The 72,089-nt window shown below is 32.6% G+C and overlaps 3 protein-coding genes across 5 annotated transcripts; 1 reads left to right on the forward strand and 2 right to left on the reverse strand.

Moving 5' to 3' along the window:
• Positions 1 to 8,012: 8,012 nt before the first annotated feature.
• On the forward strand, positions 8,013 to 11,616 carry LOC129921067 (NADH dehydrogenase [ubiquinone] 1 beta subcomplex subunit 3). 3 transcript variants are annotated; one of them, XM_056002711.1, is made up of 3 exons: positions 8,013 to 8,145; positions 8,335 to 8,479; positions 11,361 to 11,616. In XM_056002711.1, the coding sequence occupies exons 2-3, from the start codon at positions 8,346 to 8,348 to the stop codon at positions 11,530 to 11,532; spliced, it is 306 nt and encodes a 101-aa protein (XP_055858686.1). In that variant the 5' UTR covers positions 8,013 to 8,145; positions 8,335 to 8,345; the 3' UTR covers positions 11,533 to 11,616. The 3 variants fall into 3 exon arrangements, with proteins under 3 accessions (XP_055858686.1, XP_055858688.1, XP_055858687.1); XM_056002713.1 differs by having other exon boundaries at positions 8,037 to 8,151; positions 8,333 to 8,479; XM_056002712.1 differs by having other exon boundaries at positions 8,040 to 8,145; positions 8,344 to 8,479.
• On the reverse strand, positions 11,553 to 22,200 carry LOC129921066 (protein Rae1). The gene is made up of 4 exons (XM_056002710.1): positions 21,878 to 22,200; positions 21,549 to 21,815; positions 21,274 to 21,499; positions 11,553 to 12,034 (listed from the first exon to the last, which is right to left on the reverse strand). The coding sequence occupies exons 1-4, from the start codon at positions 22,058 to 22,060 to the stop codon at positions 11,628 to 11,630; spliced, it is 1,083 nt and encodes a 360-aa protein (XP_055858685.1). The 5' UTR covers positions 22,061 to 22,200; the 3' UTR covers positions 11,553 to 11,627.
• Positions 22,201 to 29,589: 7,389 nt separating this feature from the next.
• Positions 29,590 to 30,740, reverse strand: LOC129921526 (uncharacterized). The gene has a single exon (XM_056003389.1). The coding sequence runs from the start codon at positions 30,435 to 30,437 to the stop codon at positions 29,772 to 29,774; it is 666 nt and encodes a 221-aa protein (XP_055859364.1). The 5' UTR covers positions 30,438 to 30,740; the 3' UTR covers positions 29,590 to 29,771.
• Positions 30,741 to 72,089: the final 41,349 nt, after the last annotated feature.

A 72,089-nucleotide genomic window follows, 5' to 3' on the forward strand; every position in this document is an offset into this window, starting at 1 on the left:
TTATTCCGGGTTCACAATAAAAATTATTTAATTTCCACTTATATTTCCGTTCAAATAAGAACACACTTTATTTCAACTCAATTTACTTTTATTATTCGCTCAAACAAACACACTTTTAAATCACTTTATTTACTACTAACAATTCGCAACACTTTATTTCACTTTGTACTGTACTCTTTCACTTTCAAGATTAAACTGTCTCCGGTCGGTGTCTACGCTGCCTTTTATACCGGAATCTCGAGACTCGAGAACGTCCTCGAAGGCTCTCGTCCCTGTCTCTCGAAACTTCCTTTCCAGGAAGGCACTTCATACTTCCAGTCTAGTGGGATATTTTGAGATGTGTTCAGTGTGGGATATTTTGAGATGTGTTCAGTGAGATAATTTTCTTAATTACTAAAGGTCCGTTCACATTTCTACCTTTGCAGTAGTAGGTAGTGTGTTCAGACTTTTATCTTAAAAGTAGTTCAGTAATTCATCGTTACATTGCCCCCCCTCTTAGGATTGTTCGTCCCGAACAACTCCATTGCTTCTATCACCATTATAACGATGTAAACGGTCACAATGAACTACCTTTAGTTTGCCTCTTACCCCTCTTTGTATACGGTAAACCACGTCGTTAATTCTGGTTATTACTGTGTAAGGGCCTTCCCAGTTTTGTTGTAGCTTCGGTGATAGTCCCTTTTGTCGGTGGGGATTGTAATACCACACAAGTTCTCCTTCTTGAAACCCTGTTGCTGTCGCTCGTGCGTCATATCTTGTTTTCATCCTGTCACTACACGCTTTTATATTTGTCCTTGTCCGTTGGTGAATGTCAGCCAGTGTTCCTTTCAGGTTATCTACGTACTCATCCATTTCATGTGGCTCGTTTGGAACACTTCCAAATTTTATCTCACTTGGCAGGCGTATTGTTGAGCCAAATAGGACTTCCGATGGTGTATGTCCAGTAGAACTATGTGTTGCACTTCTATAAGCCATCAAGAATAATGGAATATGTCGGTCCCAGTCTCGTTGATTATCATTGACTACTTTTGACAGGTGTTCCTTAAGTGTCCTGTTAAATCGCTCAACCATCCCATCAGATTGTGGATGAAGCGGTGTTGTTCGCGTCTTCTTGATGCCAAGGAGTGAGCAAACCTCTTGAAAAATCTTAGATTCGAAGTTCCTTCCTTGGTCGGAATGAAGTTCCATGGGTACTCCGAACCTGCTCACCCAATGAAAGACAATCTTATCCACAACTGTTTTGGTTTCCTGGTTTAGAATGGCAAATGCCTCAGGCCATTTGCTGAAGTAGTCCATCACTACAAGGATGTATCGATTTCCGTTGTTGGTTTCGGGAAAAGGACCTGCTACGTCTATTGCAATTCTCTCAAAAGGTGCACCCACATTGTACTGCTGCATCTTGCTTTGGATTTTTCTAGCTGGTCCTTTGCTAGCGGCACAAGTATCACATTTTCGGCACCACTTTTCAACGTCTTCTCTCATACGTAACCAGTAGAATTGCTGTCGTAGCTTTTCGAGCGTCTTGTTGATGCCTAAATGGCCTCCAGAAGTTCCACCGTGCATCTCTCGGAGAACATCATTTACCTTTGACTGAGGTACGACTAGCTGCATTACATAGGATTTACCATCTGCGGATTCCCACTTACGCCTGAGTAGCCCTTCTTGCACATGAAGTGAGTCCCATTGTGCCCAATATGCTTTTAGAGTGGGGCTTCGGTCGGAGATGTCGGCCCATTCTGGTTTCTCTTGATGTTCCTTCCATGCAAGGATGGGTTCGATGTCCGAATCTTCCTGTTGGGCCATTCTGAGTTCTTCATTACTCCAGCCGCAAATGGGATCAGCTCTCGTTCTTCTAATAGCGACAACTTCCTTTTCTTCTAGTCGTGTGCAATGTTTGCAGTCTTGCTTGCACGGGCGTCGAGATAATGCGTCTGCATTTGAATGCAGTTTTCCTCTTCGATGTTGAATCTGACATTGATACGTCTGAAGTATCTCGATCCATCTTGCTACTTGACCCTCTGGATTTTTGAAGTTCAAAAGCCAATTTAGTGCACCATGATCTGTGCGAAGAAGGAACTTCTGTCCATAGATGTACTTATGGAAGTGCTTTGTTGCCAATACTAGAGCTAGAAGTTCCCTTCTGGTCACGCAATAGTTTCTTTCTTGTTTCGAGAGTACCTTGCTGAAATAGGCAACGACCTTTTCTTCTCCGTCATGAACTTGCGATAAAACAGCACCAACTCCAACATTACTTGCATCTGCGTCAATGATGAATTGTTTGCCTGGAGTCGGATAGGCCAGCACAGGAGCTTCACATAACCGCAGCTTCAGTTCCTGAAAGCTTTTCTCACACTCACCTGACCATTTAAAGGGTTTACCCTTCTCCGTAAGTTGGTGCAAGCTTTTGGCGATTCTCGCAAAATCCTTCACAAATCGTCGATAGTACGTTGCCAGACCGAGGAAACTCCGAAGTTGATGCTTGTCCTGAGGGGTTGGCCAGTTCTTCACAGTGTCAACCTTTTCAGGATCAGTCTTCACTCCTTGGGATGAGATGATATGCCCCAAATATTTAACCTCGGTCTTGAAAAGTGCACATTTCTTTGGATTCAACTTAAGATGTGCTTCTCGTAGCCTTCGGAATACAGCCTTTAGGTTTTCACAATGGTCATCAAATGTTTTCCCGTAAACGATGACATCATCCAAATAGACTAGGCAAGATTTCCAGGTTAATCCATTTAAAACGCACTCCATTAAGCGCTCAAAAGTAGCTGGGGCATTGCATAGCCCAAACGGCATGACATTAAACTGCCACAGACCATTTCCTGTGGAGAAAGCCGTCTTTTCCCGATCTTCTGGATGGATTTCTACCTGCCAGTAGCCACTCTTCAAATCCAAAGTCGAAAACCATTGTGCTCCTTCCATTGCATCTAGAGTATCGCTGATTCTTGGCAGTGGGTAGCTGTCTTTCTTCGTCACATCATTCAGCCTGCGGTAGTCGACACAAAATCGAGTGCTTCCATCTTTCTTTTTGACGAGAACTACCGGTGATGCCCAAGGGCTTTTGGAATTTTCTATTAGCCCGTCTTTCTTCATTGTTGTTATCATTTCTTCAACTTCACCTTGTTTGGCCAAGGGGAGACGTCTTGCTGGTTGACGAATCGGCCTAGCATCTCCTGTATCGATTCGATGCTGCACCAGTTGTGTTCGGCCGTATTGCCCGCTGGGTGAAGAGAAGATATCAGCATATTCATGAAGAAGTCTTCCCGCAACATTAAGCTGATGTTGACTCAGGTTGTCTGAATTGAGAATTTGTTTCTTTAGTTTCTCCGAGTTCATAGTCATCTGTGTATCCACCTCGTTGATCTTAGTTATTGCGGCCACAGATTCACATTGCCCAACAACTTCTCCTTTCTTAAGCTTGATTGGGTACGGTTTGATGTTAAGTATCCGTACAGGTACCATGTTGTTCTTTGGTGCCACAAGAGTCTTCCCGATGATGATGTTTTCGGAACTTTGCTCAACTTCTGGTTCAACCATGAGGTATCGATGGCTTCCAAAGTTCCCCTTTAACTTGGTCCACACAAAAACTTCTGAAGAAGGAGGCAGGCACATGTCTTCTTTGATGACAGTTCTAATTGTTGTCGAGTTTTCAGTGCCATAGACCATTGGAATCTCTACATTTCTGTATTTCAGGACTTGATTACCTATATCCAAAATGATTCCATGCTCCTTCATGAAGTCGATTCCAATGATGCACTCGTCACATATATCTGCCACCAAAAACACATGTGAAAACTCTAGTTCAGCTACACGGATCGTAAGACGAACTTCTCCGTACACTCTTGCTGCTTCTCCTGTGGCGGTCTTCAGACGGTAGCTGTTGGTGTTATGTAGCCATGTCATCTTCACCAAGTCTCTTCGTACAATGGAGGCGGTGGCACCGGTGTCAATTGTAGCCACGTGTTGTTTGTTGTTTATGGTCGCCTCCACTGTCAGACTTTTGTTGTCTCGTTTAGTCTGTGAGACTTGAATTGTGGTTCTGGGGCCATCGATACCAGAAACCAGCTTCTGCCCCTCGAAGTTGGTTCTTACTCGTTTCCCCGAATGGGAATCAAGTTGAGGATGAGCGTTGGTTGTATCGCTTACCTGTTGTTGGGCAATATTCCTGTTTCCACAGTGTTGGCAAGCAGTTCTTCTTGGTGGCAATCTGCACTGCCGCTGGAGATGTCCTGTCTTGTTACAGTTCCAGCATCGAGCAGCTCCGTCTCGCTGGTTTCTTTGGAACGCGAGTTTTTGACAAGAGCATTCCTCCACTGCAACTTCTCTTACCCGATGAACGCCTTGAGAAGCCTGTTCTGCTGCTTCCATAGTCAGTGCAAACGCTAATGCTTCAGGAAGGGAACGTTTTCCAGCTGTTCGTATCGCTCGCTGAAGATTTATATCAGATACAGCACGTACAAAGGCTTCTGTCGCAAACTGATTGATAATGTCGTCTCCTGCTGTCGGATATGCCAGATGAGCCAACCTTTCAATATCTGCTTGAAGTTGTTGCAGAGTTTCTCCTCTTTTCTGGACTCTTGTATTGAGTTGGACGCGGAAGACTTCCTGCATATGGCCATCTCCAAAGCGTTTTTCAATGACCTGGACAAGAGCGTTAAAGTTACCATTCTTTTCTGGTGGTAACGTTTGTAACAACTCAGCAGCAGGACCTCTAAGAGCAAGAGTCAGCGCTATACATTTGTCTTCGTCATCCCAGCCATTTGTTGTGGCAGCTGCCTCAAACTGTTTCTTGTAGATCGACCAAGAACTTTGTCCATCAAAGGTTGGTGGATGCATTTCCTTCTTCTTTAAATACTCACCAGAACTTTCTCGCACCTTAATTTTTCGAACCTTGTCAAGTTCTTCGGTAAAACTTTGCATTTTCACTTCCATTCCTTTCAATTTGTCATCGAATTTTATTTCTACTTTTTCGAGTTTTTCTTCAACTTTCTCGAACTTTTCTTGAGATTGTTTTTCAACACCTTTGATGGAAGCATCAAGAGCAATGAACTTGTTCTATCTATAGCATCAAGCTTACCTTCGATGAGGTTTTTCTGTTCATCTAGAAGGTTCTTTTGCTCTGTGCGTTGTTGTTCCATTTTTTCGAGAACACTACTCTGTTGTTTTTCTAATTGTTCTCTCTGTTCCTTGCGTTGTGTCTCAATTTGTTCTTTCTGTTCTTCAAATTTTGCAAGGAGAACAGCCATCATGGATGACATATCGGAACTAGTACTTACTCGTTCTTCTATCATTTCAACCTCGAATTGAAATGTATCCAAATCTTCGTTTTTCTGGGTTAAATAATCCTGTAGACGAATAATGAGATCATTTTTCGATCCAGCAGTAGGAAGACTACGCTTAGTCAATTCCGCCTTCAACTCAGTCAAACTTAACTGATTTAGTGTTTTACCCATTTTAACTTTTCAAAACGCGAGCACTTTTACTTATTTCAAAATGTTTTACACTTTGTTTATTGTTAAAACACACGCGCACTTTTTATTTTATTCGCGAAATTATCTGATTCGCACAAATAAATAAGTTTTATCCCACTTCTGACACCAATGTAATGTTTTATTCCGGGTTCACAATAAAACTTATTTAATTTCCACTTATATTTCCGTTCAAATAAGAACACACTTTATTTCAACTCAATTTACTTTTATTATTCGCTCAAACAAACACACTTTTAAATCACTTTATTTACTACTAACAATTCGCAACACTTTATTTCACTTTGTACTGTACTCTTTCACTTTCAAGATTAAACTGTCTCCGGTCGGTGTCTACGCTGCCTTTTATACCGGAATCTCGAGACTCGAGAACGTCCTCGAAGGCTCTCGTCCCTGTCTCTCGAAACTTCCTTTCCAGGAAGGCACTTCATACTTCCAGTCTAGTGGGATATTTTGAGATGTGTTCAGTGTGGGATATTTTGAGATGTGTTCAGTGAGATAATTTTCTTAATTACTAAAGGTCCGTTCACATTTCTACCTTTGCAGTAGTAGGTAGTGTGTTCAGACTTTTATCTTAAAAGTAGTTCAGTAATTCATCGTTACAATATATAGAATTCTTGGCAGAAACTGGGGACCAAATCCTAAAAAAATAATCATGTCGATGTATACCGCTATTGTCAGACCCATTCTGACTTATGGCAGCTTATTCTGGTGGCAAGCTCTGGAGAAATCCACGAACTTGAAGACCCTAACCAAAGTACAAAGAACAGCATGCATTAGCACTACGGGGGTGATGAGGTCCACTCCAACCGCAGGTTTGGAGGCAATCTTTAATCTCACTCCCTTAGATCTATTTGTACAAGAATTAACAGCAAATAGTGCCCTACGACTCAGTCAAACCAACATTTGGAGTACTAGTCAAAGCAGTCATACCACGATCCTTTCTAACTACGTTGACAACAACGTAAATACAGACTACATGACCCCTTACTTAGACTTCAACAAGTCTTTTAATGTCAGTTTCCCCAACAGAAAAGATTGGGAAAACAGTGTACCTTTCTCAAATGACTCGACTATCGCCATCTTCACTGATGGCTCGAAAATGAACACTGGGGTTGGTGCAGGTTTCTACTCAGAAAACCTCAACCTTGTCAGTTCTTTTAGACTCCCCGATTACAGCAGTGTCTTCCAAGCGGAGATGCTGGCAGTGAAAAATGCTGCTACACAAATATCCATTTTTCGATAATTTGAATGGGAGCTAAAATTTAGCGCGAGCAGCGTACCAGGCGTTACTGCGATTGAAATATAAAAATTAAAAGCTGGCCTGACAGATTGGTGCCCATTTTTTGACAAACAAATTTTGACATTTTTCGGAATATATTACCTTATTAGTGCCTGGCTACACAGTGATTTTTCAATCGATTGAAAAATCACATGCGGTGGCCAAACACTGTTGTGCCCAATCATGTTCCACTTTTACATTTTCTAGGAACAAATGTCAAAAAGAGGAAAAATTTAGCAATGGAACTGTACTGCCCTCAGAAAATTCAGTTCCCTTCGTGAGCATCTTCCCCCTTCACTCTACATCCTTCTTGCCTACAAACTCACTGCTTAGGCGATTGAAAAATCACCGTGTAGCCAGGCACTTAAGCCTGGGTACGCTGCTCGCGCTAAATTTTAGCCAAGATAAAATTCCCATACAAGTTATCGATAACTTGTATGGGATCCATTTTATCTTGGCTAAAAATTTTCGATAATTTGTATGGGAGCTAAAATTTAGCGCGAGCAGCGTACCAGGCTTTAATGTGTACTGTGAACCATAAAGTCTGGTACGCTGCTCGCGCTAAATTTTAGCTGAGATAAAATTCCCATACAAGTTATCGATAATTTGTATGGGATGCATTTTAGCTGGGCTAAAATTTTTCGATAATTTGTTTGTTCCCATACAAATTATCGAAAAATTTTAGCCCAGCTAAAATGCATCCCATACAAATTATAGATAACTTGTATGGGAATTTTATCTCGGCTAAAATTTAGCGCGAGCAGCGTACCAGGCTTAAAGCCTGGTACGCTGCTCGCGCTAAATTTTAGCTCCCATACAAATTATCGAAAAATTTTAACCGAGATAAAATGGATCCCATACAAGTTATCGATAACTTGTATGGGAATTTTATCTCAGCTAAATTTTAGCGCGAGCAGCGTACCAGGCTTCATGGTATAAAAAGAGAAGGTATGATCATTAGAAAAAACTCAGTATCGAGAACTGTCAAAACTTATGGCTACTTAAGGTTTTGACAGCCCAGCCCATTGAAATTGTTGTTGTAAACAAATTTGTGTTTGAAATTGTTGTTGCTTTTGACTTTGCCAAATGCCAAACGTCAAAACCTTATTACCCCATTTTGTAAGATGGCGGCTCTAATGATCATACCTTGTCTTTTTATACCATGGTTCACATTATCAAAATAGCATCAGATCAGACCAAATGGCTGCTGGTCTGTCCGGTAAGTTGGTCAGTGTGAACCCCCCTAAACAGAAAAAAATGTCATCTGTCAAGTAATGTGTCAAAGTTCACAAGTTTCTTTTAATTCGTCCATCAGAGGAATTCGTTTCAATTAAATTTATCTCCAAATTTACTCCCTTCATTGCTCTAAACTTGGTATATAAGTAATTAATTATTTTATTTCATAAAAGTTATTTAGTATTATAATCTAAAACATCCCTAACTGTTCCAAAACATTAACTTTTAGATATAGAACCTTACGTAATGTGAAGGTTATCATAACTGATATTTGAAAACAAACAAATTTTTACAAAAAAAAAAATAATATTTATTTTTTTTTTTAAAAAACTATAGAAATGGGTGGACATGGCCATGGACACGGGGATCCTTACAAAGTTCCAGACGCATCAATTTACAAAGTTGAAGCTCCAGAACTAGTAGAGGTGCAAACAGCTTTGGCTCGATTAGGCTTAAAAGATCCGTGGGCAAGGTAATTATTATTGGCATCTCGTGCTCGTAGCATGATTCGTATGAAATCGGAGAAGTTTCCGCTCCAGCGGATAAATATCTCGCTAGGGCCGTATATTTCTACACTAAAGTCACAAAAACTTGTCCGTTCTGTGACATCAATAAATCACTTTTTTTATTAGGAATTGGGCAGGTTCAGAAACGTTAGGCACTAAATATTTAGGTAATTTTTCGGTCTCTGATTGGTCAGCAGTCAAAAAAATCTTTCCAATTTAGGTAATTTTATTGGAAAGCTAACTGGAAAGTTAGGCAAGAAAATTTTCCCTAAAAATTTAGGAAAGTTTTTTTTGTCAACATGACAGCAGCTTGTTTTGAATGGGTGCGTTCACGTACCGATCCAAGGGTATCCGGATACCTTTGTGTTGTTGTAATCCCATATAAAATCTCAGCTGATCGATCAGCTGTGTTGACAAGCAAAAAAATCCAAAGGTATCCTAAAAATTTCTGGATTCTCGTGTATCTTATGGGAGGTTTGATGAACAGCTGTTTCGTGTTCACAAACGTATTGGATACTTAGGTATCTTGGATAGGGTATCTGTGCGTACGTGAACGCACCCAATTAAAGAATTAATTTAGCAAAATTAAATTTATTTGTGTGAAAAATGAGTAAAAAGTGCATTATCGGTTATAATTAATATTTTTTATTCATTAAAGTTAAGTGAAATTTGGTGTCTTCCCCATGCGATCGGTAAAATACTTAAGTAAATTTTGAAATTTGACAATAGCATCATTTCCAAACTAATTTAGTCAATTTTCTCAAATTTCCGTTCGGACAATGACGTTGCCTAAATATCTGGTCCCTAATATTTCCTGAACGTGCCCATTATCGTAGCAATCCCAAACAATTGAAATAAATTTGATTTACGATGGGAGGTCAAAATTTTGCGGAATGTGAGGGAAGGTGGAAGAAATTAAACTTGCTTTTATTTTTCTTACAATATATATTTTTTAAAGCCTAATGCATTTCCTATGTCGTTTTCCTTCCTTCCAATGAGTAATAAGAACAGCCTTTAAGGACTTATTTTTGCACGCCATAGAAGTGAAAAAAAACTACTCCGGAGTATTTTTAGTACTACGGAGTACTTCGGATTTACTCCACATTTTTAGTCAAATTTACACATGAATTTCAAGCATGACATTTCAAAATTTTATGTTTTTTAGATTTAGATAAGATTAATAATGACTTTATTTACATAATTCCTCAATGCTATATTCTAACAATTCATAAATAAATAAGCATGGCATACGCCGTCTACCAGAGTGACATTTGTATGTTTTCATAAGCAAGACTATAGTTTAATAAGATAAAATAAATAAATTTAAAAAAATATATTTTCTTAGAATAATTAAAACAGCTCTTCAATTATATTTTTTCGGTATCTTAAACCCCGTTGTATAAATTCAGGTAACTGCTTCAAATTTTCACCGTTCAGGACATTTTTATGAGTTTCCCAACTATAAAATTTAACCGAGCTTTAGCCTTTAAACTGACTATAAAATTGGTTTTTGGTATGGTGAAATATGTAGAATTCAGATAAATATTAACGTGAGCTTTAAATTTGATAAGTAGGGTCCAATGTGTTTATGAACTTTGGATCATTAAAACGAATCATTTTGACAAGTCAGTTTTATAGATATTTTGTCTTCCTTTTGAAGAGTTAAAAAAGTTGTATGGCGTTCGAGAAAAGGCGAATTATTTTGCTAGCTAATCTTAGTGAGAAAACTGCAAAAAAATAATAACTAATTAGTTTTAGGCCGGAAAAATACGGAAAAATGAACTTTAACTCTATTTTTGGAAAACTACAATAATTTTTTTTTTATTTTTCAAACATTTTCACAGAATTTATTTTTTTTTCAATGGTTGCAATAGTTATAATTAAATTTTAATTGAGGTTCTCAACCTTTAAATATAGATTAACAATAATAAACAAATATCGGCCGTAAAAGTACCGTATCGTTTTTAATCGCCAACCGAACTCATACGAAAACGAAAAATAAAATACTCGTGTACTCCTTCATATTTCTGTCTAACTGTTGAAAAGAATCAACTATCCAGCCTATTTTTAACTAATCCGAGATAAAGACAAAAAAACAAAACATGTATTATGTTACCCATTGTATTGAGAAGCTTAACTCAAAATTTAAAATCGAGTGGCTAAACTTTTTTTTTTAATTTTGTCCAGTTATATTGGCGATTTACCACACTGTGACGGTTATACAGGGTGTCCCAAAAGTCAACGTCGAAACGAAAACGGTAGATAGGGTAGGTGGTGACAGTTATCAGAAAAATAATTAAAAAAATCGCAGACATATATTTTGAAAAAAAGTCGAAAAATTGGTCACCCTGTGACGGTTTTTCATGTGCCGTGACAACAAATCTTAGTTTTTCTCATTTTTTTCTTTTGTTACGGAACCTTGAATAACCCTGCTACCAAATGCATTTAAAAATTTTAACTAAGCTGCATCAGTTTTAAAGCAAATATTACTTTTGCCCAACTAAGTACTAAAATTTATATGACTCTAATTCAATGAACCGTAGTGTAAAAAAAGAATGCACTACGATGTACGGCAAGTTTTTTTTATTATTTTTCTGGTAACTGTCACCATCTACCCTATCTGCCATTTTCTTTTCGACGTTGACTTTTGGGACACCCTGTATACCATGTCGTAATAGACTTGTATTCAAATATTGTAATTATAAATTTATATTGAATGAATGCATAAACTATAGGTCAAGCTCATTCTGACGACTTTTCGGCAACCCCACGTAAGAACGATATGTTAAGTAGGGTCCTAAATGATTTTGAAACATTCAGAATATATTGTTTTGTATTTTTTCGTAGGAATGAGGCCTGGCGATACCTTCCTAAGCACGGAACTCATGCTTCGCGTGCAAGGTTATTCTTCACACGTGGTTTCGTGTGGGGTCTTGCTGCTGCTCTCATCACAGTTGGAATCGAAAAAGGTCTTTCCAGTGGAGAAGAACATGGTCATGGACATGGGGAACATCATTAATTATAAATAAAACAAAATGGTCATAGTTTAAAAACATAGTTGTTGCTTTAATAATAAACTTAATGCAGACTCATTACCAGTCAACATGTAGTTTTTTAATTAATGCGTGGTTTTAATTCATCATAACATGGACGAAGGAATATAGATGGTTTCTTGGCTGCGTTAAAGTACTCATGTCCCTTAGACCAATCGTAGCCGACTGCATACGCAAAAATTTGTCCATTGGCATTAAATCCACATTTAGTTATGGACTGGTCCATCATTTCCGAGGACTTAAGTTTTGTTCGCGCGTCCTTATCCCAAAAACTAAAGGTTCCATCAGAGCCTACTGTCACAAGGGTACCATGAACGGGGTGGAATGCAATATCGTTTACAGCATATATATCCTGGTAACCAGCGGTTCCAGTCATTCGATGGCACTTGAATGTGAAATTATCCTTCGGATTAACGGGGTTCACATACTGAATAGCAACGCGTCCTTCAATGCTCCCAAGGGCGTAACCTGTAAATTATATTTTAAATAAAATTTTATTTTATTTTATATGTTTAATAAAATAAAAATGTAAGAATAAAATAAAGATTTTTCTGAAACTAAATCATAGTCAGAAGCGAATGAAACCCCTATAAAACAATGACGAAAGAAAGCCCTCATAATAAACAAAGTATACAAAAAAAAGGCGCTGAAATATGTATGTGTATAAACTAATTAGGATTGAAATCAAGTAATTCATTTATGCTCGGATACAGTGTTTTTATGCACCCGGCTTTATTCTTATGCATGTATGTGCCCATAAAGGTACGCTTGCATTTATAATCATATGTTCCATCACATCGCTGGAAGCGTCTTGCTTATTCTTCAGTTATTGGGTTAACGACGTTTCACTTAAACGAATGGTGCAAGAAACTACTCCTTCTGGGTAGTTGGGAAACTTCTGACGTCATACTGGTTTGCCTAAAAGCTCGGATTGATGCTTTTGGCTAAGTATGCGTGAAATAAATGGTAAAAACGAAATTTGGAGTTTCTATATTTTCCAAAAATTTAGAAAATTTATAGTGTCCGTCCGAAGCTTCGCCCGAATTCAGCCAAAAAAAACAACATTTGGTCAAACCTTCGGCTTCGGCCATTTAAGGTCTAAGTTTTGGCCGAAGCCGAAGAATCTGTTTATTATATCGAGCATAGAAATAGGCACAGGAAAAAAATTCAATTTTAGAAAGATTGCAATCTTTTCTTCGGTAGGTATTCAAAAATTTCAAAACATGTGTGCCATCATAAATAAATAAATAAATAAAAATAATATTTGTATCCAATTGGAGAGGAGAATTCTTGACTTTTTTCAACCTTAGGCTTCGGTTTCGGCCGAAGATTTTCTTTCAGCCTAATAATTCGGCTTCGGCTGAAAATCGACCTTCGGTCGGACACTAGAAATTTTTATCACGGAATATTCGAGATGAAGCGCTCCAAAGTTACCCTATCTTTAAGTTTTGAAATGTATATAACTTTTTGCATTAACTTAAAAAAAAAATAATTTATTTATTTTGGTCTTTTTGCTGGGTTAGGAGTTAGTGGGCTAAAATTAGTATGTTATAATACAGTCAAATAAGGTGAAAAAAGGGGTAAACCTCAGAATGAATGCTAATATGAATTTTTTTCTCAACATCTTCGTTTTGGCATTCTATAACTGTAATAATCTCCAAATTCTTCAAATTAAAATATTTGAGTTTTCTTTTTAATAAATTATTGATTTGCTTGAATCAGCTTTCAGATAAAAAACAAAAACATATTTTTCAATAAATCTAAAATTAATTATACAAATATTGCTAAAGTAAATATTATTTTATAAAATATTTAATGAACTGGTCGCCACATTCCTTCTATATTTTTAAGTTTCAATATTAACTTTGAATTTCCTGGATCTCTTTGTCTATCATTTTCTACGTAGGATGATGTTTCTGGGACGGAATATGATATGATTCTTTTTCTGTCTGTAACTCATGAAGTTCTTCAGGTATTTTCTTAACGTGATTGATGTTTCTTCTACACACTTTTCCATTTGAATCTCGTACTACCACTTCATTGGATGTACGGTCCACAACTTCTTACACTGTTAAGTCAAATGCTGTCGAAAGTTTATTTTGGGGAACTTCATTGCGAACCAGAACCTTGTCTCCAACTTTAATGTCACTAACATTTGCACATCGTCTTCTGTCGGCTATCTGTTTCCCTTTTTCTTTGTTTGCTACATCTAGATCTCGTGCTTCTGAATCGAGGAAATCTTCACTTATATCTTGAATAGAAGGTATTTTATCCCGGATCATTCTGTTGAGTAACAGTTCAGATGGTGATTTTCCTGTGGTCCCATGGGGTGTTACGTTATACATAAGTGTGAATTTTTGAATAGCTTGTTTATAATCTTCATTACTTGTATTTGCTTTTTGTAAGCGCTTCAAGATTGACCGGTTCATATTCTCCACTTCACCACTCGCTTGAGCCCAATACGGGGGTGATGTTATGAGTTTAATATTTTTATCTTTGCAATATTCCTTGAACTCTGCGCTGACAAATTGGCGGCCGTTATCAGCCTTTATTGATTTAGGATACCCAAATCTACAAAATATTTCTTTCAAAATTTTAATTATTTCTGATGATGTTATATTTCTCATGAACTTTGTTTTCTGATATCGAGAATAACAATCTATTAAGACAAATAAAATCATGATTTGGCAATGGCTAAGATATTTGCCATTATTTTTTGAAATATCTCGGGAGCTGAATTCACTCCAAATAACACTGGTCAACAAGGTTTTTGCCACAAGAACCAAAATATACTTTTCTAGTTGTTTTTGGGGTGCTAAATCCGAATCTGAAGTCAGAAAAATTTGATTGGTCTTTGTTTTTGAAATATTAGAAAATGTCAAAAAACGTAATTTTGGCTGTTTTCGAGTTTATGTTTTTATGTGGAGTACCTAATTAATTGTGAATAAATTTGTAACGGTGCCAATAAGAGCTAGTTTTATTCATTCAAAAAATGTTTAAATCTTTCCGATATCTCTTTTATTGCCCGAGATATTTAAAATTTAAGTAGCGGTCTTTGAATCAGAAACAACACTGGCCAACCAAATTACACTTTTTTTGCCACAAGAATCAAAATATACTTTTCTGAAGGTTTTTGGGTTGCTGAACTCGAATCCACAATCAGAAAAATTCTATTAGCCTTCGTTCTTAAAATATTACCGTTATAAAATGCAAAAGAGGGTTTTTTTTATAACGGTTATATTTCAAGAACGGAGGCTAATAGAATTTTTCTGATTGTGGATTCGAGTTCAGCAACCCAAAAACCTTCAGAAAAGTATATTTTGATTCTTGTGGCAAAAATTCTGTGGCCAGTGACTTAAACTTTAGATTAAGTTTAGTTTCTTTTTGACTTATTAAATGAAACTTAAGATATCTCGAGCAATAAAAGAGCTATCGGGAAAATTTAAACAGTTTTTGAAAGAAGAATATCTGTTCTTATAATAACCATTACAAATTTGTTTGTAATGAATTACCCCACATAAAACAGAACCTCGAAAAAAGCCAAAATTACGTTTTTTGACATTTTCTAACGGTAATATTTCAAAAACGAAGGCCAATCAAATTTTTCTGACTTTAGATTCGGATTCAGCACCCCAAAAACTACTAGAAAAGTATATTTGGATTCTTGTGGCAAAAAAAAAGTTAAATTTTGTTGACCGGTGTAATAGACGTTTATACCCAAACAACCCTTTATGGGTTATAAAAGTAGTTATCTCACGACTATCTTCATCTAATTCTTAATGATGATAGGCATTTTTTAAATCCAGTCTGGAAAAATACTTAGCACCTTTTAATTTAGTCAAAAATGAATCAAAAGTTGGTAGTGGGAAGTTTTCTCTTAAAATGGCAGTGTTTGCTCTTGGCATATCAATGCATAATCGAATATCCCCACATTGCTTAGAAACAATCACAATGGGTGATATCCAAGAACTTGGTCCATTTACAGGTTCAATTATATCTTGCCTAGCCGCCTCATTTAATTTTAACTCAACTTTTTCTTCTAATGCTGATGGTATGTATACGGCGTAAAAGGTTGTTGTACTGGTTTAACCGATTTGTCAATAGATAAATGAACTTTAATGTCTTTAATTTTCGGAAACGGTTGTGAATCTTCAAGTTGATTAATTGTTAGTCCTAATTTTAGAACTTGCAATCGCAGAGCAGTTTCACGACCAAGCAAAGATTGTATTCCATTTGCGATTACATAAAAGGATGCAATAAGTTCTTTTTGGTTACTCACATGTATAGGAGCCTCAAATACAAATTTAACTTGTAAGTTTGTATTTCCAGCGTATGTTCGAAATTGATTTTCAGTTTCTGTTCGCACGTTTCCCAGTATAATTGCTGTTTGACAAAGAACCTTCCAATCCGATTCCCCAATCAAATTATATCTTGACCCTGAATCAATGAGTATGGATATCCTTACACCACCTATAAAGCAATCAATGAATTCACTCATATCTTCATGTTCCTTGTTTGTGACTTGGAAACAATCGGAGTGTAAGGATTTTTGTTCATTAAGGTCTTTGAAATTCAAGTTTTCTTCTACAAATCGAATTTTCGATGGTTCAAATCTCAACAATGTTATCCAGTGAATATTCTTTTTCAAGTAGTCGTTTTCTAAGTTCACCAGGAGCCCACACATGGATGAGTTTATCCTTAACATTTATATCTAATATCTCCTGCTTTGTCGCACCGAATGAGCATTTGGCGGCTTGATGTCTAATTCTAATTAAAAATTTGTTCAGGCTTTCACCTTCTTCTGGTTTAAGTGTTCTAAATAAATGCCGTTCAAAAGTAGAATTTCTTCTTGGCGAAAAATATTCGTTTAATTTCGACACCAAAACGCCAAACACGCCTCCACCAGTTGGACAATCAAGCGCACCAGGAATGTTATAAATTACCTCTTGTAGTTGTGGTCCTCCAAGATGAAGAAGTTTGTTTTTCTTGTTGTTGACGTTCTGTATGTATATTCAAGTGACCATAAAATGTTCAGCCTTTGCAGATTTTTAGATAACCAAAATTTAAGCTCGATTGGATAAGTCTGATGGTGCCGACACTCACTCAAAGTATCAAAAATATCTGTTTTTTCACTGTTTTGCGAAGAAAATTAGCTCTAGCTCCCAAACAGATGGGGCTACTTTCAATTTTTATATATTAAATTAAAGGTAGTGTTCTTACACATAATTCAGATGCTAAATTTATTTCGACTTATTTAAAAAAACTATATTGTGTTCAATTTAAATGTTCAGTACTGACCTCAAAAAAGAGCTGAGGTGCATACTCTGTTAAAAATGAAACTTCCTAAGTTATAGATTGATGTAAGGTTTTTGATGGAAATGCTTCTCGTATAATTTAAATAACAATAGAAGTATTGGGGAAGAGTAAAATTGGCTTTGAAATTTCAAAATCAGGCTTACATTAAAAAAAAAATAAAAATAAAAAAATTCTTACGATTTGAAAAATTCCTCCTTTTGGAAGGTAATAAAAGAGGCTACAAAATTAATGGTTCAAAATAGATTCTAAAATATAAAACAAAGATAATTAGCAAACAAAAATGTTAATAAGCACCAGACACTTGATGTAGTAACCCAGATTACAGGAGAATTACATGAAATACATGTTAAATCCAACTGCGGATACGGCAATGGTAAAAGACATAGCTAATGTTTATGAATATTAAGTTTCTTTTAGAAACAAAATCACAGTTTATGAAAAAACTATGGATTTGGCCCATTACTTTTACAGCATGTGAAACTTGTCATTGTTCCTGATTTTCAAATAAATATATATATATATAAGACTGATTTTGAAACTACAAAGTCAATTGCATCCGTCCCTAGTGCTTCTATTGTTATTAAAATTATATCAGAAGCATTTCATTTAGATACCTTACCTCAATCTTTAACATAGAAAGTTTCATTTTTAACAGAGTTTGCACCTCAGCTCTTTTTTGAGGTCAGTACTGAAAATTTAAATTGAACACAATATAGTTTTTTTAAGTAAGTCTAAATAAATTTATCATATGAATAATGTGTAAGAACACTACCTTTAATCTAATATATAAAAAGTGAAAGTAGCCCCATCCGTTTGGTAGGTAGAGCTAATTTTCTTCGCAAAACAGATTTTTCATACTTTGAGCGAGTGTCGGCACCATTTAGACTTATCCAATTGAGCTTAAATTTTGGCTATCTAAAAATCTGCAAAGGCTGAACATTTTATGGGGTTCCCCCGAAAAAAATTCGTCAAAAAAATTTTTCTATGGGAGTTGCGGTCACTCTAATGTACATACATGTGAAGTCTAATTCAAGATCCGTGTTTTATACCTACGATGAATCTGTAGCTTAAAAGGGAGCAGAAGATGTTAGTTCCGTGCCGCATCATTTTTTTTATAAAATTTTGCCAATGGAAATCAACGATCAAAATTTTACCGTTTTCAGATTTATTTACTTTTAAGTCACTAACAAAAAAAAAATTTAATTCAATTAAAGTCATATTCCCAATTGGAGGTCATTCATACCTAGAATGCAATCGAAACATAAGTCTAATTAATAAAAAAAAAAAATACACGGAGATACCAAATGAAATGATAGACTGTGGGGAAAACTTTGATTTCTTCAAATGGACTGAGTATTTAGTACCCCTTTATACATCAAAGTGTCCGGTCCCGACTCGATCAGTTAGAGTCTTAAAGATTTGTCAAGAAAACACCAGCATTCTGTATTACAAATCAAATTATAAGGCATATACAACAGCTCTTCAATAAAAAAGAAACAGTTGCCATTGAAGAAAATATACAACACTAGAATTCCAATTAAAAAGTGCAAATGGAACGACCTGCAACACTTCACAAAATTGCTTATTAAGGAAGAATCCAAGAATTTCTGCCAAAATTTAACCCAAGTTTAAATAAATAAAAATAAATAAATAAATTGACTTGAGTAATAAGCTGTACCTTGGTTTTTATTAGTTACTAAAATAGTCCACACAAAATAGACATACAAAAGTGCAAAACCAGGGGGTCATTCTGTAATTTTCAAAACGATAACCGTCAAAACGTTGATCGTGGACAATCACGTCCACAATTTGCTTCACGTAAAGGGCCCAACCCATAGAATCCGTTGCGTCCGTTCCGTCGAAGTTTTCAACTGACAGCTTGATAAAATACACACGTTCTTATGGGAAGCGAGCCATAAGCGACGGATCGGACGGAGACGGACGGATTCGACGGAAGAAGTAGCCCAACTTTCTACTTTTTCATCCGTCGTATCCTTTGACATTGGGTGTCAACAATAGACCAGTTCGATTTTCTGTTTCTGAGTGCACGCCGGGGAATTTCAGAACTAAGATCTGTGTTCTTTTCTTCTCCGATTTTATGAATTGTAAACTTTAATTGTTTATTTGTGAAGAAAATGTAATTAAAGTAACATTTAATGATATATCTAATAAATTATATTAATTAAATACTAAAATTCTGTTGTAGAGTTCAATTTTACTAAGCCAAAGTCATATCTACAAATGATAATCTGTTATTAAAAATTGTTTTTGACTGAAGAGCAAATACCTACATGAAATCTAGTCTAGTTATTTTATTAAAAAAAAAAGAACAACAATAATAAACAAACAACAATACGACGTATTCTATGGGTCACCCCTTTCTGTCCCATCCTTCAACTTTAACGGATGGATTGACGGAACGGACGCAACGGATTCTATGGGTTGGGCCCTTAACTCAGCGAAATTCGTTTCGTCTACGTTTATTTCTTCATGCAGTTTGAGAGGTTTCAGAAATTCTCAAACTGCTTTAAATGTCATACTGACTCTGTCTGTCATTAAGAATAAGAAGAAGAATGATGCTTATATGCATATACTGCTGCACATATAAATATAAAATATACGTTTGTTAGGACAAAATCATTATTTTAATATTTTTAGAGAAACATAATGTTATGTTTATTTTTTTAATAAGAAACAAACTCGAACCTTAAATTACATTTAATCACAAACTGGAAATAATAATAAAAAAAACAATATTAAATGGGTATAAACGTATGGGAAACGTGAGCTATTTAGCTATCGTCCAAACGTCAACGTTTTTGAGTGTACGTTTAGACGAATTTCGTCTTCCGTGAAGCAAAACAATAACAGCGAAAACGTGATCGTCCTAACGATGGACGTTTTTAATTTTACGTGAAGCAACTCTATCGTCCAAACGTTAACGTCTGACAATAATCGAGATACGGAATGACCCCCCAGGAATAATTCGCTTTGGTACAAAGCATTGACACACCAATTAAAAATAAAATGTCAAAGTCCCCAAAAATACGCAGCTGAAGCGAAACGAAATTTTCCACACAAAATTTTGTTAACTATATCTTGAACGGCAAATTTCGTTTTGCTTTTCGTTTTTCAGTATGCAGCTCTAGCGAAAAATACGGCAGTTTTCGATCATTTGTCACTTACTTTTTACTGTCCTGTGCATTTTTCTTGACTCCAAGAGCAGAGTAGTCGGTTTTTCACTTTTAATTCATTTATTTCTTGCTTTAAAAAATATTTTCTGTTGATTTTCTTGATTTTAACTTAATTTTGAATTTTTTTATTTTGACTTTGACATAATACTCGATGATATTTTTTCGTTAGCATTTTCGCTGTCGACTTTGGAGACTTGAAAATTTTTCGTTTCACATCAGCAGCGTACTAGGCTTAAGTACCTACGAAATACTATAATTTTTGTCCAAATTTAAAAATATTTTTGATGTTATTTTATAGGACTGAAAAATAAAAACTAAATTTTATTATGTATAGGAGCACATAGTCTCCACATACTTTAAAAACTTTTTCGATAACATCGACCATTTAACAAAAATATGCAAAAAACGATATTTCGATTCCCATCACTTTTTTATGAGAGCACTAATTACCAAATGATATGTGTTACTAAAGCAAATCTTAAGCTATTTTGTGGAAAACATTATAGTCTATAAAGTGAGTTGAAAACATATTAAAAAAAATTCATATTTTACGAGCTAAGTACAAAAATTGCAATTTTTGGAGTTTTAAACAAATTAAATTTTATTTTTTTAATGACAGCTTTAACAAAAAAAAACAATAAATACGTTTTTATACATAGGAGCACATATTGAATCTATAAATTTTCGATAGGACTCACCGTTTAAGATACTCAAAAAACCGTTATTTTCGACATATGACATATTTTAAAATCGTGATATCTTCTAAACCATTGGTCATAGAACAAAAAAAAGTTTCATAGCTTTTGTTTTAGAGAATATAAAAAACCCATAAAGTTTTTGTATAGCTTCCCACGTTTCAAAGTTATGTATTTATGAAAACCAACATTTTCAACAAATTAATGTTATTTTTATGGACTTTTGACTCTTTGTTTTTTTTAATCGATGTTTCAAAGCTCTGTACCAATTTTCAGCTTTATGCAAATTATTTTGTCTTTTTTGACCGGACTAAAAAACAAAACTGTAATCAAATGCCGAATTTTGTACACTTTCAGTTGTTTGTATTTTTATTAAAAAAAAGTGGAAAACATAACAGCGCCAAATAAAAGGAAGAAAAATATTAACTTAAAAAAAAAAGGCAAGTTACTAGTGTTTAGCTGTTTAGTAAGACATTATTCATTGGTAGTTCTTATCAATTACCTGTTGGAGCTTTTTTTTTGTCCCGAAATATTGAAATTGTACGATGTTGATATTTCAGTGGACTTTCTTGGCGCTTAAATTCACTTGGTTTCTGATCCAGCGAATAGACAATTAGTGTTCTTCCAGCTGTACCAACTACAGCCATAGGATAGTCTACGTCAGCACAATAACAGCGTTCAGGGAGATTGATAACCATCATTGGATTTGGTGAGCGCGTATCCCAAAACTTAAAATTTTTCAAGTTATTAAATTATTCTCAATCTTTTTAAGTTTACCTTTAAGGTTTTGTCCCAGGAACCAGTCATAAGACATGTATAGTTTGATCCCTTGACCCAGTGACAAGTCTTAACTGGAGCATCATGGGCCGCAACTTGGAGAACTTGATCTGAAGCTAGATCCCAGCATTTAACTTGTTTGTCGCACGATGCCATAAAAACTTTTGTGCCATCGTCAGACCAGCACACATCGAGTGCTGGGCCTCCAAGTGTTTTCATTGATTTGGGTACTGTTTTGCCAGTATGTTCCACTTCCCAGCATCGCACCTAAAATGAGGTTTTCATATAAGCAATTAATACATAAAATTTAACATACTAAATTAACTAACACTACTATCCCAGCTTCCGGCAATGAGGAAATTCTGTTGTAGGGTCGAGGGACTGAATTCAAGAGCAGAAACTGTATCTTCAGGAGGCGATACAACTTCAAAATCTTTCATGGGATTTGGAGTAGTAGTTGGTGCTGTTGTGCCAAAGGTACTACCACCACCTATGCTGGATGTTCCGAACATTTTTGGTCTTTATCTTAATGTTACAGAAAGAAGGCTTATTTGTAATTGCTGATACTATATTTGTTTTATATACTTTATAATTTGTTTTATATAAATGTAAAGCCGACAACAAAAAAAATGCGATGTACAATCACTCATGAGAATCTGATCTGACTGACATTTCAATTTCCAGTTCCATCATCCACTTCCACTTTCCACACACTATGGAAATTTTGTATTGTTGTTCCACGCCACCTGTGTGTCAACTACGATACTCCGCGTTTATAATAGGGTGACCATATTTTTAAATTCCAAATAATGAACAAGAACATGAACAAGAAGTTAACCGAGTTAACTATTGTTTTGTTTTATTTCAAAAAGTAGGTAACTCAAACAAAAGTTGCGACAAAAAAAGAAGTTGAGTGGAGCCGGCGAACGGCACGTACCAATGGGAGTCACACACGGTAATGGTCTGTGACTGATTTTTTATAGCCAAAACACAGACAAAATGCAAAAGTCTTAATTTTATAGTCCGTTTTCCTCAAATGTATAGGAAATTTTTAGAATTTGGAATTCGAAATTAGAAAATTTGGGATGAAAACAGGCTTTTAATAGAGATCATTCTCTCCGGACAAAAAAAGAGCCATTGACAGTGAAGACTTTAACAACAATTTCTACCCACTCTACAAGGCAGATTTCCAAGGGAACACTTATTTAGTACAAGAAGCGCGGGCTTAAGTAACGAACCTCTGTGTAACCGACTTGATGCAGAGAAGGTGGCGATATTACTTTTTATTTAGTCTAATGCACCTCTTTTTAATTTTTCTCATTGAATACAAATAATTAAAATGTTATTTATAAATAGATCATCTTTTTAATTTCATTTATATTAATTTTCTTAACTTTCAAAAATCCGCATCCGCATCTGCACTCGCGGATATGAAAAAATCCACATCAGCAACATCCCTAATAGTTCGCACTATCATTTCATTTCCAAAAATTCGATTTTGTTTCAACAAAATTATAAATACTGAACAAAAAATGAACAGCTTTTGAACTAATGAACATTTTTATGTTTTTTAACACAAAATAATTCATAATGAACAGATCCATCATATAATGAACAGTTCATTACCTCATTAGGTGTTTTTCTTTTTTAGTTCAGAAGAAAGCTCTGAACAGTGCTAAAATTCATTCTTGAAGAAAATCCCAAACAAATCAAAAGTTCTTCAGATATTTGAAAAAATGTTATTGTCCTAACCTTGCGAGAAGAACCCGGACTTTGACAGACTATAAAATTGAATTTAACTATCTCACGGAATTCATTTGTATACCATTTTTTAGATAATTTCATTGTGAATAATACTATGTTTCCACCTACGCTAAATCCGAGATTTAGCTAAGTAGATTTAGAATAAATCTCGAGATTTATTTTAAATCTACTTCGCTAAATCTCAGATTTGGGTTCAGCTAACCTTAGGGCCAGTTGTACAAATATTTAATCCGTGGTTCAGCAACTTTTATCTTCTGAAATCGGTGGTAAGGTTCCGGTTTAGCACTGGTGCAAGGTCCACATATCGTCGCCCTAGTATTGAAGTGCCGTATACGCCATTTTTACATTTTTGGGAAATCGCATTTAAATGTTCGGAAGATAATTGCGAGAGAACTAACCGCTGGTATTTTTTGATATTTTAGTATGATATATAATTATAATGTGTCTTTTATATACATGTTATTGGACATCTGCAACTCGTTTAGTTTTCAAAATATTTAAATTTTTGTCCAAAATGAGTTTGCCGTATACGCCATGAAAATCAGAAGTTTCTTTTATTCATATACACGTACGTCAAAAAAAAACATAACGTACGTCAAAACAATTCTCAAAATTTTCTTGCATTGCATGAAAAATTTGACGTAAATGCCAAAATTTCTTGTTTTTGTCAGAACAATAGTGAATATCTCGGCAACGAAAAAAAGATAGAAAAAAACGGATAGCAGATTTGAAAAGAGCAACTTCGAAAACATACGACTGCATACCTAGTTCAAAAAATGAAATTTGGCGTATACGGCACTCCAATACTAGGGCGACAATATGTTAAAATAGCCACATCCATGCTTGAACCGAAGTTGACCCGCAGCTAATCCGCCGAAATCGGTGGGTTAAATTCCTGATCCGAGGCTGAACCACGTTTGTACAACTGGCCCTTAACCTAAAATTTCCACCTACTTTCAATCCGAGATTTAGAATAAAACTCGAGATTTATGCTAAATCTACTTCGCTAAATCTCGGATTTAGGGTAGGTGGAAACGTAGTATAAGACTGTTCTTGGACATTTTTGGTTTAAATGACCTCTTTTCCAAGATGGCGGCTGTTCCCGATGTCCTATCATCCCAAAAAATTCACTTTTACGATAAGGACATACACTCAAACACGTTCCATGAAAAAAAATTTTCCTGCGAAAAGTGCAATTTGCCTGGGCTTTTTCGTTTAAAACTCATTTGAGTATTTTTTTCGTTTTTCAAGAGAAACTTCTCGTTGCTCGCTGATTTTACAAGAATTGTTTTTCAGGCCATTGAAAACAGTAAAAGAGTTGGTATTAAATGTTCTTCTATGCAATAGACCAAAGCTAATGGCTCTCCGTCCGTCCATTCGATCCGTATTTATAAAAATGCACATACACAAAATTGCACACAAGGCCATAAGGATGAAAATAATTTTTTTGTTTGTTATATTTAGTTTATATTAAATCAATCCCTTGAAGTCTGTTTACTTTAAAAGTCTAAGAGTTACCAATTAATAATTAATAAAAATTTGAAAATTTTTTTTTGAAAAATCAAATTTTCGAAAACGGGACATTGAATTTTTTTGAAATTTTGTTTTTAGATGTTGATTAGTAATTTCTACAAAATGGCATACCAATTTTATTTTTAAACTTTTTTTTCAAAAAAATATTTATAAAAAATTAGTTTTTTAAAAAACGGCTCCAAGGATTTTGAAAATTTTTTTTTCTAAAAATGCACAGTAATATATCAAATAAAACTGCGTACTTGTTTTGTGGGGCGATTTGATTTCAGATATTGTTTTATTTTTTTTTTAAAAATGAATTTTATTTTTTTTTCATTTGTTTATTGTTTTTATATACCTACATTTCCCAAGTTTCTATATAAAAAGTCTTAAAAACTTAAGCAACTTGAACTCTAAGAGCAAGTTCGTGCGACCCAGTCGTGCATTTTATTTACTCACAAATGTCACATTCATACCAACTGCAAAAAAAAAATTAACTCTTTCGCGAGAAGATGTCGATACTGTATGTGTGTAATAGCTTTTCACTTTTTGTAAAACTTTTTCACGTTTTGAAATTTTTGCAAAAAGTGGCCAATGTAGTTAAGCCTTTACAAAATAAAAGTCATGTTAATTACTTTGGAAGTGACCTAGCAGAGGTTGTAGGCATTACTGAGTACATCATATTTCGGCATTTGAAATTTTTCATAGACCCTCAAAATTTCAAGTAATTGTCAAAAAACCGTTTTTCAATGTTTTCAAATTTCAGAGATTTTTTACTCAGTCATTTTTCGGTGAATTTCAAATTTTTTTTACAGTTCTAAACAGAGCCCGACTAACAAATTTGCTCCTATAAAGCTTTACAGGTGTTAATATAGCTCCTATAAAGCTTTATAGAAGTGATATTGTTTGTTGGGAGGAGTATTTGTTCTTTTTAAAAGTATTTTTTTATATTACACAAGCACCGAATCGGGTGTAGATTTTATGGACTGAGCCCCAAAGTACAACATTTTTCCCCCGTTTTTTACAATTCGGAGACCGTTTTAAGCTACATATTGAGTTTTGAAATTTTTTTTTATATTTATAAACAGTTTTATTGTTTTATTTATGCTGAATCAAATAAGCTTTTCATTATCAAGATTAGTTAAAAATTGTGGAAGTTCTGATTTTCTTACTCGAGAAAGAAATTTCCATTTATTGGGACAATCGAAGAAATGAAAAATTTCTCTGTTCATACTAATGGTAGAAAATTTGTTATGGTATTAACTTTTAGAAAAAATGTTAATGTTTGTAACTACGTTTAAAAAAATTTCATATCGTTTTTGGTTTCTCAGTAGTGCGAATACTTTTGACCCGACCTGTCTATCTTTATGTATTTTGACGTCCTAAATCTGAACCTGAAGTCAGTTTTGCCCAAACACCCTAAAAATTTTGAGTAAATTGCAAAAAGTCATGAAAATTGTTTTTTTTTTGTAATAAATTGAAATTTCTTACTGGAGTAAGAAATCATTACTTCCACAATTTCTAACTGATTTTGATGAATTAAAAGTTATTTGATTTAAAATGAATAGAACAATAAAACTGTTTATAAACAAATTTCAAAACTCAAAATGTAGCTTAAAACGGTCTCCGAATTCTAAAAAACTGGGGAAAAATGTTGTACTTTGAGATACAGTCCATAAAATCTATACCCTTGAGTAATATAAAAAAATATTTTCAAAAAATACAAGTACCTACTCCTCTATTTAGAATTCCACGGCGGAAAGCAAAATTCTTCTGAGTCACAAAAAGTTAATCTAACAGGGGACGATTTTTAAGTTTCAAATTGATTGAAAGCGATATTATTTTGCTGATGACGGGTTGCTTTATATATCAGGAAATAATCTAAATCTAATAAAAGAAAATATTGAAAAAGACTTAAGTGCAATATATACATGGCTAAATATGAATAAACTTGTTCTCAACACCAATAAAACAAAATTTATGATACTAAATAATCCATCACCTGAACTACAATTTAACATACAAATCAATAACACTATAATAGAACAAATAACCTCAATTAAATATCTTGGCATTGTGTTAGATAACAAATTATCATTTAATGAACACATAGACCACATATGCAAAAAAGTGTCAAAAAAGTTAGGAGTCCTTAGAAGGACGCGTAAAAATATTTCTAAAAATAGTGCAATAAAAGTGTTTAATGTAACTGTCAAGCCCCATTTTGAGTATTGTGCAAGTCTTCTCTATTTGTGTAACATAACCCAAAAAACTAGACTGCAAAAATTGCAAAACAAAGCCATGCGAACAATACTAAAATGTGATCGATATAGCTCAATAACTTCAATGCTTGAATCATTAAATTGGCTAAATATCAACCAAAGACTTTATATGATGGCAATGGTGTTTGTATTCAAAATAAAACACAATCTTTGCCCAGAATACCTACAATCTAGTGTACCTACAAGAAGAGTAATACCATATAACCTAAGAAATGTTGAAAAGTTCAATATTATCCGGACCAGAACTAGTAGAGCACAAGCCAGCATACTCTACATGGGATTACAAGCCTTTAACTATCTTCCAATCAACATTAGAAACATCAACACTTTGAATCATTAAAAATCAAATATTTATATATGCCAAAACTTATATTAATTAAAATTTATAGGTCAATTATTTTGAATGTAACATAAATATCAAATGTAAATTATCATTAAATATAAATGGCCACTGAGCCAAATAAAGTTCAAAATAAAAAAATAAAAAATAAAAACGGTACCTAATTCAAGTTATGTTTTTTATACAGATTATTCTTTCCTTTTCAATAAACCATACAAACTTACTTCATTAGTAAATACGTACTATTTTTTATTAATATTTTTAAAAACTTTAAACCCAAAATTGGACATAAAACAATTCCTATACAAGTCCCTACGCACTTTTCGTAAATAAAAAGTGAACAAAATATGATAGCATTTAGAACAATCAAGAATACTCGGGTCTCATTTTCAAAAGGCTAATTACCTGTTTTTATTGTTCTATGTCCCATTAAATTATATTTTCTACTGAAATAACTTTATTATCCCACTTGATCCATAAAGATCATTGATTAACACGTATTACAACAATTACATGAGATCTTGCTTTTCATCAGGATCACAATTCGTGATCCTGGGGGGTCATTCCGTATCTCGATTATCGTCAGGCGTTAACGTTTGGACGATAGAGTTGCTTCACGTAAAATTAAAAACGTCCATCGTTTGGACGATCACGTTTACGCTATTAAGGGCCCAACCCATAGAATCCGTTGCGTCCGTTGCGTCGAAGTTTTAAAATAAAATACACACGTTCTTATGGGAAGCGACGGACGGAGACGGACTTCCCATAAGAACGTGTGTATTTTATCGAGCTGTCAGTCAAAAACTTCGACGCAACGGACGCAACGGATTCTATGGGTTGGGCCCTTTATTATTTTGCTTCACGGAAGACGAAAATCGTCTAAACGTACACGCAAAAACGTTGACGTTTCGGCGATAGCTAAATAGCTCACGTTTCCCATACGTTTATACCCATTTAATATTGTTTTTTTTATTATTATTTCCAGTTTGTGATTAAATGTTATTTAAGGTTCGAGTTTGTTTCTTATTAAAAAAATAAACATCACATTATGTTTCTCTAAAAAAATTTAAATAATGATTTGTCCTAACAAATTTATATTTTTTATATTTATATGTGCAGTACATGCATATAAGATATTTTTTTTAAAGAAAAATAAGCGCAAGAAACAAAAAAAAACATTGTTTGTTTTTCATTTTCTTTGAGTTCATACACCACCAACAAAAAAAAAAACACATGCCAGAAACAGAAACAAAAAACAACACAAATAAAAAAACACAGAGCATCCTTCTTCTTCTTATTCATAATGACAGACAGAGTCAGTATGACATTTAAAGCAGTTTGAGAATTTCTGAAACCTCTCAAATTGCATGAAGAAATAAACGTAGACGAAACGAATTTCGCTTAGTTATGTGAAGCAAATTGTGGACGTTATCATCCACGATCAACGTTTTGACGATTATCGTTTTAAAAATTACAGAATGACCCCCCTGATGAAAAGCAAGATCACGATTCGTGATCCTAATGAAAAGCAAAATCACGATTCGCGATCCTGATGAAAAGCAAGATCTCAATAGTTGTAATACGTGTAAATTAATGATCTATATGGATCAAGTGGGATTAAAAAAACGGCTATTATCTCATTTTCGGTAAAAAGTGGATTCAGAACAATTTTGCTTTCCGCCAACGAAATCTAAAAAAATCGAAAATTGACCAAAAAATGACTGATTAAAAAATCATAGACACAAAGGCCTACAGAGTCGGAGTAAGTAACTTTTTAGTTCTATTAATTTCCTGATAGATTCCAATCCATGAGTGGGTTTACTTTCAATAAATACTTAGTTTCTTTGATGACACATTGACATCACCCATTTAAAGAGAATATTCATACGAATTGTTAAGGGTATGAAGGCATTGAAAAAAAAATCACCGCTGTAAATCTTAAAAAAAAACCCTTAGCTTGTGGAAAACATTGAGGTCATAAATAAATAAATATACATAAATATTTTTTATTGATTATATTATAAGTACCTATACGTAGATAGCCATGTTATTTTTTTTTTCATTCACAGAATGAAACACTTAATTGCTAAATAAAATTTCTAAAAAAAAGTTTTTTTTGAATCTTAAAAAAAAAAAATCGGCAAGCTAGAATTAATTATACAGTATCAAACGTAATATAAAATAATAAATAATAGTGATTAAATAGGAACAATTGTTACATTATTTATAGGCATTGTCTGTAAGATAGGGCAAGAATTAAAAAAGTCTTTGCAGCAATAAAGAAACTAAAAAAAATTTTCTTGCATATCTGATCAAGTATAAAACTCAAAAAGCTACATTTATAGCATTTTTAATTATTATATTACCGGTACTACATGAGAAATTTATGCTGTTTGTTATATTGGCTGACTTTTTACAGCTGCCGGAGTATACTAAATTTGGCAAGGAAATATTATTTCTGATGCTAAAACGATTAAAAGATGGCAGTGACTTAGAACTATTACTTCCGCTTTCTGTATCACTACTCGATGAAGACAAAAAAGACGATGTTGAAGGTGATTTACATTTTTCTTGGCAATCCGTAAACAAGCCACCGTTAGTTCGTATGTCCGCAGCATTGAGTACTTTAAGAATTCCATTGCATCCAATGTAATCAACAGCTTGTTGTGGTGATTCACTTCCCAGATAAATGCGACCACTGTTACCAGTGTACTTGATGACTCCACTATTGTTCATAATTTTAATACGCGTGTCATTACCAACGATATCTAGATTACCAAAATTCCTATTGATACGAACTTTATTTCCATTACCGATGATACGAAGATTATTTCGATTGCAATCGATGCGAAATTCCTTGCAGTTGGCAATAATATCCTTTAAGGCTTTTTGTTTTGAAAAGGTATGCTCTTGATTTTGAGAGGTTTGTTCACTTGATGCACCAATGTATTTAGGTATCACATTATCACTATCTAATACTGGTACACCCATTGTTTATAAGATAATTGTCTAAAGTTAGAACACGGAACTAAATTGGAAATTAATTTGTAATTTTATCTTTATTTCTTTTCCAAACACCCGGGCAAAGTACATCAATTATTATGACCGAGGGGATTCACACTTTCGTTTGGTGTTTATATATTTCTAAAAGCTTTTTTTTATAGTCAACATATGATTCGAATTATATACACTATAGGTACAGGGAATGTATTGTTGTAATTAATTCAAGTTTAATAAATGTATAAACTGGTTCCACCTCCAATGAGGTTCTCTTTATGAATGAATGAATGAACTGAGGACTGATATTGTTTTATAGATTTTTAGTAGAAGCAAAAAGTAACGTCATAAAAGCTTCTATTTGGCGTTCGGGGGTTTTGGTGATTGATTTAAATCTCAGTCTATTGTGTAGCGATTTGGTGGTTTTGTTTGGTTGTTAGTGTTTGGAGAGGTTTGCAAGGGCAATAATAATAATTTGGGGGCAAAGATACTTTTGTAATCATTATCTATACCACATGAGTCGTTTGTATTTTCGAGGAATCAACAAAAAACAACAACATAAAAACTTACATACAGGGTGTCCCCAAAGTTTACGTCGAAACGAAAACGGTAGATAGGGTAGGTGGTGACAGTTATCAGAAAAATAACAAAAACAAATCGCACACCGAAAAAAAAATTTGATAATAACAGCTATCAAATTAACATTTTTCAGTGACAAAAGTCGTCCAACAATTAAAATATCAATTTTGATATTTTATCATATCATTTTGACATTTTTTAATTTCAGGTGGGATAATGAAAATTTCACTTTGACAATTAAAATATCATTTTGACATTTTTTTTAAGTTTAAGTGCATAGTGGAAATTTCACTTTGACAATTATTAAAATATCAATGTTGACTAGATTGTACGTTGTAGTTTATTATAATGAAACCTATTTCTTTCTTTTTCTTCTTTATTATTTTTATTATTTTAAGTATTTTCTTTCTTTCTTCAAAACATTAATGAAAGAGAATATTCTTTACAAAATAGTGGTGATATTATTTTTTCTATTATAGGTGATATAATTGTTTTGTTATTTTCTCCCAAACTGTGTGAAGTAAAATCTTATTGCCGATCAAATTTTCTCAGTGAATCATACATTTTACCTCGAAAAAACACAAAGCGCCTTTAAATTAGTACACATTAAGAATTTTTTATTTAATATTTTTCAATAATTTGGAATGAGAAATTGATATGGAAAAATGATAATAAAATATCAAAAAAAATTTCCAAATTTCATGTGCCGTGACTACAAATCTTAATTTTTCTCATTTTTTTCTTTTGTTACGGAACCTTGAATAACCCTGCTATCAAATGCATTCAATTTTAACTCAGCTGCATCAGTTTTAAAGAAAATATTACTTTTTTACCCAACTTAGTACTAAAATTTTTTACATAACTCTAATTCAATGCGCCGTAGTTAAAAAAAATACACTACGATGTTTCGGCAAGTTGCCTTCAAAGTTGTTGTGTTCAATTCTCTTTTCAAAATGGTACAACATTGTTGGGAATATTCCATAAATAACCGAGATAAATTTTTTTTTCTTAAGAGATTTTTGCGTTTTTCTATGCGTTGAGGTTACCAAAAATTATGTTTTAAATGTTATATCCCAGTCAAATTGATTAATTCAGACAAAGCTGCAAATGATTTTGATTTACTTTGGACATCTCAAAGAAGAGTCCGTCCGTCGTGCGACGGATTCTGAGTTCCGCATAAATTTTGAGGGCCAAAAAACCGTTACATAAGAACATATACATATAAAAAACTTTAAAGCAGGTCAAAATGACCGGCTTTACAGTTGTTCATTATAGGTATATACTAGAATACTGTAACGATGAATAATTACTGAACTACTTTTCAGCTAAATGGCTGAACACACTACCTACTTCTGCAAAGGTAGAAATGTGAACGCACCTCTAATAATTAAGAAACTACCCTCTGAACACATCCCTAAGAAATTCGACTGCTGAATATCCCTTGAAGGCTGAATATCCCAAAATATCCCACTGGACTGGAAATATGAAGCGCCCCTCCTGGAAAGGAAGTTTCGAGAAGCAAAGACGAGAACCTTCGAAGACATTCTCGAATCTCGAAATTCCGGTATAAAAGGATAGTGTGGACACCGACCGGATACAGTTTGGTTTTGAAAGTGAAAGAGTACAATACAAAGTGAAATAAAGTGTTTTAAATTGTTAGTAGTAAATAAAGTGATTTAAAAGTGCGTTTGTTTGAGCGAATAATAAAAGTAAATTGAGTTATAATAAAGTGTGTTTTAATTTGAACGGAAAGATACGTGGAAATGGAAATTAAATAAACGAAATAAGTTTTATTGTGAACCCGTAATAAAACATTACAATACATTAAAAATTAATAAAATATCTATTAAATATCTTTTCCCTTTGACATATAACGGAAAACAAAATTGGAATCCATTGAATAATTATCGATCCCGATGGGGGGATATATCCCCCTGATCCCCCTCCTATCCACGCCGTCACTACCTACCCTATATCTACCGTTTTCGTTTTTATGTTGACTTTCGGGACACCCTGTTTAAGTATTATTTAAAAATAGGATGTGGGGAACAGATAAAAAATTGTTTTTTTTTTGACAGATTTAGATCAAAAAATAAATTGATTTTTTTACCAAACGAAAATACCAATAAATAACAAACACACATACAATATTCAACGTACCCTATCTACCGTTTTCGATTTGATGATGACTTTTGGGACACCCTATATAATTATTATTTAAAAATAGGATATGGGGATGGGGATCTATAAAGACATTTCGGACTGTTCCCTAATAATTTTAGAATACAATAATTAACAATTATATCAACAGAAATGTGCTGCGGAGATACATTTGCCATAGTTAGGGTAGAGGGGGGAGGTTTCGACACCCTAACAGTTAACCCTTAACCACCTACCTGCGGTCTCACAGACCGCAACGGAAAAATTGTGAATTTTGGTGCCTTGTAATTTTGTTGAAGATTTTTTTTATATTACATTTTTTATTTTTATTTAATTCTTTGATATGTTAGTTTATAAGAATGAATACGAAGAATTCGAAATTTTAGGCTCCTACTGTAACAGAGCTCAATATATAAGCACAGTCAGTGACCCATATAGAGGGTAGGTGGTTAAGGGTTAATGAATTTGAGTTGTTTAACAAAATGTAATATTTATATCTTTTTTCTTGTATAATGTAATTTTATATCTTTTTAGGTGTTTACCTTAATTTTGAAGGAAATTCTTAAAGTTACTAATTGTTTCTTTGAAAAATTATAACACAAAAAACAAAAAAAGGGAAATTGTCAAATCCTCCCCCATCAATTGAGCCTCCGTCAACCTCCGTCATAGGTTGGGAGATCAAGTCAAATAGAGAAATTTCAATCTAAAAACAAGAGAAAAACTCAATAATGCAGAAATATATTCTTATTGAATGAAATAAAGTTTACTTTCGGTAATAATACATGATTAAAAGATTATATTTTGTTGTTGTTTTTTGATTCGGGACAAAATTGTTTTCTTTTAATTTCGTACATTTTTGAAGCACTCGAAAGAGTTTCTGTAATATCTGAATAAAAAATTAGTTTTCCGACACTTAAATAAACTTAAAGTTAAATCATCCTAATAAAAAGCAGGAAAAGGAGTATTTAACACTACGTCGAAGCCTCCCCAATTGTTGATGACGAACCCTCCCTTATGCACTTTTTTACTATTTTCGAACAAAAATCTATATATATTTCAATTGTCTCTTAAAAAATACTGATACATATAAAGAATAGAAATTCAACTTAACATTTATGGGGTTTTCGTTTGGTACAAAAATCAATTTATTTTTTGATTTAGATCTGTCAATCCATAGTTCTTATTTTGCCAATTTTTGCCTTCGTTTGGCCAAAAAAATTGATTTATTTTTTGATCTTAGATCAATTTTCCAAATCTGGATTTTTCGGTAGATTTACCCCTCTTTTACTGGCACCACTATGCATCATGATTGACATCCATCAGTTTGACAAGTTTTTGTTTGATAAGAAATCAAAGAAAGAATTAAAATAGGTTTGAATTCAAATGGAAGCAATTTTAAGTGATTTTATTTTCTTCTCAAGCTCATCTTGGGATAAAATAAAATCAACGGTCGAATAAATATTTGACAACGATCGCTGCCTGGTTCAAAGGCACATATACACAGATACACACCAATACTATAGCAAATAAAAATCAATCTGAAAACGTATTCGTTTCGTTACGAAAAAAATCAATTTATAGATCAAAATATAAATTTAGGAAACGAAAACCCCGTTAAAGAAATACTGAATAAATTGACATAATAATTATGAAAAAACACAACAACTTACCGGATAAATTTAACAATTTTTTTGCCAAAAACTTGTTTTGGCGACCGACTATTTCCACGAGTTAGTTTTCACTGCACATTTTGTTTGCTGTTTTTTTAAGTCATTAGAGTAACGGTTTTTCGTAAAATGAAAGAGATACATCTTAAAGGACCGACAAAACATGCATATCACAAAGCCTCCCATGTGTCGAAGCCTCCCGCTTCTACCCTACCTAACCATTAACATCGATTTGAATGGTCTCAAATTTGAAATAACTTCTGTTTTCTTCTATTTATATAAATTACAAACACACATACAATAAATCAACGCGTTGCATTCATGATGAATCCATCCATCCATACATCTTGAATTTGGGGATATACTTAGCAGGGTTTTTTATGTTATTTAGGAATGTTTTCATTGTTTCTTGTTATAAGAGAATTTGTATCATGTTTTTTCGTTGGTCATTTGAACCTTTTTTAAAAAATTAATTTCTCAGCTCGTGTGGGTCGTAGAGAGCTAATTTTTTTTTTTAATTGTAGATAATTTTAAGGACTAAAATAATATTATACAATACTTGCACCGTTTGCAAAATATTAAGGCAAGAGTTTGCTAAACAAAAAAACGACTTTGACTTAATATTACTTATTTTGTATTTGTTTCAACAAAAAGAATGTGCATTAAATTGATAGAAAATGTTGTAACGAACAATTCATTGCTTTATTTTTTGCCGTAGGACATTCTGAAGTAGAGTTATTCCCAAAAAACGATATTTTTGGGTGTTTTCGCACCGGTTTTGCATGCGTTCATTTATCAATTGCTCATTTTTTCTTTAAAATGCAGGACATGAACAGGGCTACAAATTAGGTTAGAAAAATGTTAATCATGACATAAGCTTTTTTCGAAATAATGACAAAGATGTGTTTTTTAACAACAAGAATTTGACTTTAAATGGCTGCCATTTTGTATTTACTCACTCAAATACAATGAAATTACATAAAACGATAGAAAATATTATAAGGAAGAGAATGTATGTTTACTTTTTGGTCTACGACAATCTGGAGCAAAGATATTAGCTTAGAAGTAAAATATCCCAAAAAATGCATTTTTGTGAATAACTCCGCTAAAAAGAATGATCAGGTGGTGAGAAATTGGGTTTAAGCCTTTTAAATATACCCCTATCGATCCATGAAATAAAAACTGACAGTGCCTCTCTGCGCAAGGTCAAATGACGCTTTGACTGGAGTAGCACGCTTATCTTATATTTTGGCAAAATGTGCGTTTAGAAATTCACCCAATACCAAAACGCTTTAGCTCTTCTGGAAAAAATTATTTTCTTAGCTGACGGCTTAAGGGCGCAACCCATAGAATCCGTTGCGTCCGTTCCGTCGAAGTTTTCAACTGACAGCTCGATAAAATACACACGTTATTATGGTAAGCGACCCATAAGCGACGGATCGGACGGAGACGGATTCGACGGAAGAAGTAGCCCAACTTTCTACTTTTTCATCCGTCCTATCCTTTGACATTGGTTGTCAACAATAGATCAGTTCGATTTTCTGTTTCTGAGTGCACACCGGGGAATTTCAGAACTAAGAACTGTGTTCTTTTATTCTCCGATTTTATGAATTGTGAACTTTAATTGTATATTTGTGAAGAATATTTAATAAAAGTAACATTTAATGATATATCTAATAAATTATATCAATTAAATACTCAAATTTTGTTGTAGAGTTCAATTTTACTATGCCAAAGTCATACCTACAACTCATAATTTTTTATAAAAAATTGTTTTTAACTGAAGAGCAAGTACCTACAGGAAATCTAGTCGTGCATTTTATTTTATTAAAAAAAAAGAACAACAATAATGGTTAAAAATTTCTTCCATCAGAACTTCCTCAGTGCACATTCAGCAATAAAATATCGAACACACCTTGGAATTTGAAGTGAGCTGTCAAAAAGAAATCCGTCATACGACGTATTCTATGGGTCACCCCTTTCTGTCCCATCCTTCAACTTCAACTGATGGATTGACGCAACGGACGCAACGGATTCTATGGGTTGGGGCCTTTAGAGTTTAATAGAAAAACGCCACGAAACTCAAAATATCTTGGCAGCTTTAGGGGCCTATTTCTCGTCAAGCTACATTTACTACATCAACGACTTTAAACTTCAATATCTCCATACCATCGGACTTCATGGATAAAATTTTAGTATTTTTGAATTATTCCGACCACCAACAATATTTCCCTATATTGAATGGAGCTTTACTATTGGTGGATGTAGTAAATGTAGCTGATGTAGTTAAGTTGATGTAGTTTGTCGAGAAACAGCCCCAAACCAAAGATCATATAACTAGTATATGATCTAGTTATATGATCTTTGCCCAAACTTTCTTTTTTGCCTTGAGCGAGTCTGACCGCTTTGTTATTTTCAGCACTAAGCCATTTACATATTTATAAAAATATTGGATTTTCTATTTACGAGTGTACCTATTTGTATTTATTTTAAAGTTAGTTACAAATTTGTTGCTGACGAAAAGTATATTGAAATAACGTTGAGCAAGTTACTTGTTAATCCAAAAACTGATTCCAAAAACTCCAATTATTATGAAGTGATGTTTTATTGCCATCTACAGCATCACCATGCATATATCATAGTCTATTCAATTTGTATTCTTTTGATGTACAAACAAACATGCCTAACCTCAACACAATATTCATATAAAAGTCCCATCAAATTCAAACCAAGTCGACAAAGTTTATTAATGTTTAGTTTTCCGTCTACAAGAGGAAGTTTGTTTGGTTAACATCCGCTTGTAATTCAAAATAACATGGCCAAATGAAAGTTTGATTCTTCAGGCGCATAAATATTATGTATCTTCTACTATTATTATACATACATAGATATTTTATTTAATATGATGAGATCAGGACAAAGGGTAAGATTGTATTTTGTATACACGGTATCAATTACGTTAAAAATTCTATTTTTACTTCTTTCTGCTAAATTCTCGTTTAATGCATATTTAAAACCTTTTGGTTACAAAGCTGTGAATTGAAAGAGACGATGAAGAGAAAGCGAGTCAATATGTCGTGTGTTCATTGTTCAAGACACAAAATGGCGAAAAACTGGAAAAGATTTCAATTTACAATTTTTGTTTATTGAACTTGATTGACTTAAAATTAACTTATTTCTAAGATACATTGATTGATGATATATTTTGTTGGCACAAAGGGGGCCTAACATTATACAAATACAGTGACATTGTTATAAAATATAAACAAATATAATACATAAAAATAACATAAAAATATGAGCAAATACAATACAAACTTAATTTAACAAGTCTGCTGAAAAGATTACACAGCCACACAAAAAAATATAAAAGTTCTGGTCTGGGGTTGCGACCAGGTTTTTCATATAGTTTTGGGGTCGCTGAAACCGAATCCGAAGTCCGTTTTGCCCCATCACGTCAGGTTTTCGAGATAACCTCAAAAAATGTCACGAAAACAAAAAATTTTTTTCTCTGATCTGGATGTGCGAATATGTTAATCAAATAGTTTTTGGATCGCTGAATCCAGATTCGAAGTCAATTTTGCCCTATCACGTCAGGTTTCTGAGATATCCTCAAAAAAATGTCAAAACCAACAAAACAAAATTTCTTATCTGGAGTTGCGACTAAGTTTTTCATATAGTTTTTGGGTTGCTAAAACCGAATCCGAAGTCTATTTTACCATATCACGTCAGGTTTTTGAGATATCCTCAAAAAATGTCAGATAAGAACTTTTTTTTTTGAGTTTAGACATTTTTTGAGGATATTTCGATTTCAGCGACCCCAAAACTATATGAAAAACCTGGTCGCAATCCCAGACCAGAACTTTTATATTTTTTTGTGTGGCTGTGTTATTATTTGTTTAAGTTAGTGTGGGCTGGGAACGCTTCTGATTTGTGCTTTTTCCTGCAGTGTTTTTGCTTCTAAATTGTTGGTGTTTATAACTTTCGGCATTAGGGACTTCTGCCCAACAATTCGCTTAATGTTCTAGAAGTCATCACATCGGGGCTTTATCGACCTCTACTGGAACTGTACTGTTAAAGTGTTGAATGAAACTACGCAGGATGATGTAGGTTCACTCCACAGTATCCGGTAGTTTGGGTTGGATGTGTACAGTTCCCGCTGGACTGGGAGTCAGTTCCAGGGAGTCTATAAGGTCTAAGTTCCAGTGTGGAGGCAGTGTGAAGTGTAACGGTTTGTTCCACGACCCTTTGCAGTCTGACGTTCTCGGCAGCGTTGCCGCGAAGAAAAAAGCAGAGAGGGCTATTTTGAATTTTTTTGAGGGCCATTTGACAAAATTGTGGGCCAAATATTTTACTAACAAATTTTTCCTAAAAACATAAAAATGCAATTTATTAAAAATTTTATTTATTCTTTTTTATTTGTTTAAAGCATTAGTAGCCGATTTCATAAACATTTAACAGGCTTTTAAAATTTTAAATGACGTTTTTGTATGGGGCACAAAAAACGATAAATATTTAAAAGGCCTTTATTGGCCATACATTTGTTAAATCTTATTAGTTTACAAAAGAAATTAAAAAAAAACACAGATGTACATTTTAAACTTTTAATTTACAGACATCTTTTAGCTTTGAGCCACTTATTAAAAATAAATAAATACAACTGACGTGAGAAAAATCAAATTACTAAACGAGATAAATTAATGAATTCAGTATACATAGGTACCTATTTATGTGTGGTGAATACACGTTGTAGTTGCGATGCATAGCGATGATATATATTTAATTTTGTAATGCCTTTTAATTATTACTAAGCACCATATGAAGATGAATCTACTAAAACTTGGATTCGTGGGCCATTTCTAATTGGCCCGGGCAAAGGGCCAAAATATAAGATAGGGGGCCAAATGGCCCGATCGGGCACTTTGTGGCAACGCTGGTTCTCGGGTAGGTTGGTTTCGGCTGGGAAACTGGAACTAACGAGTGTAAAGAACTCTTGATATCCAGCCAGTCGGCTATAGCTTTGCCTACGGAACTAGGCGTTCAGGACATAAAAACCGACTGGGCTCTATGACTTTTATGGTTTTTGCATTTTTGAAGGGCTATAGTTCCGAAACTACTCATTTTAAGTATCTGAATTTTTTTTGAAGAGTTTCTTTTTGACCAGCTCAACAAATAAAGCGAGTTTGAAATTTCTGGAATCTAAGTTATAGATAAAGAAGCTAGAGGGGGGTCAAAAATGGCCTGAGTTGTTTCCTGTAAATAAGGATGTAGTGCCAAAGTTACTAGAGAACTTGGCTGGGCACAACCGTGTCCCTTGATTCACGGATAAGAAATAACTAATTGGAATTCACTTCTGATTTATATAAGTAAAACGATTGAAGATTGATTCTTTTAAAAGTATCTTTGGATAAAGCTCTTAACAACGTGACGGTCGAAAAGAAATTAAATGACTATTTGCTTTGCTTGAAATCAATCTCAAGAAAATGTTCTGAAAAGAGTTCGAGTTCATTTTTTGCATACGACCCATTGTCTTTCGAGATTATTATTCATTCGAGATTTTTTTTAATTAAGATTTTTGTATTCTAGATTATATTCAATTGTTTTCTAGATTTTGGTAGTTCGATATTAAATTATGCTCCACCGTTTCTTGGACGGGAATTTTTGAAAGAAATTTTAATTTACTTTAAGAAGTATAGGTATTGGAAAGGACGTAAGCTGAAACTTAGTTCAATGTTGGAGGGACACATTTAACTATCAGCAAGAATTGTTAGATATAAGAATTTATTAAAAAAAAAATATAAACACTGAAATAAGTTTTAACTGATGAAAATATTTATAACCTTTTTTTTAATGATTTATTTTGTTAATATCTATTAAACAAAGCTCATTCATTTGAACTTCACCGGGTGAAAGAATATGTTCCGCCCAATATTTTTAAAAACTTCTTACTTTGGGATGTGTTATCGAAATGGCTCCATCCACGGTATTTGGGTTCCTGAATAAGGTCTTTTGCAATCACCATTTACAACTATATGTACCTACCTACAAAGGTAGGTACATCTGCTTATTTACTTACTTACTCACTTATATATATTTTCAAAATTAATCTCTTTAAACATTGTTAATACTTCAAAGATTAAATTTTTTCATGGTATAAGGAGAAAAACGTGTTAGAAAACCAATTTTTTGTTTTCATTTATTAATTAATTTGAAATAGTATGTACATTGTACAAGTTGAAGGTTGTGCAATACATTTAAATAACTTCATAATCGAGAATAAATTTGATCGAATGAATTTTTCAGTTAAATCCATTAAAATACTAATCACACAATTCACATTATCTTCTCGTAGGTGTTTATTTTCAGGAGATATGAACATTATTTTAAGCTTAAGTTCTTGAAAACGTTCATAAAATTATTTATAAGTTTTTTTTTATTTTAGGACATGCCATTTGTTTTTTGACATTATCTATTTTTGGGTGATGAATATTGAAAAAATTATTAAAATAAAATTTGTAGACCACATTCAGACCTACAATTCCGTATTTTTATTTTGGACAAAATAACGACCTCCAGCTGGCCGCAAAGTCGTTTTGTCCGCGCCCACAGCCAAGCAAGCCGCTAGTTCGGTTGTAAAAAAAACAATCATTCATGTTTTTATTAAAGTTTATATTATTATATCAGTAACACATACATACATACATACATATTATGTATCTATTTTTTTTAACTCAAATTTTACTAACCCAAATTTTGTAAATACAGTATACCGGCTTTTTGTGTTGTGTGTGCATTTTGTAATTTGCTTCAATCTCTATATTATTTAATTTATCAAAATTGCAATTAGATTTGGGTTAATAAAATTTGAGTTAAAAAAAATAGATACATAATATGTATGTATGTATGTATGTGTTACTGATATAATAATATAAACTTTAATAAAAACATGAATGATTGTTTTTTTTACAACCGAACTAGCGGCTTGCTTGGCTGTGGGCGCGGACAAAACGACTTTGCGGCCAGCTGGAGGTCGTTATTTTGTCCAAAATAAAAATACGGAATTGTAGGTCTGAATGTGGTCTACAAATTTTATTTTAATAATTTTTTCGATATTCATCACCCAAAAATAGATAATGTCAAAAAACAAATGGCATGTCCTAAATTTTTGACTTTTTTAATCGATATCTCCAAAACGGTTCATGATACGCAAAAAATATGTATGCATGAATTGTAGAACATGGTAAAAGCTACAAAAAAAACTAAAATTTTCGTATCTCGTCGGATAGCCGAGTTATTGTCAAAAAACCAATTTTTTCCTTTTTTTCAAAATGGCGGAAAAAGCTCAAGGGAAATCTTGGTGGAAAACTTCAAGTTAAGCTTTTTTAAGCATCCCCTACAACATATCCAAAATTTTTTCCGACGAAATGACCGGCCTGAAAATATATGTCCTTCTTTGGTTTCTACAATTTCCTCTCCAAATCTGCGAACTTCAGACAGTCCAATAATTCCTGTAGAATCAAATGAAGTTAAAATAAATGCACGACTGGTTCGCACGAACTTGCTCTTAGAGTTCAAGTTGCTTAAAATTTTAAGACTTTTTATAAAGATATTTGGAAAATGTAGGTATCTACTATATGGGTAAAGAAAAAAATTTTTTTTTATAAAATTCGTTTTTTAAAAAAATAATATAAAATCTGAAACCACATTGCCCCCCAAAACAAGTATGCAGTTTTGATTGATATATTAAGATGCATTTTTAGAAAAAAATTTCAAAATCGTTAGAGCTGTTTTTTAAAAAATTAATTTTGTATAAATCATTTTTTGGAAAAAAATTTTAAAATAAAATTGGTATGCCATTTTGTAGAAATCACTGATCAACATCTAAACACAAAATTTCAACAAAAAAGTTAATGTCCCGTTTTCGAAAATTTGATTTTTCAAAATTTTTTTAAAAATCCAAAAACTATTTTTTTCAAAATTTTATTTTTGGCTTATATTTAAATTTTATAAATGCTTCTTCACAAAAAGTTTCGTCTAAATCGAATTAGCCGTTTCGGAGATAATTGGATTTGAAAAAAACGGTTCTATGGCAGGTACCGTTAATAATGATTTTCGAAAAAAATGTTTTTCATTAGAAGATAGACCTTGTCTTAAAACTAACATTTGAATTTTTTAAACAAAATTGTTGGAGCCGTTTTTAAGCAATTTCAACTTTACTAAAATCGGTACGCGACACGTACCGTTATTTTTTGTCCAAAAAAATTAATTCCAAAAATCCCTCTGTAGACTCGCCAAATAATGCTACATACCAAGTTTGACATCAATCTGTCCATGCGTTTAGGCTGTAGCTCCTTATACAGACAGACAGACAGACAGGCAGCCGGACTTCCGGGACCCACTTTTTTGGCATTCTCTACCATCGTAATGTCATGGAAAAATGTTATCTCAACTTTTTTTTTTACGAATGCATAACTTGATATATTGTAGTACCTATATCGCAAGTAAAAAACGCATGTGTACACATGGCCTAAGATCCACCTTTAGTACCTATACATATAATACATATATCGCAAAAGAAAAAGGATGGTATTTTTTTTATATTATCTGCACAGCTCTGTGCTCCTATTTATAAAACACACAATGACAACCAACACCGACGATAGCAGAACCAAAATTGAGTAAACCACTTTGAATCAATATTACACCTGCTGTGATAGCAGCCAGAGAAATGAATAAATAAATATTTAATTTAATATTGATTTTTGTTGTTGTTTTTTGAATCAACGTATTTAGAGCACCCCACGGCGCAGTTTTGTAATGTGGTTTAGTATAGGTATACAAATACATATTACATAGGTATGGAAAAGGAATTTTTTTGGTTGACGGTGTGATAATAAACCTATCTCTCGCGGCATTTTCCGGTTAAATTGTACATAGGTACCTATTTAGCGATGCAAACAATTGTTTACGGGATTCTAAACCTACATATATTTTACTTACAATGTTGAATAAAATAGCGGGCATGAAGACTTAATTTACATTTTAAATAATAAAAATGTTGATACATTTATATCAACTTTTAGGATAAGGTATAAAAAATATATTATTCTTTTATCCGATTTCATGAGCGCAATGGATTGTTTCCAAACAATAGTTCAGTCAATAAGGACAAATCTGAAAAAAAGTTGGATTCAGTACAGTAAAACCCACTTAAGAGAAACAATCCAAAAGAAACTTTGTACATACCCAACCTTGACCAAACCCCAAATCCTATAGTGTGCACAACCAGGGGGGTTGCAGGGGAGCAGCATGCTCCCTCTTACCCATCTCACTTTCAAACACCTTGAATTTCATACTTATACCGCGTCTTTATTAATTTTTAAGAATTGGTTTTCTTTCAAAATTTAAAAGTTTCTTCGAATCCAAAAGAAACTTTGTACATACCCAACCTTGACCCCACCCCAAATCCCTTAGTGTGCCCAAAGCAGGAGGGTTGCAGGGGGGCAGCATGCACCCCCCCCCCCCCCCTAACCCATCTCACTTTGAAACGCCTTGAACTTCATACTTATACCCACGGGTCGTTTGAACGCGACACTACTCGAAGTGTCTTGCACTCCATATGTTTTGATGCAGAAATGTTCTTTGGGGTCCAAATAGTAAGAAAAAAGCTTTTTTAAAATTTTCTATCGAGCTATTCGTTTTTTATGAGCTTAATAAGTTATGAAAAAACGTACTTTTACGTACTTTTTCACACGTTTTAATAACTCTGTTAATAATAATGGTAGAAACTCAAATAATGGCTCTATTTTTAGACTTTGGATTCGAGTTCAGCATACGAAAAACCATTAGAAAAGTATACCCTGACTTCTATAAAAAAAACTTTTTGATTAGAGAAATCGAATTGGGCAGAAAAAATTAACGGACTTAGATTCGAATATCTGAAGATCTAAAAATGCCACTAATTTGATGGAAATGCCGTTAAAAAGTGGGATATTTTTTCTAAAAATTAATAATAATTTTTTACTTTTTTAATTTTTTTTTTCTTATTTTAATTTTATTTTTAATTTTACGATATCAAGCACCGCTTTTGGTAATTAAAATCAATTTCGTAATCAATTCTAAATCAATTACTGAAAAGCATATGCTTAAATGCCGTAAAGTTTTTGAAATAATCAATTTTTTAACTCACTTTTTTTTATTTTTTTTTTGTATTTTTTTTTTTCTATTTTTATTTAATTTTTAATTTTACGATACCAAGTATCGCTTTTGGTAATTAAAATCAATTTCGTAATCAATTCTAAATCAATTACTGAAAACTAGATGCTAAAATGTTGTAAAGTTTTTGAAATAATCAATTTTTTAACTCAATTTTTTTTTTCTATTTTAATTTTATTTTTAATTTTACGATATCAAGCACTGCTTTTGGTAATTAAAATCAACTTCCTAATCAATTTTAAATCAATTACTGAAAACTAGATGCTAAAATAACATACAGTTTTTGAAAAAAAAAAATTATTTTTAAACTCAAAATTTTAATTTTAATTTTTTTTTAACTTTATTTTTTTTTCTAATTTTACGATATCAAGTATCGCTTTTGGAAATTAAATTCAATTTTGTAAAAAAAAATTTACATTAGTATACTATAGTTAATAGTACATGTTCTCGTTAAATGCAAAAAATCAAAAAAAAAACTTTAATCGACATTTTTTTGTATCAATGTTTACAATCTTGGCCTATTTATTAAAATTTACAATTTAATTACTCAAAAACTGTAAGATTTCATGTAACATTGATTAATCTTACGATTTTTGTGTAATTAAAGTAATATAAGATGTATCAATGTTTGATATTTGCATTTTATGAGAACATGTACTATAGTATACTAATGTAAATTTTGTTTAGTTTTTGAAAAAAGCTAGTATTTTAACACGTAAATTTTCGATTGAAAATTAGGGTCCTTCTTTTGACATTAAGTCAAAATAGGGGGAAAAAATAATATTTGAAATCAAATGTATGTAGAGTATTTGTGACATAATAAGGTAAGATTTCACAAAATTTCATAGAAAATTTTTTTTATGAAAAAGATAAAAATAAAAAACCAAAAACTCGGTTATTTGAATTTTTCACATAAATTATTTATGTGAAAAAATGGTCGATACAAAAGTTGTAGATCTTTTTATTACCTACAGCTTTGCCATACAACTTTGTTCCATAGGACTTGTAGTTTTGCCGGAAATCGAGATAAATGTATCATTTTTTACCATTAAAAACTCAACCTTCGGCATATTAGTCTAAGCACTGGTATATTAGTCTAAGCGTTCCTCTCAGTTGATCATAAGCTTGTTTTTTTGGCAAAACTATCCGCAGTAGACAAATTTGATTAGGAAGTTGATTTTAATTACCAAAAGCGATACTTGGTTTCGTAAAATTAAAAATTAAATTAAAATAGAAAAAAAAATTGAGTTAAAAAATTTATTATTTCAAAAACTTTACGACATTTTAGCATCTAGTATTCAGTAATTGATTTAAAATTGATTAGGAAGTTGATTTTAATACAAAAAACAATAAATTTAACTTTAAAAATAAAATTAAAATAGAAAAATAAATTTAAAAAAAAATTTGATTTAAAAAATTGATTATTTCAAAAACCTTAAGATATTTTAGCATATGGTTTTCAGTAATTGATTTAGAATTGATTACGAAATTGATTTTAATTACCAAAAGTAGTGCTAGATATCGTTAAATTTAAAATAAAATTAAAATAAGAAAAAAAAATTAAAAAAGTTAAAAATTTTTAGTTTAAAAATTAGTTATTTCAAAAACTATACGACATTTTAGCATCTGGTTTTCATTACTTCATTGAAAATTAGCTAGATAACTAAATTAAAATATCAAAAGCAAAGTTTGATCGTGCAAAATTAAAAAAAAAATAAAGTTACAAAAAAAAATTTTTTAAAGTTAAAATTTTGAGTTTAAAAATTTTTGTTTTAAAAACTTTTCACGAAAACAACATTATCTAAAAAAAATTATTAATTATTTCTGGCTTTAAAAAAAGATATAATATAAGTTTGTAGGTGTTGCCGTTGTTTTTAAATAATTTTATTTATTTTTGGCACTCTCTGAAGAAAAAAATTGAAAAAAAAAATAAAACCCATCCAGTCTGCTTTCTGTCATTTTGAATTTAGAAACTACATATCATCAGAAACACACTTGCAAAATGGCAGCCATTTCCGAGTCAGTAAATTAAAAAAAAAATACCACTTTGCGCCCTTCTGCCACCCCTTTTCCATCCACTTAGCTTTCTGCCATTTTGGAATTGTCACTTTAACACCTTCTTCAACTACCTCCACCACTTTGCACCCATTTCCGAGAAAGTTTTTTTTCCAAAAAAAAATTTGTAGAGGATACCAATACAATCATTTTTTCTATAAGGGGGGGGGGGGTCTATCTCCCACCGTTTAGCCGGGAGGGGCAATTTTCTAAAATATGAAGAAAAATAAACAAAAATTATTAAAAAACAACGGCAACACTTACTGTTATGAATAACACCTTTTTCAAAAGCCGGAATTGTACACTTAATTCTTATTTTTAAATCAAGTTATTTCAATCAATTATTGTTTTTGAAATAATCGATTTCAAAGCCAAAATTTTTCAAAAAAAAAGTTTGAAAAAACACATTGAATACTATTTTGATCAAATACTGAAAACCATATGCTTCTATGCCTTTTAGTTTCCGAGAAAATTGAAAATAAGAAAATTACCTTTTTATCAGATTTTCATTTTCTTGGCTATTTTCGCCAATATTAACTGCTTTTTAACTTAAAAGTATAACGCCTGGGCCGCTTTGCGGGTTCTCAGGATTTAAACTCCCTTTTTGGGTCCTCTGTCCCCCTCAGACAACTTCGTTGCTTCGCTTAGGCCATTTATAATTGGTCCGAAAATATCGCGATTTTGTTTAAAAGAATACTTAACCCTCTTTAGGCACACCTCTTTTTTGTGACGTTATAGGCACACGGGTGCGAATTTGGTTTATACTTTTTCATGTCGCTAGAACTTTTTTCGGTCACAATATTTTATAGAGAATCAAGTATGAAATTGATGTAGAATATTCCGAGGAATTCGGATATTGTATTCACAATTCCGAAAAAAAAAATATTTTCACCCTTATAAAGAGACTTTTTTGTGACCACTTTTTTGAAAAATCGGGTGCAAAATTCGCACCCGTGTGCCGACAGAGGGTTAAAAATAAATAAAAATGGTAAAGGTATGAAGTTCAAGGCGTATCAAAATGAGATGGGTAAGGGGGGAAAATGATTGTATTGAACTCCTTTACAAAATGATTTTACCATTTAAAAAAAGAATTTGCTAAATATCAAATGGCACGTTGCACTTACAAAAAAAGAATAATCACCACACTTGATTTTACTTTTTTTGCATTTGTGTGTATGGAGAAAATCTGGTGGTCCATATTAGACGCATACCGCCTTTACTCTACATTATATTCATGAAAAAGGTCACCACGATGATGAAAAAATCATCAATTTTAGTCCCATGATCCTTTTCATGTGGGTATATTATGAAACATTATTTTTTAATTTATGATGAAGTTTTTACTGATGAAATTCGTTTATCATTCATCAACTTCGTTCATCAATATGATGAAAAAATTTCTCTTCCCATTTTCATAATGTGTTCATCAATATAATGAATTTATTCATCATAATTAACTACAGCCGTCACAAACACAGTGAAAGATTTTCAAAAAATTTTAAACAAACGATGAAAGTATTCATCAATATGATTAAGAATTATCATAATGATTAGTAATTTTGTCATTGTCATGAAAAATGATCATCAATATTATGACATAATTCGTGTATTGATGATCGTATTCCGCAATTCCTTTAAAAAATGAACGCCTTTTGACACTCTTGAAAAACTAAAATAAATAAATTCGGATTTCCTTTGTTACGTTTTTGGTATTTATTTATCTAATTCATTTATGTCTAACATTACAATTCTTATATCTACGGGCTTGCGCCGGTAATCAAACAGTATCCACTGACGGTCAAGTTAAATGCAATGTTAACTCCTCGACGACTGAGGATGAGGACAGATTGATGATTATTGATTTTGAATGTTGATGCCTCGACGACTGCGACGGAACTGATGATGGTGGTCGATTGGTGTCCCCCTTTTATACAAATTGAGCTCGATTCATAGAACAAACTTATATAAAATTATTATTTACTAGTATATCTTATATTTTATTTTTGTTAGGTGGGATTTGTGGGCAGATTTTGTAATGCTTCATTAAAATCGTATTGATGAACAATTTTAATTAACGATGAATCTTCCCCATTTAAAATTTTATTAAAAAATCCTGGCTAAAAAGTTGATGAATGGGCATTTCTCATATTGATGAATGGTTCATTAATCATAATGTGTTTTGCCCAGGCCAAATGGTAGGGTAAGGCAAGGAGGTCTCGACATGTAGGAGGTTTCATCAAACTCAAATTTCTCGCTCCCTTTAAATTTGATTGAAACGGTAACACCTTATTTTCTACGCCTAAAAGTATCCCTTCAAGCAAGAAAACTGAGTTCAACAAAGAAACTCCGACCTCAGACCGCGAAAATCGGGGTTGCATTCACACACTTGCAACTTTTTGTGTATGAACACAAAAGTCGAACGAGAATCGTGGTGAAAAGTGCGAAAAGGAAAACACCATATGATAGAGAAAAGTGCAACCCCATATTTCACAAAATAACAAAACCAAAGCGTCAAAATTAATAAAACAATAAAAAAAAGTCTGTCTTTATTGAGTGGACATTCCCAATCTTGAAACAATTAAAAATTAATAAGTTAATATAAATAATACCTTATTGTGTGCATAATTATAAAAAAACATTAATATATCTCCTGATCATTGTTTAATCAATATCTTTCTAGAGAATAACGAATCAGCAGGAGATATCAACAAAGGAATCCACCGTGTATTCACTAAGTGGAGGGAATACTAGACATCCAAAAGTGCACAAACAATAGCAGCAACAACAAATAAAAAGATTTATTTTATTTAATATTTATTTTAATATTGTATTTATTGTAATTTCTTGTTCTAAAAAACATTAAAATAAAAAAAAAAAAAACAATTTCAGTGAACAAAATTGATAAACAGAGTTTTTTGTTTTGCTAAAAATGTCAAACATATTCGATGCTCGAGTATCGATCGATGTCAAAATGCCGGACGTCATTCGTTCCGACTTCGGCTCCGATTTCTCGGAATGGAGATTTTCACCACACTAATACATATGCAATCGACTTCGCGGTGATTATAATTTCCATACTAATTTGAGCCGCCTTCGGACCAGTTTCTGATCCGAAGTCGGACCCAGCTCCGCCTCAGGCGGAGCGAATTCGGACCGAGGTCGGACCTGTTTGCTTGAAGGGATACTCCTTTATTTTCCTTTATACTGTTCAGTTACTGTAAGTGTGCAACAAGTGCATTCGTGTTTTGTTTTTTGTGAAGTGCGAATGTAATTTTTCTTGGTAAGTTCTTAAGTGATATTTTTTTGTTTTAAGTTTTTCGATGCGATACGTGGATAACTAAATAAATTAAATAATAGTGTTATAATAATTGTTATACTTCAACGTGAATATCAAAGTTTAAAAATGCTAAATAAATTTATTAATTGTCTTGTCTTAAAGGAGGTTTCGACATATTTTGGGTAGGAGGTTTAGTCAAAGTGTAGAAACCTCCTTATATTATTCTTCTAGTAAGATTTCGACTTTTTATATTAAAAACTGTATTACCTTCCAGTAAAAATATTTGATGAGAAATCCATGCTAGAAGCTGTAGAATCTGTTTTCGAGAAAAAGGAGACTGCTTCTAGTGCTGCCAGAAAATATGGCGTAAAAAGAACCACCATTCTGTCGCGTCTTTAAAATAAAAGCCATTCCAGCTCTGTCCCATTGACACAAATATATAGCAGTAAGCACGCAGGGTCTCAAGTTCTAACAAAAGAACAAGAAAAAGAGATGGCAAAATATTTTAAAAATTGTTCATATCTGCACCATGGACTAACTTTGGATATGTCCAAAAAATTTGTCTACCAATATGTAATTCGCAACCACATTGACCATCCATCATATTGGGATCGAGATAAAATGGCTGAAATAGTTTGGCTCCAAGGATTAATGCGACGAAATGTAGAAATCAGTTTTCGAAAGCCGGAAAATACAAGCGCCCTCGTTTTTTTGGTTTCACAAAAGTCGCTGTGAATGGATCTTTCGAAAACTTAAAAAATGTGTACCACAAGTTTATGTTTGGTCCTGAAAGGATATATAATTTGGATGAGACTGGGATTACCACAGTTCTAGAGTCCCCAAAGGTAATTTATTTTCATTTTCAAGTTTAGATTAACTACCTATTTATTAATTTACAAATACAGGTCAATGCAGAGAAAGGGAAAAGGACTGTTTCCCAAGTAGATTCTGCTGAAAGAGGCACACTAGTGACTATGGTTGCAATAGTCAACTCAGCAGGGAACCATGTCCCACCAGTATTTATATATCCCAGAAAAAGGACTAATCCAGCGTTCCTTAAAGGTGCTGTTCCTGGATCGATTTCTTTATTGGCAGAAAGTGGTTGGATGAACACCGATCTCTTTCCAAAAGTTTTGGAGCACATTGTGAAACACACTCGATGTTCAATTAAGGATCCAGTTTTGGTCTTATTGGATAACCACGTTTCATATTGTGGACTCGATTCTATAATTTTTTTCAAAGAAAATGTTATTGTTTTGCTAACACTCCACCTCATACATCGCACAAGCTTCAACCTCTCCATGTATCAGTATTTGGACCATTCAAAAAATACTGTAAAGCAGCATTCAACAACTTTCTTGTCAATAATCCGGGTCGTTTAATTGGAATTAATGATATTGCGGAAATTTCTTACCAACCATTCTTGAGAGCATTTTCCACGGAAAACATAATAAATGAGTTTTCATCAACTGGAATATTTCCGTTGCATGATTCTATTTTCCAGGATTCTGATTTTCTAGAAATTGAAGCAACGGAGGAAAGCCCAGTGAAAATTGCATCACCAAATCAAAATGCTCAGATAAACTCAAATGAATCTCATCGAAACCTTTCACCGGAAGTGATTCAGCCTTGCCCGGAAATGCAAGAAACGGAGAACACCCCAGTGATAATTGCTACACCAAATCGAAATGTTCAGAAGAGTTAAAATGAGTCATATCAGCACCTTACACCGGAGGGGATTCGGCCTTACCCGAAAATACATTCAAATCGACAAAAAAACTTAACAGAGTTTCAAAATCACGGATCTACACCGACCACCCGAAAAAAATAGGCTTATCGAACAAGCTGAACAGAAAAAGGAAAAATCTAACAAAGAGCTATTGCAAAAAAAAAACGAAAACAAAAAGTACCAATGCCGAAACATGTCAAAAAAGTTCTTGCATCATCTTCCTCCGGAAGTGAAACCTATAGCGTTAGAAATTCGGATATATCGTTTGAATTTGGTGTGGACAGTGATGCAGAGGCAGACGTGAGCCTACCAAGAATGTCACAGTTTCCCAGGATGTTAATGCTTAAGTTGGTGACTTTGTTCTAGTCAAATTCGGTGACAAAAAAACCTTTTTTTTTATGTCGGTAGAGTTAAGGATGTCGACATGGAATCGGTGATGTGTTATTTTATCAAATATTACCGTCGGCAAAAAACGGCAACTTTTTATATCAACCTGTAGTTGAAGATACAGGAAACAGGAGTAGCAATGAGATCTGATCTAGTGGCTAAATTGACAAGTCCAAAAGAACTTCCAGGAACATCCATGTCCAAAAACAAAGTCCGCTTTGAATCTTAACTTTGGTGACATAGATGTGCGTTAATTTTGTTATTTTTTTTACATTAACTTATAATTTATTGGCTAAAAGCTAAAAAGTTAAAAAAAACTGCTTACTTTTAATTGTTAAACTAAAATGAATTACCTGGTTTTATGAATTCATTTACCAATTTTTTTTCATTTAAAATTAAGTTTTTTTTATTATTTTTTAAGTTTATTTATCAAACCAAAAAAATGACTGAATTTCTTGTTTTTTGTTGATTGTTTCAATTTTTCTTTTTTGTTTTATTGTTTCTCAGTATAATATTGCTTTTATAAGATAATAATAAGAACAAAAAAAACAACATTTTGATCTTATTTTTTTATTTGTGTCTTTAAATTTCATCACTAAAGCGCAAAATTTTAAACGATTTAGTAAAATGTTAAAGCCATTTTAGTAATTTACTAAGCTTAAAATCAGTCTGCTTTTGACTTAGTAGGTAAATAACTAAAATGAATTCAGCATTTTACTAAATCGTTTAAAATGTTGCGCTTATGTATATGTGCTGTGCAGGTTCACCAGATCCAGTGAAACACTTTAAATTTTAATTTATATCGTCATCATCATCTTCACTACCCAAATAAATCCTTTTAAAAGTTTTCTTTAACGTGTTTCTTACCCATCAAAGAAATGGCCTTTTCTTAACCGCCTATCAGTAAAATAACCAAATTATGTATGTATATTCCAAAATACCAATTTACAATTAATTATAGCTATCAATTTAACCATCCCTATCTTATGGTAAAATTCAAATTAAGACAAAGAAAACTTTATCAAATTAAAAATATTTTGCCGCAAGCAGTATTTTCTATTTAAATCTTAAGCCAGCGAATATAATCTTCAAATGCAATATCTTTGATAAAGTTTTTAGATACAGATAGATATTTAAATTAATTTCAGAATATTCTCAAATATAGGTATATCTGCTCTGTTTATGTCCTAACTTTGTGTTCTTAATATTTTAAAGTAATTCATTTTTTCTTCCTCATAATAAAACATTTCTTAATGCCTCACCAAATTAAATATAATATAATTATATTGAATCTAGGCTATTTTAAAAACTCGAAAAACATTATGATCAATTATTATCAATAAATTGAGGTCGTTATTTCGAGAATCTAATTGAGAATTTTTGATTTTTAGTGTCGGTTATGAACACCAAAATAAAAAAAAACACAAAATAACCCCTATCTTGCCAACTTGCTTGCATTATAGAAATAATCATGCCTATTACCGATGTCGTGTCGTTTTTTCGTTTCCTTTGTCGTGTCGTTTTTCAAACGGCATTCCGTAACTTTTTTGACGCGACATCTGTAGTAGATTTTCAAACGACAAAAAACGAATAGATATCTGTCGAACTCTAATGAAATGGAATGAAGGCATTCGAATTCTTTTTTTTTTTCAATTTGAATTGGCTTTGAAGTGTTGTGTACATATTAAGGCCCCAGCCCATAGAATCCGTTGCGTCCGTTCCGTCGAAGTTTTTGACTGACAGCTCGATAAAATACACACGTTCTTATGGGAAGCGACCCATAAGCGACGGATCGGACGGAGACGGACGGTTTCGACGGAAGAAGTTGCCCAACTTTCTACTTTTTCATCCGTCGTATGCTTTGACATTGGTTGTCAACAATAGATCTGTTCAATTTTCTGTTTTAGAGTGCACACCGGGGAATTTCAGAACTAAGAACTGTGTTCTTTTCTTCTCCGATTTTATGAATTGTGAACTTTAATTGCTTATTTGTGAAGAAAATGTAATAAAAGTAACATTTAATGATATATCTAATAAATTATATCAATTAAATACTAAAATTCTGTTGTAGAGTTCAATTTTACTATGCCAAAGTCATATCTACAAATGATAATCTGTTATTAAAAATTGTTTTTAACTGAAGAGCAAGTACCTACATGAAATCTAGTCGCGCATTTTATTTTATTAAAAAAAAGAACAACAATAATAGTTAAAAATTTCTTGCATCAGAACTTCCTTAGTGCACATTCAGCGATAAAATATCGAACACACCTCGGAATTTGAAGTGAGCTGTCAAAAAGCAATCCTTCGTACGACGTATTCTATGGGTCACCCCTTTCTGTCCCAAACTTCAACTTCAACGGATGGATTGACGGAACGGACGCAACGGATTCTATGGGCTGGGGCCTTTAGCCAAGGATTTTTTTTACGAAATGATAAAATGTTGTGATTTGCATGTTTAGAAATTTTTTAAATTAATAGTCTAGAAGTAGATAAAAAAAGTCGGTATTCATAGTAGGCTTATATAAGAAGACAGATAGCATATTTGTGTAGTTTTTTTGAGAGTATGGAGGTTTGCGTCCTGTGCATTTGCACATCCTGCACATATGGAAGGGCCGGCCCTTCATAAGACACGAGAATCCAGGCATTTCTAGGATACTTTAGGATTTTTTTGCTTGTTCACGATCAACTGTGATTTAACATGGGATTACAACACAAAGGTATCCAGATACCTTAAGACGAGTACGTCAACGCACCCATTGACTATGTTCTAACTAATAAGAGAAACATCTGCAAAGCTATTTAAAATAAGTGATCACGAAGCTTTGGAAGTTACTATACAAAACAAAAACGAGTGTTTAAAAAACTATAAGCTACTCTGTAATTCATACATTTTACTTCGAAGAAGCACAAAGCGCCTATAAATTAGTACAAATTAGAAACACATTTTTCCAGAATTTTTTGCTGATATTTAAAATATGTTTATTTGATATTTTAAAAAATGTTAATTTGATATTTAAAAAATGTTAAATTGAAATTGTTTTTTTTTTTGTCGGTTTAGTTACTTAAAAAAAAAATAAAAAATCCGTAGTATTCAATTTTGCTTATGCTTATTCGAAATTTGCTTATGGTAAAGAGAAATTAAAAAAGTAGAAAGTAGAAAAGTGAAATTTCATTTATTTTTCAGTTTTTTCATTCTGGGGGTGACACCATAATTGCTGCCCCGGGTGCCACCCATGCACGCTACGCCACTGGATATATACGAGTAATATGTTTTATTTACTCCTGTTCTTTTCAATTAAGAACATGTAATCGTCCTTTCTACTTTTGTTCGACTAATGAGGCCTCATTAGCATCACTACCACAATAAAAATTATTTCTTCCTTAAACAATGAGGACAAGACAACTTAATTTTTGTAGGTATGGACAAACGGATGCAAAACAAAGATTGCTTTGCTAAGTGCTTACACAAATAATGAACCTTATTATTATGTCAATGCGATTTGATAGTATTAGACCTTAGACCAACAAAAACAAACAAAGGTCATTTATTACTCATTGTGTTGTGCAGGTACTAGAAAGATAGAAAAATTAATAGATATAAAATTAAAACAAAAAAATAGGAACAAATTTAATAGGTATACCTGCTAGTACCTACTTTGAAATTTTTAATGTTAAAAAAGGGAGACTTTCTTTTATTTTTGTAAATAAATACTTTTGTTGTTTTACTTAAATTTTTTAAGAGACCAAATGACATAATTTCGGAATTTATTTCCTTTCTAATGTCAAATGAAATAATAATAATAAAAATAAAATGCACGACCTAAATAGCCCAGGCAAATTAGACTTTTGCTCGTAAATAATTCAGACAAAGCTGGAAATGATTTCAATTTACTTTGGACATCTCAAGAAGAGTCGTACAAATTTGTGATGGATTCTGAGTAGATTTTAGCACTTTTTTCAGTTTTTGGGTCATAACTCCTGAAAAATAACTCGCACAAAAAATTATTGCATTCCAAAGTTAAAGAATATTAAATTCTACATCGATTAAACACCGGCCAAGCGGTTTGGTCAGAAGTGGCATTCAAAAGTAGTACAATTTTGCTACTTTGAATGAAAGGTGTGTATCCCCAGTTTCAAACTTTTTTTTTTAACTGTTATTCCAAATATTTATTTCTTGATTAAGAACTTATTTTTGGAAGTTTTTTCTTGATTTTAAATAAATTTGTATTTTCTTTATTTTGACTGTGACAGAATACATACTCGGTGATATTTTTTCGTTAGCAGCATTTTCGCTGTCGAGTTTGGAGACAAGAAAATTTTTTCTTTTCACTTCAGCTGCATTCTACTACAAACTGAAAAAGGACATTAGGATGTCCGTTATTTCCCAAAGTGATATTTTCGGGCTAGACGCCAGCCAGATCGAAAGTTTAGGACCTAAATAAGGGGAATTTAGCAAAACATATTTTTTTGGAGGTCATTAACCCGTGCCTCTAAATCTAAAATTAAAATTTTTAATTTATACACACATTTTTGAATGCAATATTTGAAAAGAATTAAAATCCAATAAAACTGCATTAAAAATTGTGTGATAGGTGGGGTACAGGCAAATTAGTCAAAATATGGACATCAAATCGCATTTTTCGCGGGACAAAATTTTTTTCATGGAATGTGTCCTTATCATAAAAGTCAATTTGTTTTGGGATGATTGGAGGTCGGGAGCAGGCGCCACCTTGGAGATTGGTATCGTTCATTTTAACAAAAAATCATAAAGGTAGAGTCGTTTGTGGTAAGTGTGCGCACTTTTGACTTTGAATAAGTATTACAAGCATAATATAGGATGTACATAAAAAAAGTAAATTGATTATTACAGATACATGTTTTGACTTCTTAAATTCAATTAAAATTTAACTAATATTTATAAAATTATTTATGTTTTCCTAAGAAAACCAAAACAGGTCATATTGCGCACACTTACCCCTTCGAAGGGGTAAGTGTGCGCAGGGTGTACGGTAAGTGTGCGCAGGTACTTTTGCTTAGTAATCTAAATGAATATATATTGTTCTTTTTTTTCATTTTTTAAAGACATATAAAAACCAAACGAGGGGTCTGAGACTCCCGCTCCCATACGATTTTCTCATTATTTTGATCCATTCTGTACACTGTGAAATTTTGATGCATTTTGAAGCATTTTATGCAAGTATATATATTTTCAGTGGAATCCCATGCATTTGCATGCGCACACTTGCCCCCAAATTTTTGCGTACACTTACCCCAAATGCAGTTTTTTATTGTTTTTGATAAAATATTAATAAATAAATACAAAAAACAATAACATTTTTATTGGAACATAAAGTTTAAATAGTAAGCTCAATAAAAAAAATCAATTGATTTCACATTAAGTCAAAGACAGGTCACTGTCACAGTTTGAAAAGTGTGAAAAATTTTAAGGAAAGTTAGCTTTTTTTTCTTTTGCTTTTTCTCGAAACATTAAAAACAACAGAAGCATAAATATAACGGACTTCGACGAAGATCAGATATCTAATTAATTGTGCATCAGCAGAAATTTAAATTTTTACACTAGTTTCGAGAAAATAGCAATGCGCACACTTACCGGCTGCGCACACTTACCACGAACGACTCTAAGGCTTATTAGCAATTAAATTATCTAAAAAATGATATGCGAACTAATTCCGTGAATTGGTTAAATAAAAATTTATAGTTAGTCAAAGTGCGGGTTTGTCTCGCAAGGTAGGGGCAAAATGACATTTTTTCATATATCTGACGAACTTTTGAATTGTTTGGATAATATTTGGAGAATGAACTATAGTTCTTATAATTATGTATCTATAAAATGAGCCTACACTCGTTATTGTGACCATCATATTGTAGAAGTAATCTTACTCCGAATTTCTCTATATACTAGTAAAAAGTGAGAAAAGAGCAAGTTTTCTATTATTCAATTTCAATTCAATTTAGTTTATTGAATTGTTATTTACAATTGACTTAGAAATAACTAAGATACATTTATTATATCAATACAATTATTTCTGTTATTAGGCCGAGCAAATTTTAATGGAAGAGGTTTAACCAAAATATAAACTATATGCGTCTTAGTATCGAATTCAGTTTTGGAATCTTTAATGTTGAGCTTTATATGGTTTTCAGTGGGTTACCTAAATAACGTGAGTTTTCCAATTAATATGAATTGAAACTATTTTAATATAAGGACTAAAAGCTGAAACACAATCACGCTTTGCCGTCGATTTTGACAACTGCGAAAAGTTCAACTATAGGAAATCTGTGTATCCTCACACAATGACGCTTTTCTTACGTACGCTTTTTTTGACAAACGTAAGGAAACGTAAGAAAGCGAGCAAAAGTTCAACCAGACTGAACTTTTGCTCGCTTTCTGACATTTAACAGACATAGTTACAGTCACCTACATTATTATTGCGCCAAATGTGAATAAAAAAAATAAATTATTGCAAAACTATGTGTGTTTTTTAATTTCTCTAAATAGATTTTGCACAAAAAAACGACATCGAGATATTTTAAATCAAAACAATTTACGTATTAAAAACAAAAAAAATTAATGATGTTTTAGACTGAGTTTTATTTTGATTGGTTTTGTTTTTATAACTATAGGATTAAAGAATACACAAATTTCTATGCATTTTTTAAACACATTAATATCCTTTTTCATTTTTCCACAATTAAATCAAGATAAAGACTTGGCCCAATTATTTTGTGAGTGACTGTGTTTTTTTTTATTTGACAGCAGATTTTATGTTGCAATCAGCTGTTCAAAGTCAAAGTGACAGAAGCGCGCTTTGAGGATTTCTCACGTAACGCAACGAAGCGACGCCCTGAAGCGTGATTGTGTTTCAGCTTTAATGCTCTGTCATTTTTCCTAACTTTGAACATCTCAATCTTAGCGATGCGAATCGTAGAACTCAAGATATGGGCTGTTAAAGTCTTTATATTTTCGAGACTGTTTTGTTTAATTTTTTGTTTGGTCATTTGAAATATTGAAATCCCCGGTATTCGTATATCTTGACTTCGACGTTAGGTTGCTCCTACAATACGATGGTTACAAAAACAATTAAGGGCTCATTTTATAGATAATTAAAAGTGCTATAATTCTTCTTTGATGATTAACCCAAACAAATTAAAAGTTCGTCAGATACCTATATGAAAAATATCATTTTGACCCTATCCTATACCAACAACAAATTGACTTTTATGATAAGGACAACCAGTGCCGGTTTAAGCACTACCGGCGCCCCTGGGCAAGATTGCAAGTGGCGCCTCTAAAAAAAAATTCATCTAAAAACAATTTTTTAAAATCACGAAAAAAAGCAATAGCAGATTATGTCTTACCTCTCATATACTTGTTAATGCATTTATTAAAAATGTGCAGTGTATTAACTTAAAAAGGTTAACTTGAAAAAAAAATTAATTATTCATGTCATTTAGGCTCAATTGACAAGACTACCTTTATCTCTGACTTTTTTGTTTAAAAACATTTAAAGATTAGGTACAGTTGGTTTTATTTGAACAATATTTTTTCAAAAACTTTTTCAATGTCGTTTTCGATTGGAATCACTCAATGATTCACTCATTCTGAAATCCAATAAAAAACTTTGAATCGCTTCCACCCAATTCTAAAATTTAATATCTGTATTGGTGAAAAATCAAATATTTTGTTTTTGTTTTTTCACTAGGAGAATAAAAAACTTGCAGCACGCTTCTTAATGATTCCAGACGCTTCCGGACGGCCAATCGAAAACAACATACCTTTATAAGTATAAGGTTTGTTCGTTGTGAGCTCTAGGGCACTCTGGGTCGCTCCGAATTCGTTGTCAAGCGTTTTTTGTAGCTCCTTTTTCAACCAGAGTTATTTCCTCTGTGTTCGATGTTCGCTGATGAAACTAAAGCTCTGAGGTGTTCGATGTAAAATGAAAACCCGAGAAACTCTAATTTTTTTCACAGTTAATTGAAATGACTTAGAGTGCCCTGGAGGGGGGAACAACGAATAGACCTATTTTTTTATTCTCACACACAAACGTAGTTTTTATGAGAAATGGAGAAGCTGTCAATTTTTGGCATTTCTGGATTTTGGGTTTACGGGATTTTGGGATTCTGGGTTTTCGGGATTTTGTGTTTTTGGGTTTTCGGAATTTAGGGTTTTCTGGATTTTGGGCTTACTGGATTTTTAATTTCGGGATTCTGTCCGTCTCCCTTCTCTTTCCTTATTCATTATTATAGGGGCACCTTTGCAAAAATTAAATTGGTAGGAGGAATATTAGGATTGCTTTAGTCTTTCAAAAGAAATTGGGGCGCCTTGTTCTTCAAAGATGAACGAAGATTTTGGACACCATTGTCCTTCCGGAAGCCAAATAAATTAATCCAAAATTGGGGGGCGCCTTCATTCTTCAAAAAGTTTAGGACAAACAATACGAGCGCCGTTGAAAATGTAAAATAGAAAAAAATTGGGGCGCCTTTGTGAATGTAAAAAAAAAATAAAACATCGATTGGAAAGACTTCGTTATTTATATAACTTTTGTAAAAGTTCGGGGCGCCTACGGCGCCCCTCAATTCTTGCGCCCCTGGGCGACGGCCCAGGCTGCCCCCCCCCTAAAACCGGCTCTGAGGACAACCACCCGAACACATTCCATGAAAAAAATTTTGTCCCGCGAAAAATGCGATTTAATTTATACTAATTTGCCTTATTTACTTATTTAAAATAATTTCTCAGAAAATTAAATGCACGACTGGGCACTGGGCAGCATCGATAGGTTGCAAAAAATTTCGACAATTTTCAATTTCAATTTTCTAAAATATCACGTAAAATAAAAAAAAAAATAATTAAAAAACAACGGCAACACCTACAGTTATGAATGATATCTTTTTCAAAAGTCAGAATTATACACTTACAGTCGTAATTGTTAGATTTTTGTCTACTTATACACTGTATAACTTTCTTCAAATTGTTGGAAATAATCTTTATTTAATAAAAATAATAATCACATTATTCGCGGTTAAGACAATGTACTCTTGTGTATAAGTTTGACAGTTATAAGACAACAATAAACAAGGTTCTTGATCACACTTTCCAAATTAAAACAGTTGTATAAAATTATACAACGTTTATAAATACGAGGGTTAATTTAAGTTTTTAAATTAAATTATTTCAATTAATTTTTCTCGAAATAATCAACTTCAAAGTCAAAATTTGAGAAAAAAGTTAAAAAAAAAACACACATTTAATACTATTTTTACCAAAACTGTGAATTTAAATATGAAATAAATCAATGGAATAAACTTCCTCAATAAATTTATAATCAAATTCTGAAAATTATATGCTTCTACGCCTTCTAGTTTTTGAGAAAATTGAAAATTAAAAAACTATCTCTTTATCAGATTTGTATTTTATATCTGTTTTCGTGTTTACATAAACATAATGCTTGCGAGTTTGGGTGAAGGCAAATTTTCTTCAGAATTTAAAAGTTTTTTCGAATTCAAAAGAAACTTTATACATACCCAACCTTGACCCCACCCTAAATCCTATAGTGTTCCCAAGCAGGGGGGGCATCTCACTTTGATACGCCTTGAACTTCATATCTTTACTATTTTTACTGACCATTTTTATAAAAAAAAATCGCGAGATTCTTAGGACCAATTTCAAATGGCCTAAGGGAAGCAACGACCGACGACGTTGTCTGTTTATATTGGCAAAAATAGTCAAAAAAATGAAAATCTTTCTTATTTTCAATTTTCTCGGAAACTACACTTAGGAGCAAAAAAATGGAATCAAACTTTGAGTTCTGTAAAAACTAAAATTCGTGAGGATGCAATTGACACACATGAATTTTAATTGCACCATTTAAAAGCTTAAAACAAAAGCTTTAAATCAATGGTAGACACTTAAAAACCCGTTCACTTTATAAAGATCCAATCAACATAAATGAAGTATGTAAGGAAAAAAAAACTGAAATTGAAACATGGAGAATATCTGAAAAATTTACCATTTTAAAAAAATGAAGTGCAATTTATTGACAGACAACGTCAATAGTAACGTAAGGAAAAAAAAAACTGAAATTGAAGCAGAGAGTATCAAGAAAATTTAACATTAAACAAAAATGAAGTGCAATTAATTGGAAGATAGCGATGAAACTATCGTACGCATTATTATGTTTTTACCAACAATTCAAAGTAAAAAATCCAAGCTTTTAGATGAGACCATGAGATTTGAAGAAACTTTATTTTATCCATTGCATTTTTTGTTTTAAATAAAAATAATTTATTTGATTCCGTTTTTTTGCTCTTAAGTGTAGAAGGCATAGAAGCATATGGTTCTCAGTATTTGATAAAAAATTGATTGAGGGAGTTTGTTTCATTGATTTATTTCATATTTAAATTCACAATCTTGGTAAGAATAGTATTTAATGTGCTTTTTTTTAACTTTTTTCTCAAATTTTGAATTTGAAGTTGATTATTTCGAGACAAATTAATTGAAATAATTTTATGTTTTTATAAAATTAAACAATGTTTCAAGTGATCTTTTTCGCAAAACCAAGTATGCCATTTGATTTCTTGTATAAGAAGGAATTAAAAAAAAAATATTTCGAAAATCGTTAGAGTCGTGTTTTTAAAAAACAATTTTTTAGGTACCTACATATACATATATTAGACTGGGCCAAAAAAATAAATATTTTTTTTTTTTGAAAGTTACTTCGAAAATCTTGTTCAGGATGATGAAAAAAAAAATTTGGTGAAAATTTGAGCCGTTAAAAATAATTTTAAGAGGTCTATCATCGGTGTTTTTTATCTTTATACATGATATGATGTGTTACAACAGAACTGCTAGACGATTAGTAAAAAAAAATTCTGTTCATTTTTTCTTATATAAAATTAAATTTCCTACAAAAAAGATCTGATTGAAAATTTTCGTCAGACGAGCCGTATTCGAGTAATTAAGCTTTTTAAATCGAAGTGTTTTTTCAATTTGACTGTTTCACTTTGGAATTTTGTGATGAGCAAATAAGTGATTAGAAAAATAAAACCACGACAGATTCTTATAGGAAATTTAATTCTCTACAAAAAAGGTCTTCAAGTAATTTTCCCTAAATTGAGTTCTGAAGAAGTTATTCACGATTTAAATCGAGATTTTTTAATTTTTTTCTCGATTTAAATCGAGAAGTTTCGATGAAATTCATCAACCCGTTTTCAAAAAATTGAATTCAAAAAAAAAAAAATTGAAATATTTTTTAAAAATTTTGATTGAAATCGGTTACATCGTTTACGAGAAATAATGGTGAAAAAATATTTTGTTTTTATTTCATAACATGGCTCTTATGTGTATTACTACACACAAAAATTTTAATCAAAATCGTTGGAGCAGTTTTTGAAAAAAAAGTAACTTTTCTATTTCCGTTATATGACGGTACCGTTAGTTAGCCCTAAAAAAAAATTCGATTTGTTCTCTAGTTATTTATCTACGCAATAACTGTTAACTACTAAGTTTGAAGAAAATCGCTCCAGTAGTTTAGGCTGTAGCTCGAGGTAAATACCTACAGACAGACAGACAGACAGACAGTATTGCGGGACCCACTTTTTTGGCATTCTCCATCATCGTAATACGTAATGTCATTATTATTATCTCGAGTTCGATTTTTTTTACGAATCCTAAACTTGCCCTATAATTACGGTGACCATATTTTTAAACTCCAAATAAAGAACTAAAACAAAAGTTAAGCCCAGTTCTTAGCTACTTTTTTTCATTTCAGTTTTTGCATAAAAGTATGTATTTCCATTACCTACTTCATTTTTTGTTCCTGATTTGTGTACTAAGAAAATTTATTAAGCAGCTTCAACAGCTAATGTTTTTTAGAAATTAGTATACCTATGTATTTTTAACGTTCACATTATCATTTTGTTCAAAAAATAACTTTACTTTTCCGTTTTTTTTTTATAAAATCATGAATACTGAACAAATAATGAACAGCTTTTAAAACAATGAATATTTGTATGTTTTTGAATACAAAATATTTCACAATGAACATTTACTTAAAATAATGAACCGTTCACTATTATAATGAACGGATGGTCACCGTACCTATAATAGTACCTAAGTATATCGGAAGTAAAAATTTAAATAGAAATTTGTGTGCCATATTGTTACAAATATTAATACATCTAAAACTAAAATTTCAAAAATATTAAATAGGTATCGCGTGTTTGAAAATTTAATTTTTCAAAAAAAAAAAATTTCAAAATTTCTTAAAAAATCTAAAACTATTTTTTTTAATCTTAGGTATTTTATTTTATATTAAAATGGTATAAATAATTTTTCATAAAAAAAGCGTTGAAACCGAATTAGATGTTTGGGAGCAAATCGGAGTAAAAAAACGGTAGTGTGGTAGGTGCCGTAAATAATGATTTTCGAATAAAAAAAATTTTGATTACTCCGGGGAGTCGCCAAAAAACCTGATAGATTGACAGACAGACTCGCGAGTATGAGAAATAAGAAAAATCTTCAAACTTTTAATTATTCAAAATGGTGGTTCCAAACTAGCGGACAGAATAAGAGTTTATAGAATTTTCTTTTTCGAAACTGAATATAAGTTAGAAATTTAGCTAAATTGATGTCAAAAAGATGTTCGCTTTCGCTCTTAGATTTATGTAGATTTGTTCATATTTAATAAAAAAAAAAAGAGTGTGTGTACTGTACACATGTACACGCGGCTGAAGTTATACTTCTCACTGAGTATATTAAATAATTTTCATTTGATAATATTATTATTTTTGTAATATATTATTATTAAAATAATCAAACAGCGTATTTTTTTAACAATATCAGCTTAGTGTATTCTTAGGACATTTTTTGATGCTATCTATCTCCGTACCTTAACCCAAGACAATCTCACTTCCCTCAATATAGTTATGCATGAAAAAATCTCTATAATTGGAAATTTAGAATCTTCATACCAATTTCCGGGGCTAATTTCCTTGCCACATGCAACTTGCCACATACAGTATAGTTATGCATCAAAAAATCTCTATAATTTGAAATTTAGAATCTTCATACCAATCTCCGGGGCTAATTTCCTTGCCACATACAACTTGCTACATGCGACTTGCCACATGCAACTTGCCACATACAACTTGCCACATGCAACTTGCCACATGCAACTTGCCACATGAAACTTGCCACATGCATCTTGCCACATACAACTTGCCACATTTTGCATACTGAATGCCACATACCTCGTGCTACTTGCCACATGCATTTGCACCATGATTTATGCCACAAGGTACTTGCCACATGCCACATGGAACTTGCGACATGAAACATGTAACTTGCCACGTGTTGTGTGTTTTTTTACCGTACTGCGGCGTACTGCATTTTTAAATACTAAAGTACTACCAACTCTAAAGGTGAAACGACAGCCCTGCTGCCCAATTGTCTTGATAGCGATCGCTTCAAAAATAGCTTTGAGATTCTTGTCAAAAAACAAATTTTGATACCCACATAAGAAGTATAACTTCAAAAATTAAATAAATTTTATAACAAAGACAAAAAAGTATACCACAGTAGTAAAAAACACTTTTATATCCTTTTTATGCTATTTCTTGGATATTTTGTTTAAGTAAGCACAATTTTTTACATCTTTCCTATTTATTTTCATATAAAGTTGATTAATTTGGCGTTATACAGGGTGATTCAGGAGTAATGTGCCAAAAAGCTGGAGCTTGTAGGTTGGATCGAGACAAGAAAAATAAAATGCACGACTGGGTCGCACGAACTTGCTCTTAGAGTTAAAGTTGCTTAAATTTTTAAGACTTTTTATATAGAAATTTGGAAAAAAATAAATATCGTTTAAAAAAAAAAAATAAAATAAAACTAGAAATCAAATTGCCCTCCAAAGAAAGTATACAGTTTTGATTGATATATTAAGATGCATTTTTAGAAAAAAAAATTTCAAAATCGTTAGAGCCTTTTATTAAAAAACTAATTTTTTATAAATAATTTTTTGGAAAAAAAGTTTTAATATAAAATTGGTATGCCATTTTGTAGAAATTACTAATCAACATCTTACAACAAAATTTCAAACAAAATTCAATGTCCCGTTTCCGAAAATTTGATTTTTCAAAAAAAATTTTTCAAATTTTTTTTTTTAAATCCAAAAATTATTTTTTTGGAAATTTAATTCTTGGTTCATACTTAAATTATATAAATGATTCTTCACAAAAAGTTTCGTTGAAATCGAATAAGCAGTTTCGGAGATAATCGGATTTGAAAAAACGGTTCTATGGCAGGTATTGTTAATAATGATTTTTAAACAAAAATTTTTTCATTGAAAGATAGACCTTAGCTTAAAACTACTACTTGAATTTTTTAAACAAAATCGTTGGAGCCGTTTTTGAGATATTTCAATTTTACTAAAATCGGTATATGACAAGTACCGTTATTTTTGGTCCAAAAAAATTAATTCCAAAAACCCCTCTGGAGAGTCGCCAAATAACGCTACATAACAAGTTTGACTTCAATCGGTCCATCCGTTTAGGCTGTAGCTCCTTATACAGACAGACAGACAGACAGACTGACAGACTGACAGACTGACAGACTGACAGACTGACAGACTGACAGACTGACAGACTGACAGACTGACAGACTGACAGACTGACAGACTGACAGACTGACAGACTGACAGACTGACAGACTGACAGACTGACAGACTGACAGACTGACAGACAGACGGACTTCCGGGACCCACTTTTTTGGCATTGTCTACCATCGTAATGTCATGGAAAAATGTTATCTCAACTTTTTTTTTTTGTACGAATGCATAACTTGATATATAGTACCTATATCGCAAGTAAAAATCGTTTCGGAAAGGAGGTCTATTCCCCCACCCCTTTAGCCTTGAGAGGCAATTTTCTAAAAAATTGACTTAATTTGGAAAAAAATTATTAAAAATCAACGGCTCCGCGAAATTAGGCCCCAGGAAATAAGGCCCCAATAAAAAAATGAAATAAGGCCCCAAAAAAATACACACAAAACAACAACAACGAAATTTCTCAAATTTTGGGGTGTTATTTCATTTTTTGGGGCCTTGTTTCATTTTGTTTTTGGGGCATAATTTCATTACGAAATAAGGCCCCCATGAAATTAGACCCCAACACTTATTTTGGGGCTTACTTTCATTTTATTTTAAAAACAATTTGGGGGGCTTTATTTCATATTTCATAATTTACATAAAAATGCTATACTAAATTATCGTTCAAAAAAACTGTTGTAAAATTCCGCTTATCAAGGACCCAGAATTGGCAAAGTACCGCATATTATGGACTCCCTGCTGGTTTGCAGCAATATCTTTACATTGAAAAGCATTAGTATAACAAAATAGCTGAACAAATCGCGCGATTTTTGAACTATTCTGTTACTTACTGATGCTTTTCAATGTAAAGTATTGCTGCAAACCAACAGGAAGTAACAGAAAAGCTGCAAAAATTGAAAGGCATTAGTTTGCAGCACGATCTTAACATTGAAAAGCATTATTAAATAACAGATCGTGCTGCAAACTAATGCCTTTCCATGTTAAGACCGTGTAGTAAACCATCAGGGAGTAACAGAATAGCTACAAGAAATCGCGCGATTTCTTGCAGCTATTCTGTTACTCCCTGATGGTTTGCAGTACGATGTTTACATTGAAAAGCATTAGAAAGTAACAGAATAGCTGAAAAATCGCGCGATTTTTTCAGCTATTCTGTTACTTTCTAATGGTTTTCAATGTAAACATCGTGCTGCACTGCAAACTAATGCCTTTCAATGTAAAAAAAACCATCAGGGATCATTGAAAAAAGCATTAATAAGTAACAGAATAACCAAAAAAAACACAACAACAGTTTGAAACATCCTTGAGGAACAATTTTAAAAGTTCCGTCCATAAAGATTTTTCTGTTGGTTTGGGGTGATATTTCATTACCAAAAATAAATTATTTATGAAAAAGAAAAATTGGGGTCGTATTTCATTTTTCTTTAAAAGTTCAAAATAAGTTGGGGCTTTATTTCATTTATTTTTGGGGCATTTTTTCATTTCGATGGGGCCTTGTTTCACTGGGGCATATTTTCATTATGAAAAAATACCCCAATTTGGGGCCTTATTTCATTTTTTCTTTTGGGGCCTTATTTCCTGGGGACTAATTTCGCGGAGCCAAAATCAACGGCTACAACTACAATGACGTGCGTTTTTGTAAAGCCAAAAACTTCGTCTTTTTTTTTTTATTTTTGAATAAAGCTGACTTATGATACGCTTATAGAAGAATATTTTGCCATTGTGACTTCTTTTACAATAGTTTTCAAAACCTGTCTACCCATGAGCCATGAATAATGCCCATAGCATTATAGCATTATTATACTTTGATTCTTAAGAAAAAACAATATACTAAACTCAATTCTCAACATGGAATTATTTCATTCCCTTGGAGATTTGTATAACATACATAATTATTATCTTATTTCACCTTATTTTGCGACAAACTATTTTCAATAGGATTGAGATGAGAATAAAAAAAATGTAGTGTGTATAGAAATAGATGCAGACAGAATAAAATCTTTATTCATTATTCCATGTAGGTACCTTACCTACCTACATATTATGTACATTATGTAGCTACATATTTTATTAAGGAATCAAAAAAATCTCTGTCATCTCAAATTCCTACAGGTATAACTCCAAGGCAGTAACATATTTATGATATTGAGTCCTAGTTATATACATATATGTATGTTACTGTTAAATGTCTAATAAAAATAAAACGGAAAAAAATGCAGCAAGGCACTAAATCCTCGTCCTGAGAAGCAATTTACTTGAGATTTCATATCGAGTAGGTATGTACTGCGAGTAACCAATCGTGTGGCTGTTGTCTGCCACGTAAACAATTTCAAAGATGTCTAGTGGTTTCTTCCTTTTCACTTCATGTGAACGTCGTCATCGCGTGCGTCGATTCCTTCCTAAAAAAAATGCCTGATCCCTATAATACAGGGCCGTATCAGAGGCCACCCTTAGATTTGTAACTCAATAAGTGATATAAGATGAATCCTTTGTCCCTGGTTTATCTTAATCCTTTGGTACCAACTGGTATAACAATGAGGGTAGGTTGTCTTATGGTGGGTTCTTCTACTATCAAGTGACGATGTTTTTTGTGTTTACCGGTGTAGGTATAACAAAAAAAAAAAAAACAACTCAAGATATGAAAAAAATTAAAAAGATCTTTTTTTTTTGTAGAGAATTCTGTATGCTTTATTATCTTTGCAATCGGATTGCAAATAAGACAGATATGATACAAATACTGGTTTGGGGCCCTTTTTTTTGTCAATATTGCCGATCCGGCCCTGGAGGTAGAATTCAGTACTTTTATTATGTTAAATAGTATACCTTAATATAGGTCTCCACCAATTCTTTTACCTAATTAATTTAGTTAGTTTTGCTAATTTGACTGGACTATTCAGTTATATTTTACCAGTTGAGGTCAAAAAACAAGCACCCTTGTTTTTAATCGGCAATTACTTTTCTTAGAGCAATCGTATTTTTATGTCATTAGATTCAGCATAAAACATACCTTAAAAACATGTGTAATATGATGATATTCCACAAACAATTTTGTTCACTATATTTTTGACCTTCACCCCCTCCTTCTTGTCCGCGAAAAAAACACCCTTAACCAACTATTTTTTATAGACTTTTTTTTGTCCTTGGTTCTTATCCCAAAAGCAAACTTTTTGCCAAGTTTCATGAGTGTAACAATTTTTTTTATTTGTTGATTTAATGTACCTACTTTTTTACGTGTACATATAAGAACCGGGAGACTAGACAGTTGCAATAAAAATTCGCAAAAATTAAAAAAATTTGTTTCGCTATTTAGAACTAACTGATGTACATCCACCGTGAAATTTCGGCAAAAAGATACATTAAGGACCACCTTAATGTATTTGTAATGATTATGCCAATTTTTTAGATATTATCAATATAGCTCAGGGAAATTAGTCAAAATATGGGCATGAAATCGCATTTTTCGCGGTACGATTTTTTTTTCATGGAATGTGTTCGGGTAGTTGTATTTATCATAGAAGTCAATTTGTTGGATGATTAGAGGGGAGCAGTCGCCATCTTGGAAACGAGGCTGGTTTCGTTTTTGTTGAATAACTCCACTGTTATTGATTGTAGCAAAAAATGACAAAGGTAAGAATTATTAACAATAAAATTATCTAAAAAATGATATTCAAAATAATTCCGAGAGTTGATTAAATAAAATTTTATAGTTGGTCAAAGTGCGGGTTTGTCTGGCAGGGTGGGGCCAAAATGAATTTTTTTCATATATCTGTATGTATTTTGGGAGTTAGAGATATAACCAAAATATGAGTAAGCAGTTTTGCAGCCATACGCGTCTTAATACCGAATTCAAAGGTTTTGAAAACTCTTATTTTGTGCTATATACGGTTTTCGGGTGGTTAAATATCGTAAGTTTTCCAGTTAATTTTAATGGGCTAAATTTACACTATTTCAAATTATAAATTTAAAAGCTGATGCTCTATCATTTTTCCTAAATCTGGACACCTCAATCTCGGCGATGTGGTTAGTAGAACTCAAGATATAGGTAAGTTTTTAAAACTATAACCATATACTCCAGTCAAAGCGTCCGTCGGAAAAAAGGGCCTCACCTTGCGCAGAGAGGCACTGTCAGTTTTTATTTCATGGATCGATAGGGGTATATTTAAAAGGCTTAAACCCAATTTCTCACCACCTGATCATTCTTTTTAGCGGAGTTATTCACAAAAATGCATTTTTTGGGATATTTTACTTCTAAGCTAATATCTTTGCTCCAGATTGTCGTAGACCAAAAAATAAATAAATACATTCTCTTCCTTATAATATTTTCTATCGTTGTATGTAATTTCATTGTATTTGAGTGAGTAAATACAAAATGGCAGCCATTTAAAGTCAAAACACATTTTTGTCATTATTTCGAAAAAAGCTTATATCATGATTGTAATTTTTCTAATTTATTTTGTAGCCCTATTCATGTCCTGCATTTTACAGAAAAAATCAGCTCTTTATCACCAAAGGCGAATTTCAACTTCCTCCCAGTATATCCCTGTAATGTTGACGACAATATACGCATCCGTATCCGTATATTGGAAATATTGGCTAATACTGTGAAGTGGTCCTCTGGACGTTCGGACCTCAATATTGTTGACGGATGATTGATCTGGAGATCTCCATGCCCCTTTTTGAATATTGAGATGCTAAAATCACAAACTAGTTATGACAATATTTTATCCGCGACAAAGTCAATTAGCCTGAATCATTGGCGACGCGTGCTCAAAAACTGTTGTCGTTCACAAAAATTTTTGTATGCAAACTAAATTTTAGTAACACAAACAAAGACACATACACAGATACATACATTAGGGCTAGGTATTCATGGAATGGTGGCCATATTTGGGCAAAAGAACCTTTGTTTTACACCATAAAGGGTTTTTGCTATTCCTCCATGCGTAGCCTTAG

The sequence above is a fragment of the Episyrphus balteatus genome, chromosome 1, assembly GCF_945859705.1.
Source record: "Episyrphus balteatus chromosome 1, idEpiBalt1.1, whole genome shotgun sequence".
Taxonomy (NCBI): domain Eukaryota; kingdom Metazoa; phylum Arthropoda; class Insecta; order Diptera; family Syrphidae; genus Episyrphus; species Episyrphus balteatus.

Excerpts from the sequence above, each read along its gene's own strand:
- LOC129921066 (XM_056002710.1), bottom strand. The coding sequence starts at position 22,060 with ATGTTCGGAACATCCAGCATAGGTGGTGGTAGTACCTTTGGCACAACA. Across the intron at positions 21,500-21,548 it reads CCTGGGACAAAACCTTAAAG|TTTTGGGATACGCGCTCACC; the intron begins GTAAACTTAAAA and ends AAAAATTTTAAG. Across the intron at positions 12,035-21,273 it reads CAAAAAAAAAGCTCCAACAG|GTTACGCCCTTGGGAGCATT; the intron begins GTAATTGATAAG and ends TATAATTTACAG.
- LOC129921526 (XM_056003389.1), bottom strand. The coding sequence starts at position 30,437 with ATGGGTGTACCAGTATTAGATAGTGATAATGTGATACCTAAATACATT.
- LOC129921067 (XM_056002711.1), top strand. The coding sequence starts at position 8,346 with ATGGGTGGACATGGCCATGGACACGGGGATCCTTACAAAGTTCCAGAC. Across the intron at positions 8,480-11,360 it reads TTAAAAGATCCGTGGGCAAG|GAATGAGGCCTGGCGATACC; the intron begins GTAATTATTATT and ends ATTTTTTCGTAG.